Here is a 72089-nt window from a genome sequence, read left to right as displayed (position 1 = left end):
ACTACCCCTCTACCCCCCCCCTCTGTACACTACTCCTCTACCCCCCCCCCTCTGTACACTACTCCTCTACCCCCCCCCCCCCTCTGTACACTACTCCTCTACCCCCCCCCTCTGTACACTACCCCTCTACCCCCCCCCCCTCTGTACACTACTCCTCTACCCCCCCCCTCTGTACACTACTCCTCTACCCCCCCCCTCTGTACACTACTCCTCTACCCCCCCCCTCTGTACACTACTCCTCTACCCCCCCCCCCTCTGTACACTACTCCTCTACCCCCCCCCTCTGTACACTACTCCTCTACCCCCCCCTCTGTACACTACCCCTCTACCCCCCCCCTCTGTACACTACTCCTCTACCCCCCCCCCTCTGTACACTACTCCTCTACCCCCCCCCTCTGTACACTACTCCTCTACCCCCCCCCCCTCTGTACACTACTCCTCTACCCCCCCCCTCTGTACACTACTCCTCTACCCCCCCCCTCTGTACACTACTCCTCTACCCCCCCCCCCTCTGTACACTACTCCTCTACCCCCCCCCTCTGTACACTACTCCTCTACCCCCCCCCCCTCTGTACACTACTCCTCTACCCCCCCCCTCTGTACACTACTCTTCTACCCCCCCCCCCTCTGTACACTACTCCTCTACCCCCCCCCCCTCTGTACACTACTCCTCTACCCCCCCCCCTCTGTACACTACTCCTCTACCCCCCCCCCCTCTGTACACTACTCCTCTACCCCCCCCCTCTGTACACTACTCTTCTACCCCCCCCCCCTCTGTACACTACCCCTCTACCCCCCCCCCCCTCTGTACACTACTCCTCTACCCCCCCCCTCTGTACACTACTCCTCTACCCCCCCCCCTCTGTACACTACTCCTCTACCCCCCCCCCCCTCTGTACACTACCCCTCTACCCCCCCCCCTGTACACTACTCCTCTACCCCCCCCCCTCTGTACACTACTCCTCTACCCCCCCCCCTCTGTACACTACTCCTCTACCCCCCCCCTCTGTACACTACTCCTCTACCCCCCCCCCTCTGTACACTACTCCTCTACCCCCCCCCTCTGTACACTACTCCTCTACCCCCCCCCCCCTCTGTACACTACTCCTCTACCCCCCCCCCTCTGTACACTACTCCTCTACCCCCCCCCTCTGTACACTACTCCTCTACCCCCCCCCCCTCTGTACACTACTCCTCTACCCCCCCCCCCTCTGTACACTACTCCTCTACCCCCCCCCCCTCTGTACACTACTCCTCTACCCCCCCCCTCTGTACACTACCCCTCTACCCCCCCCCTCTGTACACTACTCCTCTACCCCCCCCCTCTGTACACTACTCCTCTACCCCCCCCCTCTGTACACTACTCCTCTACCCCCCCCCCCTCTGTACACTACTCCTCTACCCCCCCCCTCTGTACACTACTCCTCTACCCCCCCCCTCTGTACACTACTCCTCTACCCCCCCCTCTGTACACTACTCCTCTACCCCCCCCCTCTGTACACTACTCCTCTACCCCCCCCTCTGTACACTACTCCTCTACCCCCCCCCCCCTCTGTACACTACTCCTCTACCCCCCCCCCCCTCTGTACACTACTCCTCTACCCCCCCCCTCTGTACACTACTCCTCTACCCCCCCCCCTCTGTACACTACTCCTCTACCCCCCCCTCTGTACACTACTCCTCTACCCCCCCCCCCCCTCTGTACACTACTCCTCTACCCCCCCCCCCTCTGTACACTACTCCTCTACCCCCCCCTCTGTACACTACTCCTCTACCCCCCCCCCCTCTGTACACTACTCCTCTACCCCCCCCTCTGTACACTACTCCTCTACCCCCCCCCCCTCTGTACACTACTCCTCTACCCCCCCCCCCTCTGTACACTACTCCTCTACCCCCCCCCCCTCTGTACACTACTCCTCTACCCCCCCCCTCTGTACACTACTCCTCTACCCCCCCCCTCTGTACACTACCCCTCTACCCCCCCCCTCTGTACACTACTCCTCTACCCCCCCCCCCCTCTGTACACTACTCCTCTACCCCCCCCCTCTGTACACTACTCCTCTACCCCCCCCCCTCTGTACACTACTCCTCTACCCCCCCCCTCTGTACACTACCCCTCTACCCCCCCCCCCCTCTGTACACTACTCCTCTACCCCCCCCCTCTGTACACTACTCCTCTACCCCCCCCCTCTGTACACTACTCCTCTACCCCCCCCCTCTGTACACTACTCCTCTACCCCCCCCCCTCTGTACACTACTCCTCTACCCCCCCCCCCTCTGTACACTACTCCTCTACCCCCCCCCCTCTGTACACTACTCCTCTACCCCCCCCCCCCTCTGTACACTACTCCTCTACCCCCCCCCCTCTGTACACTACCCCTCTACCCCCCCCCCTCTGTACACTACTCCTCTACCCCCCCCCCCTCTGTACACTACTCCTCTACCCCCCCCTCTCTGTACACTACTCCTCTACCCCCCCCTCTGTACACTACTCCTCTACCCCCCCCCCCTCTGTACACTACTCCTCTACCCCCCCCCCTCTGTACACTACTCCTCTACCCCCCCCCCCTCTGTACACTACCCCTCTACCCCCCCCCTCTGTACACTACTCCTCTACCCCCCCCTCTGTACACTACCCCTCTACCCCCCCCCCCTCTGTACACTACTCCTCTACCCCCCCCTCTGTACACTACTCCTCTACCCCCCCCCCCCTCTGTACACTACTCCTCTACCCCCCCCCCCCCCCTCTGTACACTACTCCTCTACCCCCCCCCCCCTCTGTACACTACTCCTCTACCCCCCCCTCTGTACACTACTCCTCTACCCCCCCCCTCTGTACACTACTCCTCTACCCCCCCCTCTGTACACTACTCCTCTACCCCCCCCTCTGTACACTACTCCTCTACCCCCCCCCTCTGTACACTACTCCTCTACCCCCCCCCCTCTGTACACTACTCCTCTACCCCCCCCCCTCTGTACACTACTCCTCTACCCCCCCCCTCTGTACACTACTCCTCTACCCCCCCCCTCTGTACACTACTCCTCTACCCCCCCCCTCTGTACACTACCCCTCTACCCCCCCCCTCTGTACACTACTCCTCTACCCCCCCCCCTCTGTACACTACCCCTCTACCCCCCCCCTCTGTACACTACTCCTCTACCCCCCCCCCTCTGTACACTACTCCTCTACCCCCCCCCCCCCCCCTCTGTACACTACTCCTCTACCCCCCTCTGTACACTACTCCTCTACCCCCCCCCTCTGTACACTACCCCTCTACCCCCCCTCTGTACACTACTCCTCTACCCCCCCCCTCTGTACACTACCCCTCTACCCCCCCCCTCTGTACACTACTCCTCTACCCCCCCCTCTGTACACTACTCCTCTACCCCCCCCCCTCTGTACACTACTCCTCTACCCCCCCCCCCCCCCCTCTGTACACTACTCCTCTACCCCCCAGTAATAAACTCAATATTTTTTAACTCAACTTTTAAACTCATTATTCAAGTATACAAAAAAACATAAAAAAAATAATCATCACTTTTGGCTGTGGACCTTTTGTGTTTGCTTTTTAAAAATCCAGTTTGTTTTTTCTAGCGTTCATAGGAAAGAATACTGTGAATTTAATTTTGAACTGTACTATCAGTTATTTTTTATACATAAACAGTCCTGTATCAGGAATACCAATAGAGATTTTTTTTTCATGTTTCTGGTTTGTTTTAGACAATTCCCACAACTTAATTTAGACCATGTTCTATGGACATAAGTCAGTGAAATGGGTATGGTTTGCTGTTTTTTCTACGTAAAAAAAAATATGACAACAGTTATGTTATACCTTTTAGTTCAACAATAGCATGTAAAATGTATACATTGTACAAGGTATATAAAAAGCCTTAAATACATTTGTTAATGTCAGAAATTGTAACCCTCACTTTGTTTACAAGCATTGTTTGTTGGAGTGAATGCTTATGATGGGGCATGTACACCACAATGGGTAAAATGTCCGCCTTTCTACCAGATGGAGTTATTATATGGAAGCTACCCCTTTTGGTTAAATCATTTTCGTATGAGTGATTGATATACTGAACTGAGTGTCACAGACGTTTTTTGGGAGGTCAGAGAATGGTTGTTTGTTGTACCACTTCTTGGATTCAGGGCTTATCATACGTATACAGTGCAATGGCATGGTCGTTTTTGTAGGTTTTTCTAGTCATACACTGACAGGATGGGTTTAACATGGGAGCTAAATACTAATTTCTTATTCACGTGACACAGTATTGAAATTATAAAGCCAAAGACTAGTTTGGAGCCAGTTAGGCCTTTAGTTGTCTAGTCAGTCTTTATACGGTACACACAGGAAGGTTGAACATCACATTTTATTCAAAGTTCTCATTTATCTATTGCTGCTGGATTGAAAAAATCAGGTGTAGTGCTGAGGCACAAATGTGTACATTGTAAGCCTGCAAACTGCGACACTTTAAATGGATGTGCAATAACACTATGTGCAATATGACAACCCTAGTCGTTTTATCTGTACAGTATAGTATAGTGGATACTGTACATAGCCTTTATTTATGTAAACCAGCTCCTTTCCCTTCTTTTTTTCTTTTTTTTTTTTCTTTCCTAGCACCAGGGGAGCCACCCCTCCCAAATTTCGTTGTTTGGTACCTGTACTATAGCAATGACAATAAAGACCATTCATTCATTCATCTTTAGCTGTCTAGTTTTAGGTTTTTGTAGTTTTAGTTTAGTTTTAGATTATCTTAGACTGTTTTAGACTAGTTTTAGTTTTAGACTATGTAGTTTTAGTTTAGTTTTAGTCTATATTGACGGAAAGTTTAGATTATTTTAGACTATTTTAGACTAGTTTTAGTTTTAGACTATGTCGTTTTTAGTTTAGTTTTTAGACTATGTAGGCCAGGTTTTGTATTGTATTTGTTTGTGGTGGATGTTGTATGCCTGTGAACAGGTTACAATTGAAAATGAGCCCTTGGGGCTCAATGTGTTTTTTACCTGTATAAATAAAGGTAAAAATAAATAAAAAAACTTACGTTACCCTTAAAACTTTTAATAAATTTTTTCATTCTTAGGCTTCTCTCTGTCTAAAAATAACAAGTGCTTCTCTGTTCATAAGACCAAGGACTTCCTCGTAGTGAGATGAAGTCACTGACACTGATCTAGGGTCAGTTTTGGGTTTTCCCTGTGAACGCTAAAGGATATTACTTATTATATGTGGTTGGTAAATTGATCCTAGATCCATGGGAACTAGGGAGTGGCCTCTAGTGATGACCTGGTCACACTGACCACATGATCCTTCACTGGGGATTTTTTGTTTGTTTTATGTTCATGTTTTCTTGCCAAACCTTGTGAATGAAATTTACTACCTCCAACCAAATCTCATATAATTTGACCAACATGACATAGGGCCGGTTGCTCAGACAGGGCTTAAATAAAGACAGGACTAGGCCTAATCTTGACTAGTTAAACTAGGTAGTTTAAGCTGCTTGCATGAAAGTATCTCAACTGTGGCTTAGTAAGTCGGAGACTATGGAGTCCTGGAGTAAGCTAAGTAAGCCTTATTGCAAACACCTGGATTAAGCCTCATTTGAGGGAGGCGGAGCCAGGCTAGTTCATACAATGGTCCCCATGAAAACCCGGAATGGAACAGAAAACATTTTTTTTAGTGAGAACATTGATAGAAAACAATACCAGGAGCTTTTATTTTGAAAGCAAATGGTTTTATCTTAATTGTCAGAAAAATATGTAAGAAACTGATGTGACTGATGTGGATCTTGAGATGGAACAATGGCAGTGGCAAACAGAATTCGTTCAAAGAACTGCACTGAGTTGGAAAAGACGCTACTAAAACAAATTGCATCAAACCATCCAATCATTGAAAGTAAAAACCATACTGCTGCTACCGAGCAAAAGAAGAAGAGTAGTTCAAATCAAATCAAATTTTATTTGTATAGCGCATTTCTTACAAGATGCAACTCAATGCGCTTCACACAATGAACATGTTCAGTCAATCAGTCAATCAATCAATCAATGCTGACAGAGCCGCGAGCAGGCAAAAGTAAAAACCTGTACACTATGTAGCCAGGAAAAATTCCCTTGCAGCCCTCTACCAATAGAGCGACTACTAGCCAGTTTGCCTACCAGTACCCAGCGGTGGGCCCCCATACCCCCCCCCAGGGAGCCCCCGCCGCCCCACGCACCCAGCCCGCCCCACCACCAACACACCCGGCCCAGCCAAGCAAGCACAGACCCAAGGGGCCCCGCACAAGGACGGCCAAGCAGGTGCCCGGCGGCGGAACAGACCAGGCACACGGGGAAGCCGGGGGGCCCCAAGGGGAAGCCAAGGACCACCGGCACAAAGCAAGCAAGCAAGGGCAAAAACCTGTACACCATGTATCCAGGAAAAATTCCTTGCATATTATCGGCGTACACACTGTCCCTAAATTTAGTGTTATATCTGCATCGTTCTGCATCCAGCATGGTCACAGGTCCTGCCAAAAGAGAATCTTAAGCACAGTTATGATGCAACAACACAATAAAGACAATAAAGATGACAGCAATACAACCTGATGGTGGTCCTGGTACACCCTTGTACCGGTTCCAATACTGCTCTGGGTGCTATTGGGAGCTGACAGTGCCTCATCAGCACCCGGGTCCATTTTCCTGTCAACACAAATCTCAAAACACGAGTATGGTGTAATGGCCTAGTGATCCTAGTTCTATAATGTCCAATGTCTCCCTTAGTATCAAAAGGCGACATTGAATAAGTAGGTTTTGAGGTCACGCTTAAAAATGTCCTGAGTTTTAGACAACCTCAGGCCCTCAGGTAGGGTGTTCCACAATCTAGGAGCATATATGCTAAAAGCTGATCCTCCAAATCTCTTTGTCCTAGCCTCTGGCACTATTAAAAGTTCCGTGCCACTAGACCGTAGGGGTCTAGCTGGTGTGTATCTTATGAGCATGTCCACCATGTAATTGGGTGCATCACAGTGGAGTGATTTATAGACTAGTAAAAGGATCTTAAAGTCTATTCTATGACTGACAGGGAGCCAGTGTAGTGATCTCAAGACAGGTGTAATGTAAGGTGTAAGGTGTAAAGTAGGTGTAAGGTGTAAAGTAGTTGGATTGCAATTAGCAGTGAATTTAATGCAAATGAACAAGTAACAAAACGAACAGTACAGCAACTTCAGGTGAGATCTTCATTCATCTCTTCATGAGATTATCAGCATTTCACTTCTTATTTGCTGCTTTTTTTGGCCTCGGCTCACCTGTAAAAGAGATGCAAATCTCAGTGTGACTTCCCTGGATAAATAAAGGTTAAATAAATAAATAAATCATATTTGTGTAAGATAATTCATATTGAATGACATCTGCTTTTATAGACTCTCTGGAAGAACATCAAACTGACTTTAAAAAAACAGAGTGCAGAAGCCAGAAGAGAGCGATTCACTACTGGTGGCGGACCACCAAAAGATCACCAAACTGATGAATTCAGTGATGTGCTTTCTGGAATGATAGAGCACCAGAAACCCCTGGATGGTATTCCAGATGATGACCATTTGGACAGTGCAAATGAAGAACTGAGCCTGAGCCCAAATGGTAACCTCCATATTCAACTGTCAATCTTCATTCTAAGGTTCATATAAGTAAATGTGTGCTTCTAACACTGTTCATTTCCCCAGAGGAAACAATTGTGACCCAAGTGACAGAGCCAGTGCACAATGAGTGTTTACCGTCCACATCTGCTGCCGCCATAACTGAAGTTGTCAGCACCTGTCAGCGAAGAAGAATAAAGATGACAATGCATGAAAAGTTAGCCAGAGAATTTCATGAAGAGAAAATGAAATATCTAAAGGAAGAACATGAATTGAAAATGAGTATACTCCAGGTTGAATTGGAAATTAAGTTGGAGGAGAAAGCTATGAACACAATGAAGTACAGTGCTGAGACAATTGTGCTTAACTCTTGTGATTCACAATAAAAGTGTCTTGTAATTTCCCAAGAGTATTTACACGAGTACTGACCATTTTATTCCAGCCTTGTCACTCATTTAATTTTACTCTTAAATTATGTACAAAGCAAACAATAAATGCATCTCACCCTAGTTGAAGTGCTGCAATGTGAAGGCATTCCTGTGTGCAAGTCCTCGTTGGTCACCGACTGCCACAACCATGGGCACATCTGCATCATCTTCACCTTCCTGTGGAGGTTCAGGACAGTGCTGCCTCCTCAGGTAGTTGTGCAGCACAGCTGTAGCAATGATCACTATGCAGCATCTTCTTGGGTTGAAGCGGAGTGTGTTGCGTAAACACTGGAATCGATTTTTCCATACCCCAAACATACGCTCAACCATACCTCGAGTGCGGATATGAGCCCTGTTGTACCTCTTCTGTGGCGCTGTTATGGGATTAATGTATGGTGTGAATAAAAATGTACTCTGGCCGTATCCACTGTCACCAAGCATTAGTCCACTATGTTGTCCCCTCAGAAACTCAGCACACAATGAAGAATTGAAAAAGATCCGTGAGTCGTGAGTTGAACCTTTCCAACGGGCAACAATATTTGAGAACTCCAAATTAGGAGTGCATACACCCTGAACATTAATGGAGAACCAGTTCTTGCGGTTCCTGTACTCCTCAGCATCAGGAGTTGATGGAATTTGACATCCATCGATACAGCCAATCACTCCTGGAAAGTGTCCATACTCATAAAACTCTACTTTATAGTTGGCTTGGCTAGCAGCATCAGGAAAGTTGATATATGTACTCTTCAGTCCACAAATGGCCCTGCAAACTTTGTGCACTATTCTACATGCAGTAGATTCATGGACACCACACAGATCACCTGTTTCCCGGTGAAAGGTTTCAGATGCCAAGAACCTCAAGGTAATGAGGACTTGGAGTGGAATAGGTACAGGCCTTCCTCGTTGAGACAGCTGAATGGATAGTCCAGGCTCAAGCAAAGAAATTATTTCTGATGCATTTTCCTTGTGCATCCGAAAGTGGTCTCTAAAAGTTATTTCATCAAAGTAAGTCAGTGGATCACTCCTATCCACAAGTACCTGTCTGGCTAGCCTCTGTAAGGCATGCTGGTCTTCATTGAGATAATCCAAGTACTCCATGCTTCCTCACAGACAATGTTAAACTGAAGTTAAACCTGCCTCCTTGGAGGATTAATTTAAGCTCCAACTTGGTTCAATTTAGTCCTAGAATAGCTCTAAACTTCCTTCTTGCAATCATCTTAATTTAAACCAGAATAGACTAAATCTGTCTTGTTTTAAGCTATGTCTCTGCAAGACGTTTTTAGTTAAACCAGTTTAAATGGCTTTTTAGTCTGGAACTAGGCTTAAGCCATGTCTGAGCAACCGGCCCATATCTCATATCATAAGCTACACTTGGTAAAAAAAGGTTCTAGTCTGTACTATAAAAAGGGTTTTTCATATCTGAAGACCAACGAATGACATGCCACTGGTGGACCTATGATGGCCTGCATGCCGTTGATAGGCTGACTGCCAGCATGCTATTGAAGTTAAGTAAATTTTACTTTCAGTTAATTAAAGAAGAACAATGCTTCATTATCAGACCATGACAGAATAGTGGTGTTCTGTAGGGTAGCAACCCTTGCTCATACCCTGCCAGTCTCTACTGATATAGGACAACAGTGCAACAACTTCGGGGCTGAACTTCAGTTACATTTCGGGCATCATATGCCATCAAAGGGGTCAAATGCAGAGATTTCCACCCTCAGCCCTGTCTCCTGCCACTATGCAACTGTTCAATACGCAAGCCCTCACCACTGAAAAATCCCTCCTCATACACAGCCATATCCTGGACAAAGGGCTTGATTTCATGTGCCTAACTGAAACCTGGCAGAAACCAGGGTACCGGTACTACTCTGTGTTGAATGAGGCCTGCCCCCCTGGCTATAACTACAGAGAGAAAGCCAGCAGCTCTGGTCGTGGTGGTGGCTTAGCCATTATACTGAAACTGTCTCCCCTGCCGATGCCTGATCTTTCCTCCATGGAGTGTCTTGCCTTCAAATGTAAACCTCCATACTCCATGACAGTGCTTCTCATATACCGCCAACCCCCCCCAAACCAAATCCCTCCTTCCTCCCTGAGATACATGACCTATTTACTTCACTCTGCACCATGTCAACCAACATTGTCATTATTGGTGATCTAAATATCCATGTTGACAACCCCTCCTGTCGTTTTGCTGCAGAGTTGAGTCTGCTTGAGTGTCTTGGTCTGCAGCAGCATGTTGAGGTTCCTACTCACAACAAGGGCCACACCCTTGATCTTGTCATCACTGACTCAGCCTCCATCAAGAGTCTAGAGGTCTATGATCTGGGTGTGTCCGACCACAAGGTGGTCTCAATGGCCTTGACATTTCTGCTGCCCCCTACTAGACCTAAGCGTGAAATGTCTCTCCGGAACTGGAAAAGCATTGACCCAGCCACCATGACCACAGATCTCCAACGCATCACCTGCCCAGCCTCTAGATCAATGGATGAATTAGTGGAGCACTATAATACATCCCTGAGCAGTGTTTTTGATCTCCATGCCCCTGTCAAGACACGTGAGGTCAACTTTTCACGCTCCGCCCCCTGGTTCACACATGAACTGCGGAAAATGAAAACAGCAGGGCGTGTCCTGGAATGCCGATCCAGAGACTCTGGGCTCACTGTCCATAAACTGGCTTTGTTATCCAAAGTGCATTTGTCTAAGTAAGTGAATCATCTATCCATCAGTCATTGCATGAAAAATTATCTCTGCTTGGGCCAGGGGCATTGGCAGTCATAATGCTAATAGAATTATTTTTTGTTGGTGTTAATATACAGCAGAGAAACTGAACAGGGGGATGGGGAGGTTTCAGGAGGGACAGTTATGGTGTAGCCTAAAGAGATGGGTCTTCAGTCTACGGCAGAAGATAGGGAGTGACTCTGCAGTCCTGACAGTGGTGGGGAGATTGTTCCACCAGCAGGGTGCCAGAACAATGAAAAGCTGTGAACGGGTAGTGAGACTGCTGCAACCCTGTAGAGGTGGTGGTGCCAGTCGGCCAGCAGAGGTGGAGGAGTAGAGTCAATGGGCAGATGTCTGGGGGCTGACCATTGCTTGCATGTAGGAAGGGGCAGGCTTGGTAGGCAAGCACAAGGGTCTTGAATATAGAGGAGAGGGGTGACATGAGAACATTTGGGGGCTTTCTGGATGAGCTGCAGAGGTCTGATGGCCGAGACAGGGAGTCCGGCCAGGAGTCAAGGCGGGATTCGGTGAGCAATTCCCACTACTGTACACTAACTAGGTAGTAGTCTGGATTACTCACCGAATCCATTGCATTGCATTCATTTGGCTTGACTTGTGAGTGTGTCATCGATTTTCAACAACGTTGACATTTATTTACATTTTTCAGAATAAAAGTCTGAACATTTGGTCGTTTGCCGACTTGTTCCCACTTCCACCAGCTGCTGTCACCATTAGTCTACCATTCTCATAGCCACTGTTGGTTTAGTGTTGGCATGCTGGTAGTTGGTCTACCACTGGGGAAAGTGGGGAAAGAGCTGATAAGCCAAAGACAGTGTAGCGCAGTGGGTTAGGAGGGGTGGTAGCAGTGTTGGCACGAGGTGGAGAGAAGGAACTGCTAATGTCATCAACCTTCTTTTCGAAGTAGGTGACAAAGTCATCCGCAGACAGGGAGAAGGAGTGTTGGGGAGTGTTGGGGAGAGTGGAAAATGTGGAGAACAATTTCCTTGGGTTAGAGGCAGAGGATTGGATTTTGGTATGGTAGTAGGAAGCTTTATGAATGAATGAATGAATGAATGGATGAATGAATGGTCTTTATTGTCATTAATACAGTACAGGTACCATACAACGAAATTTAGGAGGGGGGGCTCCCCTGGTGCTAGGAAAAAAAATAAGAAGGGAAAAGAGCTGGTTTACATAAATAAAGGCTATATACACTATCCACTATACTATACTATACTACTATACTATACAAATAAAACACTGTGCTGTACTCTATGCTATGCTATAAATATCCTAACATTTCCTATCTCTGAACCTTATGTACACGAGGGTTGTCATATTGCACATAGTATTATTGCACATTCATTTAAAGTGTCGCAGTTTGCAGGTTTGAAATGTTCACAGTTGTATTTCAGTATTGCACTTCTAGATTACAATCTAGTAGCTACCATCAAATTGTCTAGATTGTCCAGGGCCTAGAACCTAGGTCTATGCTGTGTTCAGGGCCTGAATGGCCCTAGGGTAGAAGCTGAGCTTCAGTCTATTTGTCCTTGCGGACATGGTCCTGAACCGCCTGCCTGAGGGCAGCCGAACAAAGTGTTCGTTCCCAGGGTGGGTTGGGTCTCTGGAGATCTTGCACTAAGATACGGGGTCCATGGTCACAACTATCACTGAAACTTTTTTTAAAGAACAGTTTGGCCACCTCACAGATGCTCAGTTACGTGATTGTGCATGGTTAGATCTTAGGGCAGGAAATGGTCTAGAGCTGCCATATCTGGGCTATTTGGAGTTGGACATCACTATATTGGGAAAATGTGTGACACGCAAGGGGGTTCTGGTGGTCAGAGATGCAGATGACCCTCAAATGCAGTATTAAAAAATGAGAACCCCTGGTGTACTTGGAATGAATGTGATAAAGGGTTTTTACTACGAGTTGTTTGTGAAGTGTGGCCCCAGCCTGTTTGATGATCCTAGGGTAATGGAGGCCCCAGAATGGAGGTGAGCCCTCCGACATTGCCAAGTGGAAGAGACGATAGCCAACTCCCCTGAGCCCTTCAAAGTAAGAGTGAGAGGTAAGAGCCCATTGTGTGTAGCTGCAGGTACATTATGGTCCCTGTAACATGTCCTAAGGTCCCTTCACAGCAGAATTTGGAGTTTCTAGTGGAGCCATTACAGTCAGAAGAAGGTGTACTTCCAGAGGGGCTGCTAGTTTCACCTGCCTTAGTGACATCTGAATCAGGGATACTATATGTACCAGTTACTAACGTAGGACATTCTGATGTTTGGCTGGTCCCACGTAGGGTCATTGCTACAGTGAGCATGGCAAATATGGTGTCAGAACAAACTCCCCATGTTGAGTTTTGCAGGGATGTTAGTAGCAACGAGTGTACAGCATCGGTGTTCCTTTCGGGAGCTGAGACTAGAGGGGGGGGGGGAACTGGGAAATGCCTCCTTTTGAGGGACTAGAGGCATCCGAGCAACAACAAGCGGCAGCTTTGCTTGGTAAATATAACTCCCTGTTTGCAAAGGATGAATCTGATTTAGGTTGCACTAATTTGATTCAGCATGAGATCCCCCTGCTAGATGATACTCCTGTCCGTCTGCCATACCGTCGCATCATCCCTACTCAGTATGACATGGTGAGAGCCCATATAAAACAACTGTTGGACAGCCAAATAATCAGAGAGAGTAGCAGTCCGTATGCATCACCCATCGTAATGGTGCAGAAAAAAGATGGCGGAAACAGATTGTGTGTAGACTATCGTCGCCTGAATGCTAAAACCAGGAAAGATGCGTTCCCTTTGCCACGGATTGAAGAGTCACTAGATGGACTTGTAGGAGCTCAATGGTTCTCCACTTTGGATTTAGCCAGTGGCTACAACCAAGTTGAGGTTGTTGAAAAGGACAAGGCAAAGACAGCATTCTGTACTCCATTTGGATTATTCGAGTTTAATAGAATGCCATTTGGATTGTGCAATGCCCCTAGCACTTTTCAGCGCCTTATGGAGCGCATGTTTGGAGATTGCCGTTATCAATCTGTTTTACTGTACCTGGATGACGTGATTGTGTTTTCTTCCTCTATCCAGCAGCACCTGGAGAGGTTGGAGGAGGTTTTCGCTCGGCTGCAGAAGCAGGGGCTCAAGGCGAAATTTTCTAAGTGCCACTTCTTTCAGAGACAAGTGAAATATCTGGGCCATGTAGTATCGGCTGAGGGAGTTGCAACAGATCCCGACAAGGTCGCTATCGTTAAAGATTGGAGGACCCCCACTAATTTGGCTGAGCTCAAATCTTTTCTGGGGTTTGCCAGTTATTATAGGCGCTTCATAGCTGGGTTTGCAAAGTTGGCTGCTCCCTTGCACAATGCGGCAGCACAACTGTCCCCTGGTATAAAAAAGGGAAAGACCCCCAGGAAGCCACTGGCTCCAGTCTGGACAGTAGAGTGTGAGGAGATGTTTGGCCAGTTAAAGAAAGCACTGGTCTCTGCACCAGTGTTGGCCTATGCAGATTTTCATAAGCCATTTGTGTTGGAAATTGATGCTAGTCATGCAGGTTTGGGAGCAGTACTTTGTCAAGAACATGGAGGGAAGCTCAGGCCTGTTGCTTATGCTAGTAGGGCACTCAAGCCTACGGAAAAGAACATGCAAAATTATAGCTCTATGAAATTAGAATTCCTTGCTCTTAAGTGGGCAGTATCCGAGAAGTTCAGAGGGTATTTGTTAGGCGGGTCTTGCACTGTTTTTACAGACAACAACCCACTTAGCCACCTAGACACAGCAAAACTTGGAGCAGTAGAGCAACGATGGGCAGGCGAGCTGGCTCCTTTCAACCTTACCTTAAAATATCGCCCGGGGGCTCGTAATGGTAATGCAGATGCCTTGTCTCGCCAGTACAGGGAGGCCAGTGCAGCTGAGGCCTCAGAGGAGGAGAATGTCTGCGAGGGAGTGCCCTTTGTAATTCAATCTGACATTTCTGTCCTCCCAGGTTGTTCCAAAGAGAGCCTAGCCATGTTGCAAGCCCAAGACCCAGTTATTGGACCACTGTTGGCCTGTTGGAGAAAAGCCAGGCCACCTGATTCAAAGGAGAGGGAGAGATTTGGTCGTGCTACCAAGGAGCTTGCACGTCAATGGGGACGCTTAAGGGAGGAAGGGAAAGTGCTGTACCGTCAGTTCAACTCTCCTGATGGTGGTAAGGAGACTTACCAGCTTGTTCTGCCACAGTGTTTACAGAAAGATGTCCTTACTCAGCTACATGATAATCATGGGCATCAGGGGGTGGAACGTACTTTGCAATTAGTGCGTTCCCGGTGCTACTGGCCCAACATGTATAAAGAGGTCGAGAAATGGTGTCAACAGTGTGGGAGATGTGTTTTGGCTAAAGCTGTACAGCCGACAATCAAACCTTTTATGGGCAGTTTACATGCTTCTCGGCCACATGAAGTCCTGGCAATAGATTTTACTGTGTTGGAGCCAGCTACAAATGGAAGAGATGGTCTTAACAGACGTGTTTTCCAAGTACACCCAGGCCATTCCCACCAAGGATCAGCGGGCCAGTACCGTAGCTGATGTTTTGGTGAAACACTGGTTTCATTTATTTGGGCCCCCTGAGCGTATCCATTCAGACCAGGGAAGACATTTTGAGAGTAATTTGGTCCGACAGTTATGTAAGGTCTATAAGATTCGCAAGTCTCGTACTACCCCATACCATCCTCAGGGTAATGGTCAGTGTGAGCGGTTCAACCGTACACTGCATGATTTGCTGCGCACACTGCCCCCAGATCAGAAGAGATATTGGCCACGGCACCTCCCGCAGGTGACCTATGCATACAACACCACAGTGCATCAGTCCACTGGCATGACTCCCTACTTTTTAATGTTTGGCCGAGAGCCCCGGCTGCCTATAGATTTTTTTCTAGGGGGGGAGGTAGAGGAGTCTGAGCAGGGCCAGGAAGACTGGGTGCAAGAGCATCAGCTAGCTCTACGTTTCCTCCAAACCCACTTCCACCCTCCCTCCCTCCTCCCTCTGTGCCTGCCTACAGGAACTTAAATCCTGGTTCACTTCAAATCTCCTCAAACTAAACAGCAATAAAACAGAGGTAATTCTCATTGGCTCCAAATTCACACTCACCAAGCACCCCAGTTTCACCCTCAACATAGACAACTCCTTGGTTTCCCCCTCTCCCAGGTTAAGAGTCTGGGTGTCGTCCTCGACAGCACCCTTTCATTCCACTCCCACGTTAACAACACCATCCGGTCTGCTTACTTCCATCTACGTAATATCAACCGCCTCCGCCCTTCACTCACTCCCAACAGCGCCGCAATCCTGGTTCACTCCCTCGTCACTTCCCGCCTAGATTACTGTAACTCCCTTCTCTTTGGTCTCCCCCACAAACTCCTCCACAAGATCCAACTGGTCCAGAACGCTGCTGCCCGTATTGTCACCAGAACCCCTGTCATCAGTCACATCACCCCCATTCTACACCAACTCCACTGGCTCCCCATCAAACACCGCATCGACTACAAAATCCTTCTCCACACTTTCAAGGCCATCCATAACCTCGCCCCTCCATACCTGTCCGACCTCCTCCACATCAACATTCCCACCCGGTCCCTCAGGTCTGCCTCCTCCATCAACCTGACCGTCCCCCCAGCCCGTCTGTCCACCATGGGGTTTAGAGCCTTCAGCCGCTCCGCCCCTCGCCTCTGGAACTCCCTCCCCCCCGACATCAGGAACATTGACTCTATCATCTCATTTAAAACCCACCTCAAAACCCACCTGTTTACGCAGGCGTATCCCTGTTGATTTGCTTTTCCCGTGCTGCTCTGCTGCTGGCTATGTTTTATACTGTATGTTTCTATGTATTTTGTGTTTTGAATTTTGTGGCTGTTTTTAGATTTGTTGTTGTACGGCGACCTTGAGTGCCATGAAAGGTGCCATATAAATAAAATGTATTATTATTATTATTATTATCAGGAGTCACTTGAGGAAGCATACAGTCATGTACGACAGCGGTTGGCTGCAAGGAGACAGTGCAGAGACGAGAAACAGGAGGAGCAAGTGAGAGACCCATCCTTAAGTGAGGGAGACCTTGTGTATGTCCGGAACCATGGGGTGAGGGGCCGGAACAAGATCCAGGACGTCTGGCAATCGACCCCTTACCGGGTGGTACAGTGTCCCCCAGAACGCGGCGTTGTCTACTCTATCACTCCAGCAGTCCAGGATGGGCCAATACGGCAAGTCCATCGGACTGAGTTGAGAAGTATGCCTGTGGGTGGGCTGAGGTCGGATACAGGCCACGATACAGGAGAAGAGCAGGGGGAGGAGACCATGCTGAAACAGAGTTTAAACTCACAGAAGCGTTGACATTGGAATCTCATAGTGAGGAGTCACTGTCAGAATCTGAGTTTTGCCCAGAGGCTGAGGTGGGTGAAGGAGAAGAGGAGGAGATAGAAACACCAGGGTCCCCAGTGGTAGTTGAGGGCCCCCGAAAGTCTACTAGAATTACTGCAGGCAAACACAGTAATCTTTTTCGACTTCCAAAATCCGTAACACCGGATGTTGATGGATCAGATAATGTATAGTGTTCTTTTCCTCATTTGAGAGTTTTCCCCACTGTATTTTTTAATCAGTACATCGTCGGGGCGCCGATTCATTTGGAGGGGGAGATATGTGGCAGGTGGCGCCAATAGGAAAAGGGGAGGTGCCCAAAGGAAAGCACATAGGGCTCACTTTAGGGGGAACGCCAGAGCGCAGCCGTGTGATCAGGTCGGAGGTGAGGTAGTTGCACACCTTACTCCATGCTGACAGGCAGAGATCAAGAGGTAGGCCGCTGCCTATGGCTATTTTCTGTGCGTAGCGTTTTATATTATTTATTTGATTGTATGTAATATTGATGGTGTGATGTATTACAGGTCACCTACTTCCCTGCTGGGTTGAAGGCGGCTGGTAGTCGCTGGTAGGACGCTGCCATCGACGTACCAGGTATTTTAAAGTATTCGTCATGTAAATTGAATCATTATGTATTTTAATATGTCGGTAATAGTGTTTTAAGATTGTTCATTTGTGTTTCCTCCAGAGCATCAGTACGGCCAGCTGCTCTTGCCGTGAGACGTTTTGTTTGGTTATAGTTTAATATGTTCTTATCTAGTCCGCCTGGGCAAGTGTGCCGGTAGCGGGGCGGACTAGTTTTTCTTTTTTGTTTGTTTGTTTGTTTGTTTGTTTATTTGTTATTTAAACCCGCTTTTCCCCCACCATTGCCTCTTCACCGGGTTAATCCCAGTTCGACCATCAGGGCAGGTTTGAGTGTGCTATATTTATAGATGATTGCAGTGAATCCTATCACTTGTGTAAACGTATTCACCCAGAGTGTCAAAGTATTTCCCTACGGGCGTGTGCAGTGAACAACCCTTTTCTACAGTGAGACAACTGTGAGACAACTGTGTATTCAAACTGTGATGCAAAGTTCATGCAGCTGAAATTAGCTCTTTTTAATGTCAGAGCTTTGAAAAAGAAATCATTCTTGATTAATGACCTGATAACCAAGAACAAGCTAGATTGTATATTTTTAGTCGAGACATGGTTAACCAATACCGAAGGTTTAGGGACCATAATAGAAACCTGCCCCCCAAACTATAATTATCAGCAGTCAATTAGACAAAACAAGAAAGGAGGAGGCATTGCAGCTATTTATTCAGCTAAACTTGTTTTCAAGGACATTGACCTGGGTGAAGTCACATAATTCGAATATTATGCTCTTGAGCTCAAAGCAGAAATATCAGTCCTTATCATTACAGTATATCGACCACCAAGATGCTCATTATCACTATTCCTGCAAGAATTTTCAGAACTGATCTCAACTGTCGTCACTAGATTCGATAGATTAATCTTGAATGGAGATTTGAACATTCACATTAATAAGAAGGATGACCCCAAAAGTATAGAGCTCTTGAACCTACTGGACAGTTTTGGACTTACACAGCACATACATCAAGCTACGCATCAACATGGCAACACCCTGGACTTGGTAATAACAACAGGGCTGAACATTGATAACGTATCAGTACATGAAATGCCTGCTATCTCTGACCATTACTGTGTGTTTTTTGATACTAACCTAATCTTAACAAAGACTAGAATACAAACGGTAGTTCAAAAAAGACTCTTAGACACCAATGCTGAAACACAGTTTTCTAACATTATGAGATCAATTGAGCCATGCAGCGACGAATTCACTCTACATGAGATGGCCCTAAATTTACACAGTACACTATCAACTACGTTAGATATTGCTGCACCCCTAAAGGTTAGGAAGCGGGCAACTGATAGAATCTCCCCTTGGTTGAGCAATACCAGTGTTAATGACAGCAAGAGGAAATGTCGGGCAGCTGAAAGAAAATGGAGGAAGACTAGGCAAAGACTTACAAAGACACGATGACTGCCTACAACAAAACAATACGCCTTGCTAGAAAGGATTACTTCTCCATGATTATTACAGAAAACGCTAGTAACTCTAGAGCAGTGGTTCTCAACCTTTTTTGGGCCAGCGCCCCCCTGTCCATTATCCAGGCCTCTTACCGCCCCCCCCCCCCCCCCCCCTCAAAAAAAGTAGGCTTATTTTCTTCCCTAAATATTAATGTTGACTAATATTCTGTGTTATATAATTTAAAAAGCATGTCACTGAATGCCAAATAATAGATTGGATTTAACTGGGCAGTTGGAATATCATTATCATTAGTTTACCAGAGAGCAGAAAAGCGAGTGTGAATGTGAATAAAAATGCTGTTTCTGAGTGTTAAACAAACTCAGACAACATCAGAGAATACAAACAGACTGCTACGGAACAGCAGCAATTTCACACATGTCCGATGCAGAACAAACAGTAGGCTGCAGAACTGTACATTACAACTAACATTGTTAGTTTTTTTAAGTGTGCTGGTGTTGCATTTCTCCAAATTGCTGTTTTATGATGCTAATATTTATTCATTTTTGATTGGACTTTGGGGGGGGGGGGGTGTCACAATATGGCGGCAAACGCTAGGGGGCTATTATTTTAATATTTTATTTAGTATTCTATGGTATTATTTTCATAAACTGACCACTTCAAATTTGTCATATCAAAACATATCAAAATATAACAAAGTTCCAAAGTTCAGAGCTCTGCGCTCTGGGAGCGCTCTGCGCTCTGGGAGCGCTCAGAGATGGGCGCTCTGACTGAAAACACGGTTTTGTCCCGTAATAACACTGATGACAGCTGATCAATACAAAAGACGCTGCAGCTGATGCGTTCGTTTCCAGGACATCACAAGAGGAGCAACATATCACAAAAAAGCGATCGTATATTTTAGTTTGCAAACACATCGCAATGCTAACCTCAGAATGGCACTAGGGATAACCTCCACAACAACACTTAACAGTAATACATTTATGTAATATACTGTGATGAACCTGCGAGGGGAGGGGACATTCGTATTTCGTAGCTGATTTCTCTAGGTTCGATTATTGGTAAGCGACAGAGAACTTTCCGGACTGGTTTATTACAATACGATCGCTTTTTTGAGATAGGTTGTTCCTGCTGTGATGTTCTGGTATGGTGGTATGGTATTAGCACTCATTTTAACTAAATTAAATAAGCTGTATTGAAAGGAAGCGAACGAAGCGAACGCAACAATTACAATGAGCCCACAAACTGAAACATATGTCACTCAAGCATAGCCAACAAGGAAAACACTCATAGAAGTTGGGCATTGGTCAACATGATGTTACAGATGGGATGAACCGGGGTTCTTTCTATTGTAGCATAGTATTGCAATTTCTGCACTGTACATGAACTGTCAAGATTCTTCTACAATGCAGCTTACCCAGACACATTGGAAACTATCAAAAGCTCTGCCTTTAGCTTCTCCATCTTCTTGATGACACTCACTTTTATTTTTTTGGGCACTGCGCTACGTGTGTCTGCGTCACAGAGCCCGGCCAAGTTCAGAGCGCTCAGAGATGGGCGCTCTGACTGAAAACACGGTTTGTCCGAGCGAACTGACCGTTCGTGCATTTACGAATGTGCCCGTAATAACACAGCTGTTTTTCATGAGAAAAATACTTTATGCGTGAACGCCCCCCAAGAACACCTCAACGCCCCCCTTTTTTAAATATTTGTTCCAGCGCCCCCCGATGTTGTCTGAACGCCCCCTGCGGGGCGGTACCGCCCCCGTTGAGAACGATGCTCTAGAGTCTAGAGTGTTATTCTCTACTATTGACAAGCTAATCAACACTGCCCCCCCCCCTCCGCAGCCGTCAGCAACAAAATGTGAAGAGCTTGCACTGTTCTTTAATAATAAAATAACATCTATTAGAGCCAGCATCACCCCTGACGCAAACATAGTCGACCTCAGGAAAACAAAAGCAGCAACTATGAGTGAATTCACCTGTATCACACTACTGGACCTCTGTAACACAGTCTCTAAATCTAATTCCTCCACCTCCTGCCTTGACCCTATACCAACAGCATTCTTCAAGCGGGTGTTTGATAGTGTCTCAAACCATGTGCTGAAGATCATAAATACGTCGCTTCAAACAGGCATCTTCCCAGATGCCTACAAAACAGCTGTTGTAAGACCGCTATTAAAGAAACCCAACCTCGACGCCGATGCACTGAAAAACTACAGACCGATATCCAACCTCACATTCATTAGTAAGATACTTGAGAAGGAAGTTTCACTACAAATAAACTCCTTTCTGAAAGAAAATAATGTCATGGAGGAATTTCAATCAGGTTTTAGAACATATCACAGCACTGAAACTGCTCTTACTAAAATAGTGAGTGATCTCAGACTAAACTCTAATGCTAATAAGGTCTCAATTCTCGTCCTATTAGATCTAAGTGCAGCGTTCGATACGATCGACCATGATATCCTAATCAATCGTCTCGAAGAGTTAGTTGGTCTTTCTGGCAGCGTGTTAAATTGGTTCAGAACATACATTACAGGGAGAAAGTTCTATGTCAAGCTTGGAGATCATGTGTCTGAGAAATATGACAGCGATTTCGGAGTCGCACAAGGGAGCTGCCTTGGTCCACTACTATTCTCACTATACATGTTACCACTCGGGGACATCATTAGAGAGCACAACGTATGTTTCCACAGCTATGCCGATGACACGCAACTGTAAATTTCTGCTGAACCAAATGATACTTCAGCTATAGACTCCATTACGAACTGTCTTCTAGCAATAAATAAATGGATGAGCAATAACTTCTTGAAGCTAAACGAGGACAAAACTGAAGTCCTACTGATCGGCCCTAAAGCAAAGAGGGATATGCTGCTTAATAATCTAGGAAAACTGACATCATTGATTAAACCTGAGGTTACAAGTCTAGGTGTTATTTTCGACTCAGACCTAAGCTTCAAGTCCCATATTAACAAGGTGACGAAAACATCATTCTTTCACCTTAGAAACATTGCTAAAGTAAGACCACTTATAAACCAAAAAGATGCTGAAAACCTGATTCATGCCTTTGTCTCAAGCCGGCTCGATTACTGTAACACACTTTTTACTGGCCTTCCTAAAAAAACTACTGCAAGACTTCAGCTCATTCAAAACTCTGCAGCTCGACTTCTAACTAGAACCAAGAGGAGAGAACACATTACTCCGGTCCTAGCTACTCTGCACTGGCTGCCAGTAACATGTAGGGTTGATTTTAAGGTCCTCCTCCTTATATACAAAGCCCTTAGCAGTACGCCCATGACTGAGTTACCATGGAGACAGTGGAAGAGGCACACTAGCACAATCTCACACACACACGCGCACACGCACACACACACACACACACACACACACACACACACACAGACACAGACACACACACACACACACACACACAGAGACACAGACACACACACACACACACACACACACACACACACACACACAGAGACACAGACACACACACACACACACACACACAGACACACACATACAAGGCCTCGAGTCAGCCCCTGGCCCGAAGTCTGTCACCCTGACCACGCACATCTTGATTAAGTGACCCTCTTCATCAGTTACATAACATAGCAGACAGCATTCTCACACACACAGTCACACACACACACATATATATACACACACACACACACACACACACACACACACACACACACACACACACAATTGCCTGAAGAGAAACCTTCGACTGATCAAATTACACCACTGGTGTCTGAGTTAACATTCAGCCCGATGCTGAAAAATTGTTGTATAAGTTATCATAAGCTGCTAGAATTACAATGATTTTGTGAACAATGTTTTATTGAGTTTGCATAGAATTACCGAGTGTCACAACAGGGGCCTCATTCATAACGGGTGCTTAGATCAAATGTTGATCTTACCCGTGTCGTACGTAGAAAACCACGTCAACGTAGTGATTTATACAATTTCAACGTGAGTCAATTTGATCGTGGAAACGATCGTAGCTCGGCGTCGAGTATTCAACTTGCTTACGCACATTACCTACTGGTTATGCGGAGTTATTACAGGCATGTGAGCCGCACTGCCTAGTGTAATTCATGCAAGTGGCTCGTAATAAAATTAACGATGTTGTTATCAGCCGAGGAAATGAGTTTAATTCAAGATTTAAAAGGAACTGATGTTTCTGATTGTATTTCAGTCTTCCTTTATATCCCTCCGGAGCTGTCTATCTCCCCTTCAACATGCCTAGTGCGTTCCACAACGGACCTTGCCCGGCCAAGCTCTAAATTATACTGGATTTTCTCCGGTGTCAGGGAGTGAGCAGCCATATAAGAATAAGACCACCTGATAAGAATAAGACCATTATATTATTACAGTATAAGCAGCACTCGAGTTGAGGGGGGATGGCATCCTCCCTGAAATAAAAACAGTCAAAATCGCCCCCCTCTTTCCATACTTAATGTCATTTTATCAATGAACGTGGTATTACTGCTATTTCAAGGTGCGAGGGACGCACACATGCAATGACAGTTACTGACACTGAAGTCACTGGCGAGGGGATGCTAAAATTGTCCTCTTATGATAAAATCCACCACCTCCCCTGATTTTCTTTTACAACTTGAGTAGAGTATAAGCATGTGCCTGTGTGCCTGGTTAGTTGTCATGATCAAACGTTACAAATGCAACTTACCGAGAAGCCACCCTTCTCTGCCCTCTCCCACTTCCAGACGAACGCCTACCCTATATTATAGCACTTGTCTTAATTCAGCCGCTATAATTCAGCCTCTATCACAGGGCGTTAATACAAACCTCATTCACCTGCGTTCATTTCCAAGTATGTTTGGTATTTATAGAAGGAAGCACGTACGCAACTTTAAATCATCTCAGCTCGTTTTATAAATAATGCTTACGACGGTTTAGGAAAATGTGCTTACGTCAGTCAAAGATGACGTTCAAGTACTTGTTTATGAATGAGGCCCCAGGTTTTAGACTCCATTACATGCATCTAGTGAGCACACTCGTATAATAATAAGTCAGTGTCACAAATTACGGCAGGACATCACACACATCTCCCATTTAGTTCAACATCTCAAAAATTGTTGTGTTTAAGTGTTAAAGCACTTTGAGCTGCAACGTTTGCAGGAAAAGTGCTATACAAATAAAAGTTATTATTATTATTATTATTATTATTATTTGTTTAAAGACAGCTAAACCGGCCAATGGAGTCATATTTTGAGATAGAAAGGAAATCGATTACAGACGATATCATAACATATAATCAGGTGGTGATCTTATCTGTTAAGTGCCCAAAGTCTGTAACCTGTCCTCTTTTTGGCTGAGTCCTCGGCACACCCCCAACAAGGCACCTGACATAGATATCTCAGTTGACCCCTGACCTCTGCCCTCTGCCCTGGGGTGTAGTTGGTAGAGCCGCTGACCCCTCTGGATGTGTTCCTGGGCCTGGTGGCGGCTGCAGCCCACGATGTGGACCACCCAGGGGTCAACCAGCACTTCCTCATCAAGACCAGACACCACTTGGCCAGCCTATACCAGGTGTGTGTGCATGTGTGTGTGTGTGTGTGTGTGTGTGTGTGTGTCAGTGTGGGGGTGTGTAAGTGAATGTCTCTGTGTGTGCGTGCATGCATGCATGGGTGTGTGTGTGTGGTGTGTGTGTGTGTTTGTGTACCTTAAAAGTGCTGTTACAGTGTGTGTCTCCCTGGGTGTGTAGAACACGTCTGTGTTGGAGAGTCACCATTGGCAGTCAACAGTGGGGATGCTCCGAGAGTCTGGCCTACTGTCCCACCTGCCTGCCGAGATGACGTGAGTCAACCTCACACACACACACACACACACACACACACACACACACACTATACGCTACATTTCTGTCAGCAACACTCGATATGTTTCACCCCATCGACTCCCTGTGGGCCCTATCTCTGTTCTCTGCTGCCCTATCTGCCCCTACAAGCAGGCCATGGAACAGCAGCTTAGTTCACTCATCTTGGCTACAGACATCAGCCGCCAAAACGAGTTCCTCACAACCTTCAGAGAACACCTGGACAACCAAGACCTGAACCTGGACAACACAGAGCACAGGCACTTCACACTGCAGGTAACTAACACCACACACACACACACACACACACACACACACACACACACACACACACACACACACACACACACACACAGGATATGACCTGTTACGCTTGCCTGGCTCAGGACAAGGTGACAAAAAGGGAGACGACACATGGAGAACAATAATAGGAGATTTATTAAAGTATATAATATTGAATTGAAATAATGATAACGTAAATAGTAACAACAACCCAAAAATGGCTGCTGGTCGACAAGGAAGAGACCGAGTCCATCAATTTGACCCCCTCTTAAAGTTCCTGGGACAATCAGGATGATCACCTTCACCTGTGCCCATCAGGAACCAAGAGAGAGGGTCAACAAGACAACAGATAATTGGCGCCCACTGGTGGTACCAGTGTGGATCGTCACATCCCCCCCCTTAAAACAGAGGCCTACTAAAAAGGTCTCTGCTAATTTGTTTCCCAGATTACAAATAATACAAATAATAACAATAGTTTATGGCAACAAAAAACGGTGATCTCTGCCACACAGCCTAAACGTCAAATCCCAACCTCCCCTACAACCTGCCCACCCTCCAGCAATTCCTGGTACCTGGAAAAGCTCTATTTAAGGAGGGAGGAGCAAGAGAAAGAGAGATTAGAGACAAGAGTTTTAGACCGGCAGCATTGATTCACCTGGAAAGGCGCTGGCTCGGACTCTGCAAAGAATGCAAAAAGGTCAGGGGGTTATGATCTTAACAAACGACCACTGGATGGGACCCCCCTCCCACATAACATCAAAGTGCTGCAGAGCCCAAACCAGTGCCAAACAGAACCCAAACAGAACCCAAACAGTAACCAAACAGTAACCAAACCATAACCAAACTATAACCAAACCATAACCAAACTCCAGGCCCACTCACATCCTCCTCCCACCCTGCTGCCACCACAGGAGTGGATGGAGATGGAGACCCCCTCGTTCACTGTGGTCAACACAACCGGCTTCACCTCCAAGACCGTATCTACTCCGGACCTAGGTGAACGAGAATAATAACATTTTGATAAGCTCAGGTGACAAAGTTGTGTAGACTTTCTACGGTTAGGAGTATCGATCAAATAATTCCGTTCGGACACCTGTCGTACAACAGAGTAGGGACCAGTAAATTTTGCTTGGAAAACTGGGTCACTCACAGAACAATCATTATGAGGAAGCCATTGACGAACCAACACATCCTCCAAGAGAAAACAACCACTTTCAGAGCTCTCCAGCTCATCCTTAGGCTGAATCCCACTGAGCAGCAGCTTCAGCTCAGGATCCTCCTGTTGGGCTAAAATCAACTCACTCCGAGACAAAGACGGCGGCAGATCAGGAAACTGAAAAACAGAATTGTCAGGAGTGAACTTATCAGACTCTTTACCATCATCAATTTTAGGGTCCATGCAACTCATAGCACGAGTCATGGCGCAGGCAGTAAAAACCTCAGGAAACTGGTTTACACTAAGGTCGGGTCCTGTTGGTCGTGTAAACCCAGAACTAACTACCAGAGGTGGAGGCACATCACTCCACACTCTTCCTCCAGCCAGGTTATTTCCCAAGATGACGGCCACACCCACCACAGGCAGAGAGGGTCGAACACCAATAGTTACTACCCCCTGGACCAGATCAGAGCAAAGCTCAATTTCATGCAAGGGGACAGACAAAGTCTGCATCCCCATCCCTCTAATCAAAACGCTGGTCCCCACACTTGACTCCTGAGAGAATGTTAAAACCGATTCCAATATAAACGATTCTGAAGCCCCTGTATCACGAAGTATCTGGACAGGCACTTTCTGTGGGCTTCCCACCAGAGAAACGAAACCTGTAGTAATAAACGGGCCAAAATCAGGATCCTCCTCGCTAATCTGTATGGAGGCAGAACCCTGTAATGCCCCCGCCAACTCAGTAGCCGCAGGTGGGCTGGATACTGAGGATGCCATCACCCCTGGTTTAAAGGGAGACCCCTCGGCAACCCCAGACACTCTTACTCCTGCCCCACAAGCATGCACTGCAAGAGCCAACGGTCTAACAGAGCCCCCCTTCCCACTGTAGGTTTTCTTTCCTTTTAGGACAGGACACTCCTGTTTCCAGTGACCCTTCTCAAGGCAATAATTGCATGTCGAGTTAGGATCTACTCTACTCTGACTGCCATGCTCCGACCTTGAAAAGGGGACAGAATAACCAGGACCTTCGTTAGGGAATTGTGTACGATTTACCAATAGGTCAGTCACGTTCGGATTATGTCTACGGCTCCCCTCGCTACGAAAACGATGTTCACCAAACTGACTCTTATTAGTCAGTACAAATTCATCTGCCAACACCGCGGCTTGATCTGCTGTTTTCACCTTGTGTTCATTTACATAAGTGGCAATGCGATCAGGGACAATGGTTTTAAACTGTTCCAGAATAATCAAATTTGCCAGATCCTCCAGAGTATTCACCTCTACCGCCACGCACCAACGATTGAAATGGCTGGTTAGTTCTCTTACAACCTCAACATGAGTTTGTTTGTCATGTTTCTTCCATTGTCTAAACCGCTGTCTGTAAGCTTCAGGAACAAGTTCATAAGCCCTAAGGATAGCGGCCTTAACTGTATCATAATCTTTCCTCTCTCTACCATTAAGAGCAATATAAGCTTCCTGAGCTCGGCCAATAAGCACACTCTGTAGTAATGCGGTGCGGTCTGAAGTAGACCAGTCCCTATCGTCGGCAACACTCTCAAACAGTGAAAAGAATACATCAGGATCTTTTTCATTAAACTTTGGCAACAGTCTAACCATGACAGACATATTATCCCTCTTAGAATTACTCGAATCGCCACCTCCACCGTCAGATAACTTTCCCTCAGCAATCAACCTAAGGCGCTCCCGTTCAAGAGCTAATTTATCCAACTCCAATTCCCTGTCCCTCGCACGCTCTTGTGCCTGAAACTCACGCTCTCGCGTCTGAAATTCCATCTGTAATGCTAACAATTCTTTCTGTTGATCAAATGTTAACTCAGTGGACCCAGATGCAACCCCAACGGATATTTTAGGGACAGACATTTTACCCTTTAGTATGCCCCTTTGAATTAATGTATTCTGTAAAGCCTCCACTACGTCCTGTTTCTTTGCTCGGCCTTTCACCACCTCAAGCTTAACCTCATAATGTTCAGCAACCTTCCACAGTTGTTCTTTCGTTAACTGTAACAATCCATCGACCGACGGAGCTGCCACAAACTCCTCAAAAACATCCATAACTCAATATAATCAAATAACCAATATTAACCAACCCTAACAAACGGGAATCTCCCCTCCTATTACAAACTCCTCCTATAAACTACTCCCATATCAGCCATAATCTTCAGCCCATTTAAAGCGAGTAACTGTGCACACATACAAAACAGAAAAGTAACTAACATACTTCGTAAGAGCTGCCCCGCATCTAACTCAGTAATGACTGACTAACCACTCAGCTAGTCTTCAGTGCGTTCACATGCAACTCTTCCACCAAGCAAATGCCTGGTGGCGCCCCCGCGTTCAACACACCAAAAATAACAAACGAAAACAATAAACAAGCGTTAAGCGCTTCTACTCCTAGCACGGGGGTTCACGTATAGCTCTGATGGTATCTAAACCACCCGCCCTACCTATCCTTCTCTGCTTTGCATAGAACACAGCACTCACCAAACTCCAGCCGAAGATCACAGCCAATACCAAGAGTTACGTCCTTGTCAGCACAGTCGGACGGCCAGCTCCCCCTCGTCACCAGCACCCAAACCAACGTACCAAATATACTAAACAATACATTACATCCAATCCAACCAAAACCCAATAACTATAAACAATAACCATGCGGGTCTCCCAATATAGAGTTGGACAAATCCAACAATCCAATCCCGAATATCAACTATGAAAAGGGAGAGAATATTGCTCTCACCAAATTCAATCCCGGACGAGCCCCCAATTTGTTACGCTTGCCTGGCTCAGGACAAGGTGACAAAAAGGGAGACGACACATGGAGAACAATAATAGGAGATTTATTAAAGTATATAATATTGAATTGAAATAATGATAACGTAAATAGTAACAACAACCCAAAAATGGCTGCTGGTCGACAAGGAAGAGACCGAGTCCATCAATTTGACCCCCTCTTAAAGTTCCTGGGACAATCAGGATGATCACCTTCACCTGTGCCCATCAGGAACCAAGAGAGAGGGTCAACAAGACAACAGATAATTGGCGCCCACTGGTGGTACCAGTGTGGATCGTCACAGACCCATAAAAACACACAAAGTGTAATGTAAGGATTGAGTTTCAGCCATTGAGTTTCAGCCAGAATGAAAGTAAGGGTAAGAAGATAAATGCCTGTATTTGTTTTAGTGGAATTGATTCAGTTCTGTGTTGTTTAAGCTGGCATCCTTGTGTGTCTGAATCGTCCACATTATCTCACCTCTGAATTCGCCTGACTGTTCATCCACTAGTGTTTTTAGCACAATGTTTTCACAGCTGCAAAGATGGGGACATCTGAGAGAGAGAGAGAGAGAGAGAGAGAGAGAGAGAGAGAGAGAGAGAGAGAGGGTCAAATATCTGATTCAATCTAGCATCTAATGAACAACCTATCAAATAGTTATCCATCACACTAGTCTTCTCTTACCTTTTCAACTGACTGTTTCATCTGTCCATTCTTCATCTTTTTGGTTTGTCACCCTCTGTCTTATTTGGTCATCCTTTGGTTTTATATCCTCATTCACACCATCAACACTATGTGTCCATTCTTCCACTCTTGTCTCTCTCTTCAGATGACTTATTTTTCTTCCTTTACTTTTTCTGTTGTTTTGACACCACTTGCAGAGTCGTCATTATTGTAAGGTAATTCACCTTCACTGCATCTAGTCTCTGACCACTCTTCATCACTTCTCAGGTCTTCCTCCTCTTCTTCTGTCTGTTTTTCTTTTTTTTCTCTTTTTAATTCTTTTTTTTCAGACAACAAACATCTAGAATATCACCTGACCACCCCATTATAACTTCATGACTCTATGACCATCTATGATCATGTCTATGACAACCATAACTACTCCCGACACCAGAGCCACTGAGATAATGGTGGCCAATAATAATTTGGGATTCTGTAGAAATGTACAACTACCAATTACACTACCCTCCGAGGTACCCTCAGAATCAGACTTGTGTACCGAGGCAGTACTGTAGTTTATAAACAATTACACTACATCAGTTCAATGAAATCGGGCCCTCACACCAACAGTACTTCCTCAGAGAGATGTATGAATTTACACGTGTCTCAAGTTTTTAGAACAATATTTTCAGAAACAGAAGCACACTGTTGACAGAATGTTTCTGGTTTATCCAACACTGTATTTGTGCATTTATGGGATTTGTCCCTTTTGAAGAAAATCCTCTGCTGGGAAGTTGGCCTGGTGGTACCAATGATATAAACTTCGCTCTAACATCATAATAAACACACACTATAAAACCCATAATAAACATCACTCTCTCCCCCAGATCGCTCTGAAGTGTGCAGACATCTGTAACCCGTGTCGCGTGTGGGAGCTGAGCCGACAGTGGAGTGAGAGAGTGTGTGAGGAGTTCTACAGACAGGGTGATGATTTTACCCCCCCCCCCCCCCACACACACACACACACACACACACACACACAACCACCGGTTGTTACCCATGGTTTTGTTTAGTGGTTTAACCTCTTCCTGTTCTCTTTGACCTTTGACCTGACAGGTGACCTGGAGAGGAATTTTGACTTGGAGATCAGCCCTCTGTGTAACCAGAAATCTGACTCTATCCCTGCCATCCAGATAAGTGAGACACACACACACACACACACACACACACACACACAAACACACACAAAGTACTTCCCCTAACACCCTCTCCTCCCCCTCCATCTCTCCCAGGTTTCATCTCCTACATCGCGGAGCCTCTGTTTGAGGAGTGGCAGCGCTTCACTGCCCCTAGCTCCCTCACCCACAGCATGATGGGCCACCTGGGCAAGAACAAGGACTACTGGGGCCGACTAAACCACACGCCGCATGATTTCCCTCTCACCGGGGGGTGTCGCAGTCCCAGCCCCCCCATCACAGAGGAGCCCGAGGGAAGAGGGAGAGAGGCAGAAGATATCGCTTAAAGAACTTGTTACTTCACTTCTTCTGATGTCTACGGGAGGAGAGGAGTGTTTATGAATTCCTGCCTGGTCCGCATACATCCCTTATAGAGGCACTGTAATGGGAAGAGGAAGAGGTGCCCTGGTCTGACCGGAGTTATAGCGCTCTCACCTGATGTGGAGGAATGTGGCACTGCAGCCAAATGGCAAAAGGAGAAGGGAGGAGGAGAGAGATGGACAGGCTAAAACAAATATGGCCGACATTATGAATGTCCATCTTATGTCTCCCTAGGTTGATGCCAAGCAGGTTGGATATTGTCATGGAGGTTATTGCCCTGACAAAGGTCATTGAAGAATGATCATCTTGCCAAAACGCCAGATTCTAAAAGACTGAGGGGATATGTCTTCTGATCGGAAGCCTGAACAAAAGCCCAAATGTATATAAGGCAGCTGGACTGCACAAGGGAGAAGATACAGACACTTTTAATGAATGACTTCCAAACGTTTTGAGGCTCTTTTAAACTGACACTTTGAACTCTTCCTTTTTTACGCTTGCGCTTACATTGGATTGATTGAGTTTCTCAACTTTTCACTTAAGTGTGTTTTTAATCTGGCACTTCATTTGACTGTAAACCATAATATGTCATCTGTTGCAAACTCTAAGACTAGACTGAATGAACGGATTTCTGACCCAAAATGGCAATACGGTTGACCACGCTAGGAGCCATAATGGGGCTTGATGGTGAAAAGGCCCAGATGGAAAATCCTATTTCTCTGTGTATTTTATAAATATGAATCCACCCGTTCACTTGCCGAAACCTGTCCTGACCAGAATTGTTCTTGTACTCATTACGGACCACGGGAGACCTATTCCCTCTATCAAGACACTCTTGTTCATTTTATACAACCTTGTATTTGTGAACAGATCACACAACAAAGCCTTACTTTCTCTGTCAGTTGAGCACATGTTCAGTGTGTGGTTATTCATATTGTTTTTCAAACATCAAACTCAGATTTTAGAGTGAGCCCCTTTTGTAAGTATATGCACTATAGTGTTCATACACAGCTAGCTGGTGGAAATGGCAAGCGTAAACTCATGCACACACCACTTAATTTACTATGAGCACTATAGCATCCTCTGTTTTAATCTGAACACATTAAAGGTTCCAGTGAAATGTCTACTTTTTAGTGATTGAGCATTATTCCCAAATTAGGAAGTTTGCCTTTAAAGACCCCCTCCAGTCAAAATCAAACATTTTAAACTGTAAATAGACATTTAAAGTACCGTATAAGTATATAATTATACAACCATTTTGGTCGATTCTCAAAAGCATTTTCGCCAAATTAGGAAGTTTGACTCTAAGGTCAGGGTCACTCAACACAGTAACCACTGCAGAGTAAGATCACACTGTTTTAACAAAAGCCATTTACTCTTTGATATTGTCCAATGCTCACTGTTACTGTAACCTCATTATTATTAAAACAATTTTTGTTATGTTTTATATCCTGTATTACAACTGATTATCTATGTGCTCACGTCCTTTACATGACTGTATCTACTGTATGTTCGTGTTTCAAGTATTCTGCAAGTTGCTTTTTCAACAATTTTAAGCCATCACTATATTCCTAATAGTAATCTGTATAGAAATACGATTCATTCATATGTGATAATCTGTGATGAGGACAAAGCTACAACTGGTTATGGGACGGATTCGACCTGCGGGCCACCAGTTGAAGACCCCCGGCCTAAATGTTCTAATGTTACAGTAGTTTTTACATCGTAGTAATAAGTTCATGCAGGCAGTGTGTGGTTGATGCTGGCCGACATGGATGATAGTAGACAAACCAGATATCTGAAAGTTTGTCTTTGTTATAGTGTGACCATCTCCATTTAAACAGACTGCAATGGCGTTCTCATTTCTCTTTTGTTTGTAACTCCCACTCCTTACATTAGCCTGTGGAGGGAGAATTTAACCACAGTTATATTATTACTGTACTGTATTTAGCCTACTGTTTTTTGTATTTAGTTTTATACATACACTACCGTTCAAAAGTTTGGGGTCACTTAGAAATTTCCTTATTTTTTAAAGAAAAGCACAGTTTTTTTCAATTAAGATAACATTAAATTAATCAGAAATACACTCTATACATTGTTAATGTGGAAAATGACGATTCTAGCTGCAAACATCTGTTTTTTAATGGAATATCTACATAGGTGTATAGAGGCCCATTTCCAGCAACCGTCACTCCAGTGTTCTAATGGTACATTGTGTTTGCTAATCGCGTTAAAAAGCTAATGGATGATTAGACAAACGTTGAAAACCCTTGTGCAATTACGTTAGCACAGCTGAAAACGTTTTTGCTGGTTAGAGAAGCCATGGCCTTCCTTTGAGCTAGTTGAGTATCTGGAGTATCACATTTGTGGGTTCGATTATACTCTCAAAATGGCCAGAAAAAGAGAACTTTCATATGAAACTCGACATTCTATTCTTGTTCTTCGAAATTAAGGCTATTCGATGTGAGAAACAGGCATGAAAATGGGTCGGGGTGAAAAAGGTGAGAAGGATACGAGACCCGGAACCTGCTAGGCGGTCCCGGCGGAAAGTTTTTTTTGTGGAAAAATTAGCTTCCATGTGCTCATATCTGATTTCTTTTAGATTTACTCTAGTGGTGGTCACATGCAGAATAACAAGATTTATATATATATATATATATATATATATATATATATATATATATATATATATATGAATGTAGGTCACCTATTTTGGATTCAAAACGGGAATTTCGCCGAAAGGTGAGCGATTATTGTTGTGTCTTGTTGTTCTCTCCGACTTACAAGATACACTTTATAATGATAATGACTCTGGTCTCTGGAGCAACGTTCAGCGTGCGTCTTTATTCACCATTCCAACAACAACTAGACCACACTAGTCGATCGATGATAACATTGTCAAGATGTAATGCTACGGAGGCAATAGCAATCAATCCCAGATCTATGCTAAACATAGCAATATACTACATCCCCCCTTTTAAGCATTAAAAGTCTCTCTTGGGTCAACTGAAAATTAGTCTCTGAAAAGATGAAACAGACAATAAGTGTCACTGGGCCTTATGGCTTCAGTCGATGGATTGATCTTCTTCTTTAAGAACTGTACTCACTGTACTCACTACTAACTAATGTGTATGATCTAAACAATAACAGTGCAGACCTGACTATAACTTGTCAAGTAACTTGTGAACTTTCACTTGGAGTAAAATCAAACTTGTAAACATACCACACTTTCTAAATGTGTCCAACTATCATCTAGTAACTAACTAAACTAAGGGTCAGAGGTCACCAGTACTTAACCCTGGTGGAGCACAACCTTCAGCGTTGGCCCATCTCAAAGTCTTGATACCTTGCCGGAAGCGCCACAGCTCTGCCACTTCTGGTGCGGCAGGTAGGAGTGGAGCTCTCGCCCTCACAGGAGGACGGGTGCTGAGCTGGATGATCCGGTGACTCTGGGGGTCCTCCCAGCGGGCTCACAGGTGCAGGCTGCTCCAGTGGCTCAGGATCTCTCTCTTGATGCAGACTTGGATGAATACGCCTGAGATGACGTCTGTTCCTTCTGAAGACAACACCAGACGGGCTTCTCACGTTGTATGACCGTGGCTCTTCTCGTTGGTTTAGGACTCTGGCTGGCATCCATCCACGTCTCGTTTCCATGTGAACCTTTGCACCAGGAGCAAACTCAGGTAAGGGCTGTGAGTTGCGGTTGTAGTAGTGCTCCTGTCTGGTTTGGAGATCTTTCAGCCTGGCATGAACTCCTCTCGGGGTAGCTGGCTGTAGAACAGCTGTAGAGCAGGGCAGCGTGCTTCGTAGTACTCTTCCCATAAGCACCTGAGCTGGGGAAACATCTGTGCCTGTTATTGGAGTGTTTCTCAATGCTAGCAGGGCTAGATGGGGGTCTATGTTGGTCTGCAAAGCTTTCTTGAGTGCATGTTTGACCGTCTTCACCATCCTCTCTGCCAGACCGTTGGATTGAGGATATGCAGGGCTGGAGTGAATGAGCTGTATTCCCCAGGATGCTGCAAACTCCCTCATCTCTGCACTTGCAAAAGGAACATGGTCGCTTACCAGCTCTTTTGGGATCCCGTGCCTCGCGTAGACTGCTTTCATCTTGCAGATGACTGTGTGAGCGGTCTTGTCAGGTAGATGGAGCACCTCTGGGTACTTGGACAGATAGTCCACCACGACAAGGTATGACTGGCCCTGGAGCTCAAAGATGTCAGCTCCGACCTTTAGCCATGGTATCTCAGGGATATCATGTGACATGAGGGGCTCTCTCTGGTTCTGTGGTTGGAGTTGTTGACACGGAGAGCATCTCTCCACTGCGTTGTCGATGTCACGAGTCATTCCCGGCCAGTACACGACTTGTCGGGCCTGTGCCTTTGTCCTCTGGATACCTTGATGTGCGAGGTGTAGTCTCTCTAGTATCACCTGTCTGGCGGCTTGAGGAATCACAATTCTGTCGCCGGTCATCAGTAGTCCGTCCCTGATGTGGATAATGTGCCGCTGAGGCCAGTATTGGTAGAGACTGGCGGGCACACTACGTCGTCTTTGGGGCCAGCCGCTGCGGTGTCTCTCAGCCACTGCCTGTAGTGTCTCGTCAGCTGCTGTGGCTTCTTTGAGCATCTTGAGCATGTCTGAGCTCATGGCAGCAGTAGCCTCCATCGTGTGGATCACTCTCTCCTCGAAGAGGTCCTCTTTTCCACTGTCGGCCTGTTCGGTGACAAACGCGCGGGAAAGGGTGTCGGCGACGTGCATGTCTTTTCCTGGCGTGTATGTTATTTTCAAATCATACCGTTGAAGCTGGAGCAACATGCGCTGTAGTCTTGCTGGGGCTTTGCTCAGGTGTTTCTTAAAAATCACTTCAAGTGGCTTGTGATCAGATTGGACTGTAACAGTGTTGCCGTAAACATACTGGTGGAAGCGTTTGGCTGCGAACACTATCGCCAGCAACTCCTTCTCTATTTGGGCGTAGTTTCTCTCAGCTTCTGTGAGAGCTCGTGAGGCATAGCACAGCGGTCTCCCCTCCTGGAGAAGACAAGCTCCCAGTCCATCTTTCGACGCGTCAGCCTGTATGGTGAGAGGCATGGCTTGGTCATAGAACTTCAGCACAGGGGCGTTGGTGAGGGCTGACTTCAGCTTGATTAAAGCATCATCATGTTCATGGTTCCACTGCCAAGCTGCATCTCTCCTCAGCAGCTGTCTGAGCGGGGCAGTCACTGAAGCTTTATCAGGGATATACTGAGCCAAATACCTCGTCATCCCCAACAGCCTCTGCAGCCCTGTCTTGTCCTCTGGTGGCGGCATGTTGTTGATGGCCGTCACCTTTGTGTCATCCGGTTTCACTCCCTCTGGTGTAATGACGTGGCCCATGTATCTGACGGTGTTGATTTTGTACTGGATTTTTTCCTTGTTGAACTTGACGTTGGCTCTCTGTGCCCTCTCCATGACCTTGTGAAGGATGCCATCATGTTCCTCTTCTGTGGCGGCGGCGATTATCATATCGTCTGCGATGATATGGACTCCTTCGATGTCTCCAAAAGCCTCACAGTTTTTCTGCTGAAAAACTTCGCTGGCGGACTTGATGCCAAAAGGAAGTCTCTTAAAGCGGAATCTTCCCCACAGCGTACTGAATGTGCACAGCATAGATGATGGCTCGTCAAGTCTCACCTGCCAATATCCGTCCTTCTCGTCCAGGATCGTGAATATTGACTTCCCAGAGAGCTTGCTCTGGACTTCCTCCGGGGTTGGTATCGAGTAGTGCTGCCTCTTGATTGCCTCATTCAGATCACGAGGATCCAAACACACCCTCAGTGATCCGTTCTTTTTCTCAGTGATGACGAGGCTATTCACCCACTCGGTCGGGTCTGTCACAGGTGCTATGACGTCCTTTTTTACAAGCTCTTTCAGGGTTGTTTTCAGTCTGTCCACGACACTGACTGGGATCTTTCTGCATCCGTGGACGACTGGGGCCACACTTGGGTCTGTGTGTATGTGGTGCACACCGGGGAACTCACCCAGGCCACTGAAGACAGATGCGTACCGCTCCACCAGCTCCTCTTTTGTAGCTGGTGCCTTGACTGCAAGCGTCTCTATTCTCCTCACGAGCTGCAGTGTCTCGCACGCTTCTCTGCCCAGGATGGGCGTGGTGGACTGTGCAGTCACAAAAAAAATTAGATTTGCTCTTGCTCTATTGGGTGTCTCACACGTGAATGTCACTGTTCCTTTCGGTTTCAGGCGTGCTCCTCCATAGGCAATGAGAAGTGTCTGTGTAGGCTTTAGTCGTGGGGGCCCCGGTATCTCCTCGAAAATGCACATTGGAAGCACGTTCGCCTCCGCCCCCGTGTCCAGCTTGAATCTGACCGGGGTGTCTCTGAGGTTGACTGTGGTGTACCACGCGTTGTCTGACACCTCTTCCTGCTTCCGGTGGCGCTGCTCAGTAGCGACCCGGGCTGCCTCGCTGCTGCCGCGTTCTGATGTTTGTTTGTTTTATCGTGTTTTTAGCAGCTTAACGCTGTGTGAGCCTGTATTCATACCTGTGTGGTAACAAGATGATGGTTTTAGCAAGACTACTGTTCATTATTTTTATCGTCTGGGAGCTTATTAAACAATGTCGCTCCATGCCGTCGTGTCGGGAATCCACGCCGGCGTTCCTCCGCTATCCCCGTGATCTACTACTGCTGCTGCGCTCCACCGACACACCTGCTCCCCAGCTACCGAGGGAGCTGTGGGCTCGGCCTCCGGACCACCACGGCCGCAGACTGAGGAGGAGGGGGAGACGCGGAGGGGTGAGACAGCGAATGCGGAGAAGAGCGGACAGGCCACCTCTGCCTTCTATGGTTCTCTGCAACGCCCGTTCATTGAAGAACAAAGTTGACGAACTCCGATGCAACACCAGAGCCCAACACGAGTACCGCGACTCGTGTCTGCTCGTTTTCACCGAGACCTGGCTACAGAAAGACGTACCGGACTCGCTTGTGGACCTTGAGGGCTTCTCTCTCGTGCGCTCCGATCGGAACTCAAACTCCGGGAAGCGGATAGGAGGTGGCACCTGCGTCTTCATCAACCAGAAGTGGTGCTCTCAATTCACCACAAGAGAGTCTGTCTGCAACCCTGACATTGAGCTGGTATGTTTAAGCCTCAGGCCCTTTTATCTTCCTCGAGAATTCGGGAATATTGTACTATGTACAGTTTACATTCCACCGAGTGGTAATGCTGCTAGAGCAGCCAGCGCGATAGCAGACTGTGTGCACAGACAATTGAAACGCACTCCTGAAGCACCTTGTTTTATTGCCGGCGACTTTAATCACTGTAAGCTTGAGTCTGCGCTGCCTGGATTCACGCAGTATGTTAAGTGTAACACGCGAGGTGAACGAATCCTTGATAAATGCTATGGCAATGTTAAGGACGCCTACACTGCCAGGGCTAAACCCCCGTTAGGTAACTCCGACCACAATGTTGTCCAGCTAATTCCCACGTATAAATCTCTGCTTAAAAGCAGCAAACCCCAAGTTAAAACAGTTCATGTCTGGAATGATGATGGCATTGAAACCCTAAAAGGCTGCTTTTCCTGTACCGACTGGGACCTCTTTCACGGTCTGGACCTTGAAGAGGCTACTGACACTATTACAGATTATATAAAGTTTTGCAGAGATAACGTGCTACCCCTGAAATCTATAACTGTGTACCCTAACAACAAATCCCATATCACGAAGGAAATCAAAAAGTGCATAGTTCAGAAAAGAATTGCATTCAGGAATAAGGATCTTTTGGCCATGAGGAACATCCAAAAAGAACTGAATCACAAACTAAGGGGGGCCAAGAGGAAACAGAAAGAGACATTTGAATCCCACTGCTCTTCTATGAACACTAAAAAACTATGGGACTCCATGAAACATATGACTAACATGGCCCCAGCTAAAAGGTGCCTTAGTGTCCTAAACGAGGGTGAAAAAGCCAATGAACTTAACCATTTTTATGCCAGGTTTGAGACTGCCGACTTCTCGATGGAGCAAACAGTGGCTCTTCAGGCGCTGCCTGAGTTGGAAGCAAGTATCACCATTGAGCAGCGCGAGGTACAGAGACTGTTCGCTAACACCCGCCCTAGAAAGTCCTCTGGACCGGATGGCATCTCTGGGCTCATGCTAAAGTCCTGCAGTGAGGAGCTGGCTGAGGCCTGGTGTCCTATCTTCCAGAAGTCTCTGGACTCTCACACTGTTCCGTCCATCTGGAAAGACGCTATCATTATTCCTGTTCCTAAGAAGGCTAGCTGCAAGGAAAATAATGACCTGCGACCAGTCGCTTTGACATCTGTTGTAATGAAATGTTTTGAAAAATTCATTATATGTAAAGTGAAAAATGCAGTCAGCTGCTCTCTGGATCCTTTTCAGTTTGCGTATAGATGTAACACAGGCACAGATGATGCAACCTCAGCCATGGTGCACTTCATATCTAAGCACTTAGAGGACCCTACCTACTATGTCCGACTCCTATTTGTTGATTTCAGTTCTGCTTTTAACACGATACAGCCGCACCTTTTAATTGAGAAGTTAAGTGGGCTTAATGTCCCCCCCCTCATTATAAAATGGTATCACTCCTTTTTAACTAACCGCACACAGCGGGTCAGTGTTAATGGCACTCTTTCGGAACCCAGAACCATAAGCACTGGTGCTCCACAGGGTATAGTCAGTTCCCCCGTGCTCTTTACTTTATACACAAACGAGTGCAGAAGCACCTACCCTAGCAACCGCATCATAAAATTTTCGGATGACACTGCCATCCTTGCTTTAATCAAAAAGGACAGTGACCTAAATGACTATTATTCTGAAATCCAGAGGTTTGTTAAATGGTGTGATGTTAACTGCCTGGTTTTAAATGTTAAGAAAACTGAGGAGATGGTGTTCGACCCCAGAGGTGTTGGGGACCACAGGCCTGTGGTCATCCACAAACAATCCATCTCTCAGGTCGCCTCTTACAAATATCTTGGGGTTTTCATTGATAACTCACTCACCTGGAGCACCCATGTAGACAGCCTTTGTAGCAGATTACAACAACGACTACACTTCCTACGCCGCCTTAGAGTTCATGGTGTTGACCCAAAATTTATGCTACTTTTCTACCAGTCTGTCTTAGAGAGTCTCATCAGATACGGCATTACATCTTGGTTTGGTAACCTATCTGTAAAACTAAGGTCCAAACTGGTCCGACTGATACAGACTGCATGGAAGATCATAGGGGTGAAAGACCACTCATCCCTGCAGTCTATTTTTGAACAGGCTACTCTCAGACAGGCTAGTAGAATTCTCATGAATCCCTCCCATGTCCTACATGCAGAGTATGAACTGCTGCCCTCTGGGAGGAGGTTCAGAGTCCCCCGCGCTAGATTAAATAGATTTAAAAATTCTTTTATTCCCGTTTCTGTTAAACTTTTAAACTGCACCAGATGAATGTAACTTATCTTGCTTATCATTTTATTTCCACTCTTGTTTTAATCAGGTCTGCCTTCTGTTTGTGTGCTAATATCCTGTATTGTCTGTTGCTCTTTGTTGGCTGCTGTGGGGTGTAAGCCCAATACAAATTTCCCAGTGATGGGACAATAAAGTGACTCTTGACTCTTGACTCTTGACTTGTCTGTCTGCTGCGTGATCTTATCTACCCTAACACAGAACACTGAGCCTACAAATAAAGAATCTACCTCGCTCTCAAGTTGACTGACGTCCCTTGCTGTGACTGTCCCATGCTGTGGTGCGCCACACACTTTGGACCAATGGTTTCTCTTGTTGCATTTGTGACATGTGGTCCCGAAGGCAGGACATTGGCGGGGCGGGAGTGTCCCTCCACACTTCCCGCATGTGTTTGTGCTGTCCGTCTGCTCATTTGCTCTTCCTGACGATCTTTGTTTTCTGTATCCTCTTCTCATCTCAGAGTAGCTAGTAGTTCCTCTGGACAGTGCTTGAACTGGGGCGTCTGCGTGCCCTGTCCCCATAGCTTGCAGCTGTGACTTGGCAGCTTCTGCAGCTCTGCATATGGTTAGTGCTCTGTCCAGGGTTAGGTCTGTCTCTCTCAATAGTCTCTCTTTCATGCGAGGATCAGTTAGGCTAAACACCATTTTGTCTCTCAATGTGTCATTCTCACCTGCACCAAACTCACAGTCTCTGCATTTCTGACGGAGTTCAGTCACAAACTTGTCGACACTAACTCCCTCTGACATAGAATGGGACCAGAATTGGTGACGTTCAAAAACAATGTTCTTTTTGGGGATACAGTATGCTTCAAATGCATCCATGATCTCTTTCCTTGTCTCGTATGCTGGGTCTTCAAAATCAATGGTGAATGTATTATATACCTCTAATGCCTCTTCTCCTATGGTGTGCAGCATGATGGCTATTTTCACATGCTCATCTTTATCATCTGCACCAGTGGCAATCATATACAGTTCAAAACGTTGTTTCCATCGACGCCAATTCTCACTCACGTTTCCAGAGAGCATGAGCGGCGCGGGAGGCTTGAACTGTTCCATGCTTTGCTTTCACTCGCTAGCTACTACGAACGAACGTCGCACAGGGTCGATAGCTAACTATAGTTCTCCACAAAGTTTCTGCGTAGATCGACGGCGCCTCGCAATTCCTTATATTTGTGAAGAAGTCACATCTTCTGACACCATGTTGTGTCTTGTTGTTCTCTCCGACTTACAAGATACACTTTATAATGATAATGACTCTGGTCTCTGGAGCAACGTTCAGCGTGCGTCTTTATTCACCATTCCAACAACAACTAGACCACACTAGTCGATCGATGATAACATTGTCAAGATGTAATGCTACGGAGGCAATAGCAATCAATCCCAGATCTATGCTAAACATAGCAATATACTACAATTATCATGCCTGGAAATTGCCAAGAAACTGAACATTTCCTACAACGGTGTGTACTACTCCCTTCAGAGAACAGCACCAACAGGCTCTAACCAGAGTAGAAAGAGAAGTGGGAGGCCCCCGGTGCACAACTGAGCCAGAAGACAAGTACATTAGAGTCTCTAGTTTGAGAAACAGACGCCTCAGTCCTGAACTGGCTGCTTCATTAAACGGTACCCGCAAAACGCCAGTGTCAACGTCTACAGTGAAGAGGCGACTCCGGGATGCTGGCCTTCTAGGCAGAGTGGCAAAGAGAAAGCTCATCTGAGACTGTCCAATAAAAGGAAAAGATCCATATGGGCAAAAGAACACAGACATTGGACAGAGGAAGATTGGAAAAAAGTGTTATCGAAGTTTGAGGTGTGAAGCCTCATTATGTAATAACTGCACATTATGTAATAAATCCCAAAATGTAATAAAAAGTCACTTTCAATATGTAAAAACACTGCATTATGTAATAACCTGCACATTATGTAATACATTGTCTGAACGCAAAATGTAATGATGTTTGCCTTTGTTAAGCCTCATTATGTAATAACTGCACATTATGTAATAAATTGCCTGAACGCAAAATGTAATAACATTTGCCTTATTATGTAATAAATGTATTACATATTGTGCAGGTTATTACAAAATGCGGCTGTTGCACTTTTTTGTAACACAATTGAAAAAATGGAAATGTAATAAATATATTTGACCATGAAAAGCATTTTAATTCTCCAACATAAAAAAAATTATCCAGAATTGCATGTTGTGTGCGCCTTTTATAACAATAATATGATCCCCTGAAGGAATGAGTTATCAGGTCTTCAGAATGTCTCCTAAACAAGCAAATTGCCATTGGGGGCTTCATAACTTGAGAAGAAAGCAACAAAATCAGCATATAAGTGGTCGATAGAAATACTATTTAGTTTCAACACAACATGCAATTCTGGATTTTTTTAATGTTGGAGAATTAAAATGCTTTTCATGGTCAAATATATTTATTACATTTCCATTTTTTCAATTGTGTTACAAAAAAGTGCAACCGCCGCATTTTGTAATAACCTGCACAATATGTAATACATTTATTACATAATAAGGCAAATGTTATTACATTTTGCGTTCAGGCGATTTATTACATAATGTGCAGTTAACATAATGAGGCTTAACAAAGGCAAACGTTATTACATTTTGCGTTCAGGCGATTTATTACATAATGTGCAGGTTATTACATAATGCGGTGTTATTACATATTGAAAGTGCCTTTTTATTACATTTTGGAATTGTATTACATAATGTGCAGTTATTACATAATGAGGCTTAACAAGGTGTTTGGTTCACACAGAAGAACATTTGTGAGACGCAGAAAAAGTGAAAAGATGCTGGAAGAGTGCCTGACGCCATCTGTCAAGCATGGTGGAGGTAATGTGCTGGTCTGGGGCTGCTTTGGTGCTGGTAACGTGGGAGATTTGTACAAGGTAAAAGGGATTTTGAATAAGGAAGGCTATCACTCAATTTTGCAACGCCATGCCATACCCTGTGGACAGCGCTTGATTGGAGCCAATTTCCTCCTACAACAGCACACCTCCAAATTATGCAAGAACTATTTAGGGAAGAAGCAGGCAGCTGGTATTCTGTCTGTAATGGAGTGGCCAGCGGAGTCACCAGATCTCAACCCCATTGAGCTGTGGTGGGAGTATGGAGTTAATTATGTGCCACAATTATTTCGAGAAAAAAATTATTTTGCGCAAAAGAAAATACATTTTGCGCAAAGGAAAATTGATTTTGAACAAAGGAAAATCGATTTTGTACTCAATAAAAGTTGTTTATTTGCATGTCTGCTAAAGTTATATAGATAATGCACGCAGCACAGCTGATCGTCAACATTTGCTTGACCTGCAAACATTTGATTCTTCTCTCTCTCAAAACATTTTACCCTGCTAGAAATGTGCCAGAATTCTGATTGGCTGGCCGGCCAGTTCTTAAATGTGTTAAAATGTCTGATTGGCTGGCCTGGTTGTCAATCACAACATTTACGGACCAAAGGCGATTGGAGATGAGAAAATTGTGTGAAGAGTGAAGATATACATTACAAAACGTACTAGGCGTTGTATGAGCCATCTTTCGGATGTTCAATATTCAATATCTCTTCACTCTAAATCTTATATCTTCACTCTTCAACCATCAATTTTCTCATCTCCTCCAATCGCCTTTGGTCCGTAAATGTTGTGATTGACAATTATATAAGTGTAGTCCATTTACCATTTAATAACTAGCGCATATAAACATTATTACAGATTTCCCAAAAATTCTTCCTTTAAATAAAGAGGCTTTTTGCATGGGACAGGACATCATAAACCAACAGCCATTATAAACATGGTATCATTAATGTACAAAACAACAAATAAAATGTACAGTAGAAAACAAATCTTATTTACAGCAAAATAAACTTTGACATGAGTGCATGAAACAATTACATTCAACCCTAAAAAATAACAGTACCTTGTGAAATCATGAGAACAATGTAGAAAAAACAGAAAGCAAACTCACAAAATAAAGGCCAACAACGAAGAATAACATTACAAAATGACGGACAGTTGCAGTAGTAGGTGGTCTGAGGCACGGCAGCTGGCGTTGTGATTGGCTGCTGGTTTGGTTGACCTTGAGTCAGAGGTAACTGAGGTCACAGATCAAGTCATCACAGATTAAGACGTCCCAGGCTACGTCTGGTGTGCTGGGGGATCTGAAACAGCCATAGAAATACAACATCACCACCATTATTACAACCTCACCTGGGATGAGCACACCAAACAGGTGGTGAAAAAGGCACAGCAGTGCCACTTTCACCTCAGACGGCTGAAGAGGTTTGGCATGGGGTCCGAGATCCTACGGGCCTTCAACAGAGGCACAACCAAGAGCATCCTTACTGGGTGCATCACTGCACCATGGCACGGCAACTGTACTGCCCTCAACCACAAAGCACTGCAGACGGTGGTGTGGACAACCGAGCACATCAGTGGATGTGAGCTTCCCTGCATCCAGGACATACATTTTTTATTTTTATTTTTTTATTACTACCACTAATGTATTGCTCAATTTGTCTCTTGTCTTATTTGTCTTTTACAACTATTGCCACTTGTCTTACTTGGCTCATAACTGCAGTGTTCTCCCCAAATAATTTCAGAGGGGCACTGTACCACCTTGTCGACTTGGTTCCACAACTTGGTCAACATTCCAGAGCAAATTAAACGGATATTTAGTAATGATAGAGTAACTATCTTTGATCGCCAAAGACGTGGTTGTTAAAAGCGAAAGTGTTATTTGGTATCTTTAGCGCATTTTGACATGAATAAATGCGAGGTGGTTTTGGTAATGTACTCAAGCTCCACCTTGTTCAAAGATCCTGAGGAGAACCCTACACTGAGGTTAGTCAGGAGAACACTACAGGGCCTCTGACAACCACCTTCCTTACTGGATTAGCTTTCAACAGCACTGGAGTCATTTAAGGTTTGTATGTTAAGGAGTTTTTGTGTGTGTGTGTGTGACTCACGCAGGGCATCTCTGGGCTGCCGAAGGGTGAGAGCTCGGCCGAGCAGTTCTCTTTGTCAGACGAGTCGTCGAGGCGACGGTGGGCGGCAAACTTCCTCTTCAGTGCCTCGGCTATCAGGGCGGCCGGGTCGCTTAGCAATGCTGGGCCTTTGCTCCGCCTCTTCTGCACTGGCCTTCCCCCTGGTGATCTGGGGGGGGGGGACAATAGTACGGAGACGTCGTCAGGGGCAACATTGGGAGAAACGTGAGGGAGTATGTTCCCTCAAAACTTCATAACACCATCATCATCATATTTACATCCATTGCCTACCGTGTGATCCCCCTGCTACAAAGTTTCAGAACCTCAGGCCAGATTAAGACATATTGTCTAGAAAATGCCTACTTATGACATGTAATCGTAATGACAATTACGCATAGAAATTACGCATGCAAAAAAACGCATAGAAATTAACAGTAGCTCTGAAGCCATCCTTTGAAACACAACAGAAGTGGAGATATTGAGATGAAATGAGAAGTTTACCTATACCTCCCGTGTAGAGGTAAACCAGACATGATTTTTGCAACATCTAGAATAGAGAGGACTAGATGGGTGAAATCACAGGTCACTTTACTGTCTCCGTGCCTACCTCAGGACTGCGCGCAGTTTGACGTCGTTCAGATTCTTCAGCACGTCCAGCATGGAGGGCATCGCCTTGGACTCACCCTGGGGCTTCCCCTGGGACCTACTGGTATCCCTGCGCTGCCGAACCAGCTCCATAACAGACATGGTCCCCACAGAGGAGTTGGGACAGGCTGGGGGTGGAGGAGGAGGAGGAGGAGGAGGAGGGCAGCGAGGGGTGGAGGTGAGGACAGGTCTGGGGGGACGAGACAGCGTGTGGGTGCCCGGGGCCTTCTGGGAATGGGCTGGACCTGGATGATGCGGCAGGGAGGAGGGAGAAGAGAAAGATAAACAATGAGATAAACAGTGCGTGTGTTTTTTAATAATGGGTGAATCTTTGATATGTGAGCTTGATCATAACTGTGTGGGGGTAACATGGGGATAGTGTTCTAGTGTTAAATCTGTGTGTTTGTGTGTCGATGTTGGTGTTTTGTTTGTTTTTCCGTGTGGGGCAGTCCCACTCGTATTTGTCTTTTTACTGATAGAGACAGTAAAGATTATGACAGGAAGGATGAGAGAAGGGATGACAAGCAGGACATGTCCGCGGCAGGAATCAAACCGCGAACCCTGCGGTTACATGGTCAACGCTTAATCCATTACGCCACCTAAGCGCCCCAATGTTGGTGTTTGTGTGTGTGTGTGTACCTGAGGGTGGCACCGCGGTGACGATCATAGCGATCTGAGCTTGTAGTCTGAGCAGCTCTGCTTCCAGGGCGGTAATTTTCCTGAGGGCCTCAGGGTCTGACCTCTGCCCCAGCTGCATGTCTCCTCTTTGGGCTTGCGCCACCGCCAGCCCTCGGGCTCTGACCATCTCCTCTGGAGGTGCCGTCACTGACCCAACACTCAGACCTACTGTGTCTCGCCTCACCGGACGCACGCAGTTCCTGAGATCAGATTCAGAGAAGACACACGTATTGGAAAAAGGACTTTCAGATATATCAGGACTCTGGCTCAAAGTTTTTTCCTTGACCATGTGAACTAGCCAGGAAAAAAGATGGGCCCAAAAAAATGATCACCTTAATATAATCTGTTCATCTAGATCTATATCACTAATCATGTATTGTAAAGGCCCTATTCTGGAGCCTGTACTGCTTTTACCTGATCTTTGCGAAGCTGTCTCCCTCATCCTCTGCTACCCACAGCACATCAGCAAAGGTGGGGATGGCTGGGGTATCCATGGTGACGTCAACATATCCATGTGGCCTGTACGTATGAAGCGGGATCTGTGGAAAAATGGGATGGCCTGGTTAACGCATCGACCATAGCAGACAGTGCAAGACAGGACAATGTGAAAGGAAAATATCTGTGGCAGCACAGTATGGTTCTGGACAGCCCTGTATCGTGTAAAGCTCCCTAAAGTCTGTTTTGGGGTAATGACAGTATTGGTGTATAGTAGATGCACTCAAATAGTGATATATATCTATATATACCTGGAAGTGGACCCTTGGTGAGGGGTTGAGTGGGAGGTTGGTCCCGATCATACGCACAAGACTTCTGTACTGTCCACACAACTGATTCTCCCACACTGGAACCAGCTAGAGAGACATTTAATGAATGAATTGAAGTCATAAATCAATCATACAGAAGAAAGATAAACGGTTGAAAACCCGCACCCGCGCGCACGCGCACGCGCACACACACACACACACACACACACACACAACAGTGAAGACAAGTCCATATTTGACATAGAATTTACCATGTCCGGAGGTACTCCGAAATATTCCAGGACGGATCGCAGCAGATCCAGGACGTCTTCTAATAGAGACATTGGAACACTTCTGTTCGCCTGACGGAATCTAACTAAACGGGCTTTGCGCTGCTGAATTCCCGTTCAACGACGCACCAACCGTCCACATGGGATGCGACGAATCAAAAAAAAGAAAGAATAGAGACATCACTGAAACCTGAAACCTGAAATAATATGAAAGGTTGCTAAATCCCCACAAATATTAGAAAAGATGCAGCCAGGAATATACTACCATACATTTGTTGTGACTGGTTTGGTAATGATGTAACAAATCTAAATGGTGCACCACTGCAGTACTCGAGTCAGCAGGCGAAGATCACAACACGGATGTGCTGACGGTAGAATAACGTGCTAAACACGAGTGAACTCATGGAATATAATAACGTACTGTGTATGGATTATAAATACCACGTCAATTATCTCGTTTTACACACATATAATCCAGAAATACACATAATAATACACATCATAAACCAAACATTTCTAATTCGTGACATAGCCTAACCTTCGTCCGGGCAGGTGAACTCAAATAAAGCCGCGCTAGTAAACCGGACAGTTATTGGCTGTTTCAGAGGGAGGAGAATTGTAAACCAATCGCAATGGCTCACCGTGCGAGGTGACGGTAGCTAATCGACCAATGACGCTCTTGGAAAAAGTTACACGGAATTTGTTTTTGTGTGTGTGCACGAGCTGGTTCCCTCCGTGGTAAGACATTATGTCATTTTAACCGTGTCATAAAAAATAAAATAAAAAATGTCTCGACTATATGTATTCATATAAGCAGGTATTAAACAATCAACCGAGTTTGCAGATAATATGGACTAGTTTACGTGAGGTATTCGCAAACTAGATTAATTGTAGCTATTTAGCTTTCGGTTGCGTTGCTACCTAAATAACGTCAGCTAGCTAGCCTAGTAGCTAACATTTTCTTTCTGTTGTTTTTTGTTAAATAGTTACAGAAAAGACGAACCTTAGACAAACAACCAAACAAGAAAGACAAACAACCGACATATACTATTACGTGTGAAAATGTCATCATGGGATACATAATCACTGTTTACATTTCTGTGAGTGTCTTTGTCTTTGCTTGGATGGTATGAACCATTCTCATCTTTAATATAGCTCTTATTATTCTCATCTTTAATATAGCTCTTATTACTGCCAGTAGGAATGGTCCATACCGTCGAAGAGTTGGCAAAGACACCCTAACAGAAATGTAAACAATGAACATATCCCATGATGACATTTTCACACGTAAATGTCACATCAGTGTAATGTCAAGAAGCTAACATGCATAACAAGTCTATCATCTCAACTCTGTATGTGTTTCCCTAGAGACTGTAAAGATGATGGATGCCCTGTCTGTGGTGACCCAGCTGCGGGACCTGGCCTCGGAGCCACAGAACCGGGAGGTCATAGTCCAGGATCAGGGCTGTCTCCCCGGGCTGGTTCTGTTCCTGGACCACCAGGACTCTCAAGTGTTGTTCTCCACCCTGCAGGTTGGTTTACTAGTCTAGTGGTGCGGAGCGTGTGTTTGACAAGAAACACAGCTATAGGACTGGCACTTTATTAGGCTGGCTGGTCTAGCACACTAATAATAATAACAACTTTTATTTGTATAGCACTTTTCCTGCAAATGTTGCAGCTCAAAGTGCTCCAATAATTATATAACCATAATTTAATCATTTAGTCATTTAAAGGCAATATCAAAAAGATGGGTTTTTAGTCTTGACTTGAACATATTTGCTGAGGTTGCATCCCTAATGTAAACTGGCAGTGCATCCCACAATTTGGGTGCATAAAATTAGAACGCAGCCTCACCAAATCTCACCAAATGTGGTACACAGAAAAAACCAGCTTCAGAAGACCTGAGAGCTCTATTGGGCTGATATGCTAGCAAAAGGTCTTTCAGATATTCTGGTGCTGTATAGGGCTGCACGATTTGGGGAAAAAATCGAATTGCGATTATTTGGACAGATATCGCGATTGCGATTAATTTGCGATTATTATTTTTTTAAAGCTAAAAAAAATAAAAAAAAGTAGTTTTTGTAAAGTGTGGCCATATCTCCGGCTAGGTCGTATCAACGTGCAGTTTGTTTGTACGTCTTCAGGGGACTTAGAGGCTCCCTCCTCTAGCACCCCCACAGCCCGATCTACGAGTGAAAGAACTAAACTTACATTGGGTTGCTTTAAAGTTGGGTTGCTTTAAAATCAAGCTTCAGATTAAAACATGTGATGGAGCATTACTAACCTGACTCAGGTGGTTTGTTTCACACAACCATCTAGGAAAGCTTAATTGGAAGCTGTTTGGAAAAGGGCAGGTACTTTCAAAAAATACTTGGCAGGTGATTGGATGAATCTGTCTATCACCTATTTTCAGAGAGCATTACCACATGATACCATCAAACTATTAACTGCTCTAATTATAATGCAAGGATGAGAACTTAAAAGATATGAATTGTATATATGATAACCTCATCTCATCTAGACAGGTGGCTACTTTCTAAGATGATCCAGCTATTAAAATGATAATTTGGGGATACACTGTGACTATAACTGAAAGGACCACATCTAGATGACTCGGTCAACAGTCGAACTGATGAATGATAGAATGGTGGTCTCTGACTATGGAGCACAGACACACGTCACCTTGACTTAGGAATCTGTGACATACTTCAGCCCAAGGCTAGGCTAGGCTAACCTCTGCGTCTTTAAAGCCGGCTGGTATGAACGAATGGTATGAGGTTATGCATACAGGACACATTCATGTTTGACAACAGAACAGTTAACTTCCATGTATCCATAAGCCTGCTATACTATATAAACACCAACCCGCAGGTTGCTGAGACTGTCAACTCTGTGTCTGTACTTTAACGCCGGGTTAGCACAAGTAGCTAAGCTAAGCTACCGTCTCGAAGACTACAAGTTAGCTAAGCTAAGTTTAAGGCTGGACTAACAGCACCGACATGCACTTGGCTGGTACAGTTAGTATAGTGAAATTGTACACTTACCTGTCGCAATTATAACATACTAACGTTTATCATACGTCCAGTAAGCCATGTGGTGTCTAATTGTCTCCGTTACGTTAGCCCAAAGTCTCATAATAATTGGACTGACTGTCGTGACACAACCTATGCCTGCGTTCGTAAATTCGCTCTGAGAGCGCCGGGTTCAAAGTCATAAAGAGACCAAGTAATTTGATTGGACAAGAGGCATTCCATGAGTGCTGATCAAATTTCCAAAAGAGGTTTTAATCTCAATGTGACTTCCTGGTCAAATAAAGGTAAAAAAAATAAATAAAATCGCAGGCAAATCGCAGGCTTTGCGATTAGCTAATCGCATCATTTCAAATCGCGATTTCGATTTAAAATCGATTAATCGTGCAGCCCTAGTGCTGTGCCAGTAATAGGTAAATAGTTATGTTTACAATTAATAGCACAATGACATATTCCTTGACGTGAACCTGTGGTAGCCTGTTAACCATCCGGCAGGCTTTAGCGCCATATGCAAATTGTCTTGCCCTTTACATGCTTCCTATGTTTAGTACTACTAATAGTAGGTAGTTATGCATTACATCCTCTCAAAGCTATGGTTCTTGCGCTTTGAGTCAAATAATCCATCTTAAGATACAATCACAACAGCAAGCACAATCGACATCGCTGTCAGACCACCAAGAAACACACTACATTGACAAATTTGCTGACAACAACGGCTAGCTGACATTGCAAAAAATATATATATTTATGCAAAAATGACAAAAAGTGTGTTCAAACTTGTATTTCTCAATGCCCGTGCCACTTAGTCATTCTTACTGTTGGGGAACAAACTTCAGAGTGTTTCCTTCAAAAGGAGACCAACCCCATGTATTTACTTCAAATGGTATGGGGTTATGGCATAACCCCCAGCCTGTGGACAGTAAAATTATACTGCCCTCTTGTCACTGTATATAATGTTTCAGATGTTTATTTTATTCTCTTTTCTATTGTCACTTTATGTTGTTGTTTGCGATGTGAGCTGCTGTAACACCTTAATTTCCCCTTGGGGATCAATAAAGTACCCATCTATCTGTTAGCTGTCACGAATTCTAACGCTCTCTCTGTGCTGTCAGACCCTGCGCTACCTAGCTGAGTCGCCCCTTAACATCAACATCATGCAGAACGAGCTGGGCATGATGGTGAGCCTGGAGAACCTGATGGAGAGGTGAGTTCACTCTTGTCTATATCCCTGTATCTTTTGTTGTTGTTGTGACTTTATAACTGTAACCATATTCATGTTTACTTTTGTGTGTCGTGTTCAGGGGTGGGTTGACTATTGACATCACAGCCCTGGCTAAGGAGGTGTATGGCATCTTGAGCACTCCTGTCGGCACCACCCCTCGCACTCCAGAGAGAAGAAAGAGAGAGTTCTTCCTCTATTCTACCAACAAGAAGGCCAAGTCTGTCACTCTGCACATCCAGGGACTGGACAGCACCGTGAGTACAGCCAAGTCTGTGTGTGTGTGTACACCCACACACACACACACACACACACACACACACACAGTTTAGATAGCACTGTGCCAACATCACACTCCAGATAATAATAACAACAACGTGTGTGTGTGTGTACGTGTGTGTGTGTGTGTGTGTGTGTGTGTGTGTGTGTGTGTGTGTGTGTGTGTGTGTGTCACTGACCATACGTTTGTTTTCTTTCTCAGGACCAGCGAGGTATGTGTGAGGAGGCCCTTCTGAAAGTCAAAGGTGTGATCAGCTTCACCTTCCAGATGGCCTCAAAGAGATGCACAGTCCGCATCCGCTCAGACCTGCCCACAGAGGTAACACACACACACACACTCTCATTCTCACCTCCTGGATTCAGGGATTATTATTGCTCTAGAGGACAAGTTATTTCTCTACATAGTATGGATGTCACCTGACTAGCTAATTGAAGAGTTACCTTTCTGCAGAGTCTGGCGTCAGCCATCGCTGCCACCAAGGTGCTGTCAGCCCAGCAGGTGGTGAGGAATGAGGCCGGGGAAGAGGTGAGTACTAGAGTCAAGAGGGACCATTCATGACCTTTTACATGACACACAAAGAGACACTCTTACTCTTCATAACAGTTTGTTTAGGGAAGATGGGACACAATGCTTGTAAGTCATTTTTACATACAAATACATCATTTTTTAATATACAGTTAGGTCCGTAAGTATTTGGACAGTGACACAATTTCCATAATTTTGGCTCTGTACACCACAATGGATTTGAAACGAAACAATCGAGTTGTAATTGAAGTGCAGACTTTCAGCTTTAATTCAAGGGGTTGAACAAAAATATTGTATGAAACGTTTAGGAATTGCAACCATTTTTATACACAGTCCCATTTTTATCACAGTCCAATTTTCAGGAGCTCAAAAGTAATTGAACAAATTAACATAATCATAATAACATTTTCATTTTTAATACTTTGTCGAGAATCCTTTGCAGGCAATGACTGCCTGAAGTCTGGAACCCCTGGACATCACCAAATGCTGGGTTTCCTCCTTTGTGATGCTTTGCCAGGCCTTTACTGCAGCTGTCTTCAGTTGTTGTTTGTTCGTGGGTCTTTCTGCCTTTAGTTTTGTCTTCAGCAAGTGAAATGCATGCTCAATCGGGTTGATTGACTCGGCCATTGCAGAATATTCCACTTCTTTGCCTTAAAAAACTCCTGGGTTGCTTACGCAGTATGTTTTGGGTCATTGTCCATCTGTATTGTGAAGCGCCATCCAATCAACTTTGCTGAATTTGTCTGAATCTGAGCAGACAGAATATCCCATAACATTTCAGAATTCACCCGTCTGCTTCTGTCACGTCATCAATAAACACTAGTAACCCAGTGTCGCTGGAAGCCAGGCATGCCCATGTCATCACACTGCCTCCACCGTTTTTTACAGATGATGTGGTATGCGTCGGATCATGATCCGTTCCAAGCCTTATCCATCTTTATTTCTTCCCATCATTCTGGTACAGGTTAATCTTAGTTTCATCTGTCCAAAGAATGCTCTTCCACAACAGGGCTGGCTTTTCTAGATGTTTTTCGGCAAAGTCTAATCTGGCCTTTCTATTCTTGAGGCTTATGAATGGCTTGCACCTTGTGGTGAACCCTCTGTATTTGTTCATGTGAAGTCTTCCCTTTATGGTACACTTGGATAATGATATGCCTACCTCCTGGAGACTTCTCTTCACTTGGCTGGATGTTGTGAAGGGGTTTTTCTTTACCATGTAAAGGATCCTGTGATCATCCACCGCTCTTGTCTTCCATGCACGTTCAGACCTTTTTGTGGTGCCGAGCTCACCAGTGCATTTTTTCTTTCTCAGAATGTTCCAAACAGTTAATTTTGCCACTCCTAATGTTTCCGCTATCTCTCTGATGGATTTTTTGGTTGTTTTTGCAGCCTACGGATGGCCTGTTTCACTTGCATTGAGAGCTCCGTTGCCTGCATGTTGTGTGTATACAGCCACATCTTCCAAATGCAAATGCCACACTTGGAATCAACTCAGACCTTTTACCTGCTTAATTGATAAAGAAATAATGAAGGAATAGCCCACACTGGCCCATGAAACAGCTTTTGAGTCAATTGTCCAATTACTTTTGGTCCCTTGAAAAAGAGGGAGCTACATATTAAAGAGCTGTAATTCCTAAACCCTTCCTTCAATTTGGATGTGAATACCCTTACCCTAAAGCTGAGAGTCTGCACTTTAAGCCCATATTCATTATATAACTGTAACTTGAAGATGTTTTGGTAAACAGTTAAAAAGTTTTGGTAAAAAAGTTAAAACAAATCTGTCTGTCCAAATATATATATGGACCTAACTATTAGGGATGTCCCGATCCCACTTTTTCACTACCGATACCGATACCGATACCTGGGCTTCGGGTATCGGCGATACCGATACCGATCCGATATTTGTATAATTTTTTTGACCCCTGAATATTTTTTTTTTTTTTTTTTTTTTTTTTCCTAACACCAGGGGAGCCACCCCTCCTAAATTTCGTTGTTTGGTACCTGTACTGTAGCAATGACAATAAAGACCATTCATTCATTCATTCATTCATTCAAATACCTCCCCAGTATATAGTCCACACCAACAACAGTTAAATTAAAGACTGCCAGCCTTTATTAAAGCAACAAATGCGACGTGTTGTGGATTGGAACTACGGATCATAAGCTTTCAAATGATGTGTCATACATTGAAATCCGAAAAAATATGAAGTTAGAGTCATTTGAATGTTGTTAGACGTCAGGCACATATAGGGTTAACCTCTTTGTAATGAAACCGGAAGCACACAGCGCAGCGCTATGCGCATTTTAAGCGCATATAGGACTCGCGTGAAGCGCTATGCGCATTTTAAGCGCATATAGGACTCGCGTGAAGCATTTCTGCGACACGCGTTTTTGTTCACTGTTTTTATTTCCTCATCGCTTATACACATAAGTTTGACTGCGGATGACAGTAGGATCGGATCGGAGCCTTTTTTTTCTTCTGGTCCGATCTCCGATCCAGCATTCAGGACCAATATCGGGTCGATATCCGATCTCAGTATCGGATCGGGACATCCCTACTAACTATATATATTTTAGTACATTGTTATTCTTGTGTGACCCTAACCATGTTCTCTCCTCTCTCTCTCTCTCTCTCTCTCTGGTTCCTAGGTTCTGCTCCCTCTGAGTCAGTGTGGTGCCGAGGTGCAGCAGAACGCCCCCCTGCCTGACTACCTCCCAGAGGAGGAGAGCCCAGAGCAGGAGAAGGACCGCGCTGTGTCCCGAACTGCTGCCAAGGACGACGCCAGCGGCAGTTGGCTCAACTCAGCCGCCACATTCCTCACCAGGACCTTCTACTGGTGAAACTGGGAGAAAAGGCCTCCTCTCACACTTGAACTACTAATAACTCAGAGCTGCGCCAATAGATTCATATCAGAGTTGTACAGTATATGGATGGGGAGATTACAGTGATGAATATGGATTTAGGCTGTGGAGGAATGTATGCTGATGCTATGCAGGTGCTGTATAGTTCTTATCTGAGGTCATACTTTTTCTGATTGTACATATTATTCAGTAGGAATCAATCTCAATTTGTATTCCATTTTTTTGTTTGTTCACTTTGTGTTTATGCTGTCTCTATTCTTGTGTTAATGTTTGTTTGTTTTGTACTTATCTGCTTACCTGTGTATTTTTCAAACCTCTAACAGTAGCCCTTTTTACCAAAACAGATACGGTAAATACATAAAAAAAAAACTCTTGTAAAAAAAATTCTGTCAATGTGTTGTAATGTTAATCTTTTAAATAAATAAACTCCAGTGTGTCACAATTTGCAGTCTGAATAGTAGTGTCTTACAGTGGCGGCTGGTGCTAAACATTTTGGGTGGGGCACAGGTTATGGGGGCATGCTCCACGGGGAAGAATATCAACTTTAAAATCTGGATTTACAGTCGATTTTAGCATGAGAATAGCTCTACCCCCCTGTACAGACCTCGCCATCCCCTCTACCCCCCTGTACAGACCTCTTCATCCCCTGTACAGACCTCTCCATCCCCTCTACCCCCCTGTACAGACCTCTTCATCCCCTCTACCCCCCTGTACAGACCTCTTCATCCCCTCTACCCCCCTGTACAGACCTCTTCATCCCCTCTACCCCCCTGTACAGACCTCTCCATCCCCTCTACCCCCCTGTACAGACCTCTTCATCCCCTCTACCCCCCTGTACAGACCTCTTCATCCCCTCTACCCACCTCTACAGACCTCTCCATCCCCTCTACCCCCCTGTACAGACCTCTTCATCCCCTCTACCCCCCTGTACAGACCTCTTCATCCCCTCTACCCACCTCTACAGACCTCTTCATCCCCTCTACCCACCTCTACAGACCTCTTCATCCCCTCTACCCACCTCTACAGACCTCTCCATCCCCTCTACCCCCTGTACAGACCTCTTCATCCCCTCTACCCCCCTGTACAGACCTCTCCATCCCCTCTACCCTCCTCTACAGACCTCTTCATCCCCTCTACCCCCCTGTACAGACCTCTTCATCCCCTCTACCCCCCTGTACAGACCTCTTCATCCCCTCTACCCCCCTGTACAGACCTCTTCATCCCCTCTACCCCCCTGTACAGACCTCTTCATCCCCTCTAGTGAGTGTGTGAGTGTAAATGTGTGTGTGTGTGTGTGTGTAAAACGTAGCATGCTGACGATATTACAAAATGTTTGAAGTAGCTTTTATCTTAGCTGACTCTCTTACCTTCAGGTCGAGTTTGTGTATTCTGGCTTCGCAAAACACCAACAGTAGCAGCCGGTGCGGAGATTGCGACCACAAACGAAGTTTGACTTCGGTAATAGGTCCAGTTGCAATATCCTCAAGTTGGGAACAAAAGATACCTCCTTCTAATCCATTTGTTAAATTTGTTTACAGAAATAAATCCTCCTTACATTGTAAACAACTTAATTTGTTAGGAGAGCAGTCCGGAAGCCCGGAAGTCGGAAGTCCTCAGCATAATGCATTGTCTGCTATTACAACCGGATATTCAGGACGCAACTTTTTGCGCCCCGGCCGAGAAATAGAGACAGCCAATTGGAGCGCTGCTACAGCTCACGTGTAAGCGAAAAGTATTTGGCCTGCGATAGACTTGCATTCGATCGGCGACCCGACTCCTCCCCCTATGCATTTTAACAGTGAATTTTACACACACACAGATAAAATGTTTATTGTATTGGAGGATTTTTAATGAATGCTGATAGGCGCCGACAGAATATCAGCCGCATTTTGTGAATAAACAATGTTTATTTAAAAAAAAAACGTTTACAAATCGCAACTAGGAAGTGAAGGTGGGGGCGGCGCCTCAGCGCCCTCTATCGGCCAGCCGCCACTGGTGCCTACACACACACACACGCACACACACACGCACACACACACACACACACACACACACACACAAAAAAGCGCGGCGTCCTTTCTCAGAGAATACTCAAGCCAGTCCCTGTTCCAGCTTGAGGCCAATGATCGTTTTTTGCACCAAACATTCTGACTGGATATTTGCTCAAAATAACCTGTTTAGGCTGGTCCATTCCAAGGTCATCCGGCTCCACCACTAATCCAACAGGAACAGTAGTCGTCGGGGGGCTAGCAAGGCTAGTAGTAGCACTAACATTCATCGGTGGGCTAGTAGCTAAACTCACGTTAGTGCTAGTAATAGTCGGGGGGCTAACATTAGCAGCAAGGGTCACGTTGCTAGTAGTAGCAGTCGGGGTGCTACTAGTGTCAGGCCCACAGTCGCTACTGCTGGTGCTATCTCTCTGTCCATTGGGGTTGGGTGCAGCTGCACCTTTCGAGGATTTAATCCACTTTCGTATATCCATCTAGGCAGGCCTAACGTATATCCATCTAGGCAGGCCTAATGTTACTACAAAAAGCACTGACTTTGCTCGACTGAGTCGGCTCACACAGCTGAAATGGCGGTAGCAGCAGCATGCAGTAACGTGCAATATTTCAACTTCTTTTCAAATGATTGGTAGAATCCCTTCCAACAAAATGAAAAACTCACTATTGTTTCTCAATTTTAATGTCTTAATTTAACATAAAATATAGAAGATTAATAATAATAAAATTACAAATAATAATAATAATGTAATATCTGGCCGCCAGTTGGGGGGGCACCAGCACGTCTGTGGGCGGGCCTGGCCCCCTGAGGCCCGCCCATAGTGACGGGCCTGTAACTATAGCATATTACCCTGTTTAATACATAATAATGTATAATAACTATAGCATATTACCTTGTTTAATACATAATAATGTATAATAACTATAGCATATTACCCTGTTTAATACATAATAATGCATTATTAACATTTTCTCCTTCCACGGTGCGACCGTTGTTCTCAGCCCTGCTCTCAAATGAGTCGCGCGTCTTTCTGAGGTAAACGTTCTCAACCGTCCTGGTTCTCGAGCAGTGTTGCCAGATTGGTCTGATGTTTCAGTGCTCGAAATCCGCCCAAATTGATAAAAAAACAGCCCAATATAGGATAGATGACATTGTCATCTATGCGGATGCCTGGCCGCAGCATATGCAGAGGGTGGCTGCGGTACTACAGTCGCTGAGGCAGGCGGGGCTGACGGCTAACCCGGCGAAGTGCGTGATCGGGCGGGGGGAGATCCGGTATCTGGGGTACATCCTGGGCGGTGGGGAGGTGCGACCGCAGGTGGACAAAACCACTGCGATCGCTGCCGCCCCGCGACCCAGGACCCGGAAGGACGTGAGGCGGTTCCTGGGACTGGCCAGCTACTACCGGCAGTTTGTGCCGGGGTTTTCGGAGCCCCCTGACCGACCTCACCCGGAAGGGGGCCCCGGATCCGGTCCAATGGAGTGAGCTGTGCCAAGTAGCCCTCTGTGGGGAGACGGTCTTGTATGCTCCTAACTTTAACATTCCTTTTTCTCTGCAGACAGACGCGTCGGATAGGGGGCTGGGAGCGGTGCTGACCCAGCAGGTGGAGGGAGCGGGGTCATCCCTATGTTCCCCGGGTCCTATGTTCCCCGGGTCCTATGTTCCCCTGTTTCTTAGCAAAAAAAAAAAAAAGGGTTCTATGTTCCCCTCTTCCGAAAACTTCCGAAAAAGGGTTCTATGTTCCCCGCTTCCGAAAAAGGGTTCTATGTTCCCCGCTTCCGTATATTCCCCGCCTGCCGTTGTGTCAAGCGACCCCAGGTGTCGTTATGTAGTACTGCATGTTTTTTTTTTTGTTTTTTTTTTTTACAACATACACAAATACATAATTATACTGTTAGGTTTTTTTTTTTTTTTTTTTTTTTTAAACAACATACACAAATACATAATCATACTGTGGATTACTATGTGTACAACATTATTATATGAACAAAATGATTATATGTACAAAACCTTTTGTAGGTAGGACACTATTGGACCTCGGCCCAATTCTAGTACTGAACCTGACCCCCCATGCTAAACCATTTGGAAGTACAGTATACTAGGACTCCAATTCAGACACACTGGGGGGCTGTCACAAATCTACTAACTCTAATCAGCCTGGGGCCTCATTCATAACGGGTGCTTAGATCAAATGTTGATCTTACCCGTGTCGTACGTAGAAAACCACGTCAACGTAGTGATTTATAAAATGTCAACGTGAGTCAATTTGATCGTGGAAACGATCGTAGCTCGACGTCGAGTATTCAACTTGCTTACGTACATTACCTACTGGTTATGCGGAGTTATTACAGGCATGTGAGCTGCACTGGAAAAACGTTGCCTATTGTAATTCATGCAAGTGGCTCGTAATAAAATTAACGATGTTGTTATTGTGACGATTGGATACTCCTACCACTAGGTGTCAGTAGAGGTCCTGGTTATAGGACAGGACCTGAGATGATGTAGTGGTAGTGACAGGACAGGAACTAATAGGTACTAGGTAGATGGAGTTGATGTAACCAGAGCACGTGAATAAAAGATTCTCATTGAACTGTTTCTCATTGAACGACACGAACAACACATGGTACCAGGAGTAAAACAGTGCAAGATACAACTGTGAAATGCGACATGGATTCAGTGAAGCCACCGACGAGTCTGCAACTGACGGGGAATGTCGACAGCAATTGGCGCACTTTTAAACAACAGTTTCTACTCTACATTACAGCGTTGGGATTGGAAACGAAGCCGGACACCAGGAAAGTAGCACTCTTACTAACAATAGCTGGCCCACAAGCCATAGAACTGTATAACACGTTCGTGTTTGAGGAAAGAGATGATAACGAGAAGCTGGATAAAGTGCTCGAGAAATTTGATGCCCATTGCTCTCCCAAAAAGAACGAGACGTACGAGAGATATGTGTTCCGTTCTAGAATCCAGCAGCAGGGCGAGCCTTTCGATAGTTTTCTGACTGACCTAAAGCTAAAAGCACGGTCATGTAACTTTGCTACACTAAAGGACTCCATGATCAGGGACCAGATCGTAGTTGGTGTGGAGGATAACAAGGTCAGGGAAAGGCTGCTGAGGGAAGCTGAGTTGACATTAGAGGGGGCAATCAAGATCTGTCATGCGAGTGAGCTGTCCCGGATTCACGTGAGGACGTTCGGCGAGATGGCAGCGGGCTCCATGAAAGTGAGTGATGATGTGACAGTTGCCGCGGTCTTCTACAAAGGAAAACAACGCGCACAAACGCAACGGACAGACAGTGAGACGTTCAACTGCAAACGCTGTGGCTCGCAGCACAAGCCAAGGGAGTGTCCAGCTTTTGGTAAGCAATGCTCTCATTGTAAAGGAAATAACCACTTTGCCAAACAGTGCTTCTCTAAAGGGAAAGAGAAAAGGATGGGAAAACCTGTAAATATAGTGGGGGAAGACACTGAAACTGACAGTGACAGTGACCCATATGTTGTTGGCATGGTGGGCTGTGAAGTAGAGCCACAGAAGCAGATAAATGCTGTCAAGCAAGATAAATGGATAGCACCACTGCAAATAAATGGGACTATAGTCACTCTGAAACTAGACACTGGTGCAAAAGCAAATCTAATCAGCATGTCTGACATCAAAGCAATGAAAGAAAAGCCAAAAAATTCAAAGAAAAATGCTTGAGCTTAAGGACTATAATGGACAGAGAATTGACTGTTTAGGCACATGCAAGCTGAAAGTAACAGTGAAAAGGAAAGTGCACCACTTACTCTTCTCTGTGGTAGCTGAAGGACTAGACTCACTGATAGGTGATAAAGCATGCGAAGATTTAGAGCTGGTGAAAAGAGTGTACTGCATCAACACAACTGTGAGCACATCTAGTGACTCTGTTGAATCCATAGTGCAGAGCTATTCAGATGTGTTCAAGGGCTTTGGTGAACTGCCATTCACCTATAAAATCCAGCTCAAAGAAAATGCACAGCCAGTTGTGCATGCTGCACGAAGGGTCCCAGCACCATTGAGAGACCGTCTAAAGGAGGAACTAAACAGGATGACAACACTGGGTGTAATAAAGAAGATTGAAGAACCAACAGACTGGGTCAATTCAATGGTGTGTGTGAAAAAGAAAAACGGTGACCTAAGAATATGCATGGACCCAAAAGATCTAAACGAGAACATCAGGCGTGAACACTACCAGATACCCAAGCGTGAGGAAATCACCTGTGAAATGGCGGGTGCAAGATACTTCACAAAGCTTGATGCATCACAAGGGTTCTGGCAACTCAAATTAGAAGAGAGCAGCACCAAATATTGCACCTTCAACACTCCTTTTGGTCGATACCGCTTCCTCAGACTTCCATTTGGAATAATCTCTGCGTCTGAAATATTTCATAGAGCAGTGGAACACATCATCGAGGGGCTGGATGGAGTTCGAGCCTATGTGGACGACATCATTGTCTGGGGCTCCACAATCCAAGAACACAATGAGAGGCTGACAAAAGTGCTGGAGAGCATACGGAAGAATGGACTGAAGCTCAACAGGAGAAAATGCCAGTTTGGAGCTCAGGAAATAGTCTTCCTTGGAGACAAGCTCTCAGCACAAGGTGTCCAACCCGACCAGGAGAAAATCAACGCCATACTCGACATGCCGAGGCCCACAGACAAAACAGGGGTGCTACGCATCATGGGGATGGTCAACTTTATAGGTAAATTTATCCCCAACCTATCAGCGAAAACATCCTGCATCCGTGGGCTCCTGCACAATGAGAGTGTGTTCAAGTGGACCTCCAAGCATGAGCATGAATGGCAAGTGCTCCAGAGAGCACTAACCACTGCACCTGTGCTAACATTCTTCGACCACACAAAGAGGATTAAAGTGTCCACAGATGCATCAAAAGATGGGATTGGTGCAGTACTCCTTCAGGCTGAGGGTGAACACTGGAAACCGGTAGCCTATGCATCTAGGTCTATGACAGAAACTGAGTGTCGTTACGCTCAAATAGAAAAGGAGTGTTTAGGGCTAGTGTTTGGGCTAGAGAGGTTCCACAGCTACGTATATGGCCTCCCCTGCTTCACTGTAGAGACAGACCATCGTCCATTAGTCGCTATAATCAAAAAGAATCTGAATGAGATGTCACCAAGAATACAGCGAATGATGATGAGATTGCAAAGATACGACTTTGGACTGATCTACACACCAGGAAAGCATCTAGTACTCGCTGACGCACTCTCGCGAGCACCAACAGGGGACAGTGTCAGTACAACTGAAGAGGATGTTCAGAGGCATGTGAACATGGTGTCTGCTGTGCTTCCTGTATCAGACTCCAAGTCCAGACAGATAGCTGAGGAAACAGCGAAAGACACAGAGCTGCAACAAGTCATCGACAACATGCAAAATGGATGGCCTCCAGGTTCCTGTCCACAGTTCTTCCATGTCAGAGGTGAGCTGAGTGTAGTCTATGGGCTGCTGTTGCTAAAACACGACAGAATCATCATCCCAAGAGCTCTGAGGCAGGACATGCTACGGAGGATCCATGAAGGTCATCTCGGTGTCGCAAAGTGTAAAAGAAGGGCGAGAGATACTGTCTACTGGCCTGGAATCAACAAAGACATAGAGAGACTGATAAGCAGGTGTCAAACATGTCAGGAGCATAGGAACAAGCAAACCAAAGAGCCCATGATAGTAGCTGATGTGCCAGCAGCACCGTGGCACAAGGTAGGAATGGACTTGTTTCATCTCAAAGGAAGAGACTATGTAGTAGTCATTGACTATTATTCCAACTTCCCTGAAATGGCACTGCTAGCAAACATGTCATCAGCCTGTGTCATAACACACACAAAATCGATCTTTGCCAGACATGGCATACCACATACCGTTGTGTCTGATAACGGACCATGCTTCAGTAGCGGAGAGTGGAGAGAGTTTGCAGAACAGTACGACTTCAATCATGTGACCTCCAGTCCTCTCTATGCACAGTCTAATGGAAAGGCTGAGAAAGGAGTCCACATTCTCAAGCAACTCCTGAAGAAAGCTGCTGACAGTGACTCAGATCCATACCTTGCTCTACTCAGCTACAGAGCATCACCTCTTGAGTGTGGACTGTCACCTGCTGAGTTGCTCATGAAGAGAAAGCTTCGTACCACACTGCCGAGTTACTCACAGCAAAGAAGACGTCCAAAGCTGAAACAAAAGCTACAGCTACAGAAGATGAAGCAGAAGTCATTCTATGACAGAACAGCCAAGCAGCTTCCACCACTCTCAAGCGACGACACAGTCAGGATTCAAGGTCCTGATGGATGGAAGACAAAAGCCACTGTTCTTGACGAAGTCGCTCCACGGTCATTCACAGTGAGAACAGAAGAAGGACAAATCTTCAGACGCAATCGCCGCAGTCTCCTAAAAACTCCAGAAGCTGTTCCAGAGCTCAGTGAAGCCTGCAGTGAGTCTGAGCCCATCCGTCCACTTCCAAGTGACTGTAACACAGACAGATATACTGAACCACACACTGACACACACATGTCAAGTGAACCTGTGATAAGAAGATCCACAAGACACATCACAAAGCCTGATAGACTGAACTTGTAAAAAAAAAAAAAAAAAAAAAAAAGAAGACAATAAGCATGAATGTGTAAGAATGTGTTTAATGTTTTGAGTTGATATGTTATACATATAAAAGAAAGTTTAAGGGTTAGTTCATAGTAAACATGTTTGGTTGTGTGTTTCAGTAAAATGCTTTAAGGACATAGCTGCAGTTAAGATTGTAGCTGATACCTGTAATTTGTGTAACTTGAACTGTTAGCTGTTTGTTATTTTTCTTACCTCAAAGAAAGGAGGATGTGACGATTGGATACTCCTACCACTAGGTGTCAGTAGAGGTCCTGGTTATAGGACAGGACCTGAGATGATGTAGTGGTAGTGACAGGACAGGAACTAATAGGTACTAGGTAGATGGAGTTGATGTAACCAGAGCACGTGAATAAAAGATTCTCATTGAACTGTTTCTCATTGAACGACACGAACAACACAGTTATCAGCCGAGAAAATGAGTTTAATTCAAGATTGAAAGGGAACTAATGTTTATGATTGTATTTCAGTCTTTCTTTATATCCCTACGGAGCTGTCTATCTCTCTTCAACATGCCTATGCCTTGCCCGGCCACGCGCTAAATGATACTGGATTTCGAGTTGAGTCGGGATGAGGGGGAATGGCATCCCCCCTGAAATAAAAACAGTCCAAATCATCCCCCTTCTAAAACTGCCATCCCCCCTTTCCATCCCTTATGTCATTTTATCAATGAACGTGGTATTACTGCCCTCTCCCCTTCCAGACGCACGCCTATATAATATAGTATTAACGCCCTGTGATAGCGGCTCAAATAGCGGCTGAATGAAGCCAAGTGCTATAATATAATATAATACAGACAGTATATAATATTGTCAGTATTGTCTGTCTGTATTATATTATATTATAGCACTTGGCTTCATTCAGCCGCTATAATTGAGCCTCTATCACAGGGCGTTAATACAAACCTCATTCACCTGCGTTCAATTCCAAGTATGTTTGGTATTTATAGAAGGAAGCACGTACGCAACTTTAAACCATCTCAGCCCGTTTTATAAATAATGCTCACGTCCGTTTAGAAAAATGTGCTTACGTGAAAGTCAAAGATGACGTTCAAGTATTTCTTTATGAATGAGGCCCCTGGTCTCACACGGCAGACGTCAGAATTCGACGTTGATGGACAAACATTAATCTGCTCTATTCATACATTAATCTGCTCTATTCAGACATTAATCTGCTCTATTCAGACATTAATCTGCTCTATTTGTGGTGTTATGTTAGTTAGAACATAAGGATAATAAATATATGGTGTGACGCTTATGCTGTAGACCAATGGGAATGAGTTGGGGATAGAGGGGAGAGCATGCACAGTGGGAAAGCGGGCATAGTGGAATGAATGGTGGAACTGGATGGTTAATAAAGTACGTGATATATAGTTAACAGTTGTCTCACGCGTTTACATTACGAAACACGACACTATTCAGACATTAATCTGCTCTATTCAGACATTAATCTGCTCTATTCAGACATTAATCTGCTCTATTCATACATTAATCTGCTCTATTCAGACATTAATCTGCTCTATTCACACATTAATCTGCTCTATTCACACATTAATCTGCTCTATTCATACATTAATCTGCTCTATTCAGACATTAATCTGCTCTATTCAGACATTAATCTGCTCTATTCATACATTAATCTGCTCTATTCAGACATTAATCTGCTCTATTCACACATTAATGTCTTCACAAATGACCCAACTCTGATAGTCTTTATATCAAATCTGAGAATGAAATTCAGTATGCTAATTATAAAAGGGGTATGCTATTGATAATATGAATGAATGAATCAATGAATGGTCTTTATTGTCATTGATATAGTACTGGTTTACATAAATAAAGGCTATGTACACTATCCACTATACTATACTGTACAAATAAAACACTGTGCTGTACTCTATGCTATGCTATACCTATTCTAACATTTCCTATTCTCGGCAACCTTATGTACCCTAGGGTTGTCATATTGCACATAGTGTTATTGCACATTCATTTAAAGTGTCGCAGTTTGCAGGCTTGAAATGTACATATCATTGTAGCATGATATGCTAAATGTAGCATATCATTTAGATTGTTTTTAATGTATTGTTTTAGATAATTCATTATTTTAAAATATTATTTTCTTTAGATAAACAACTAAAATAAAAAATCTAAATTAGATGCTATTGATACTGCATAGACACACATTGATATAATATACTTGTATGTGTCAGGGGACAATGTTGCACTCTGATATTTAGTGTGTCTCTGTTGCGCCCTTCTTCTCCGAGTCACCAGAGGGCGTAACACCCCCTATCAATTGTTTTAAGGTCAATTGTAATTGAGCTTGAGTTACAAGACTTCCTCACATACCGGTATGTTCGGAACACATGCGTAGTGACAATGGCTCAAATAATTACTGGAGACCGAGGGGGGAAAATATTAGTTCTGGATAACTTTAGGTACCAGAAACACCGCACAAATTTACAGAATATTCGGTGGCGGTGTTGGAGAGAAGACTGCCGGACAGTTCTGGTTACAAACATCTTTGATGTAGAGGGGGTCAATCCCAACATAGAAGTTCGGGAGGTCCGCGAACATGTGCATGCCCCCGATACACAAATGGTGAACAATGCGCAATTTCGCCAAGTGATTACTGGAGAGGTGGTGAGAGAACCCACAGTACCAATCAAGCGCATTTACGATGCTGAGTGCGTAGGTCTACAGCGGGGCCGTCCCATCCAGCGTGGAGGTCGCGGGCGACCTCCTCAAAGATTCTCCTCAGTTAGGTCTGTTATGGCCAGAGCCAGAGCTGCAGTAATCCCTCCCGTCCCAGCTACCGTTGATGATGTAAGGATCGACGGTCAATGGGCTGAGACATGGGGCAGAGACCATTTCCTCCTGCACCAAGACAGTGAGTGGGGCATAGCAGTGTTTTCCACAGAGGACAACCTGAGACAGCTGCGACACTGCAGGACATTATACATGGATGCTACATTCAAGTCGTGCCCACGCCCATACAACCAAGTATTTACTATACTCGGGGACATTCATGGCTTCGTTGTCCCCCTTGTACATGTCCTCATGGAGCAACGTACAATTGGACACTACCGACAAGTGTTCCAGTGTGTCAAAACGTCACTCAGGAGAATCACCCACCACCTTTGGCGTCCGCGTAAAGTCATCTGTGACTTTGAGCAAGCGCTGAAAACTGCTCTTGAAACGGAGTTGCCACAAGCCAGAATCGGAGGATGCTACTTCCATTTCAACCAAGCCTTGTGGAAGAGGGTACAGGCACTTGGATTGGCTGGTCCATTCCGTCATGACCATCCACTGGCAGCAGTCATCCGCAAGGTTTGTTGTGTTCTGTCTGCACTGCTGTCTGTCCTGTGTTGTTTTGTTTGCATTGCATTTAGAAATGCTCTTACTGTAACGCCAAATCAAATTCCTATATGTGTATGCTTAATGTGTATGCATAAATGGCAATAAACGTTATCTCATCTCTCATCTCATCTCATCTCATCTCATCTCAAGGTGATGGCCTTAGGACACCTGCCTCTGCCTCTGGTCCAGATCAATTTTGATCTTCTCCTCAACCACAGAAACACCAGGCGTGCCCTGATGAACCACCCTGAGTTACAAGACTTCCTTGCGTATGTTCGTAACACATATGTCCATCCTGGAGCGGCCTTCCCACCAGCGATGTGGAATGTGTTCGAAAGAAACATGGAGCAAAGGACCAATAATCATGTTGAATGTAAGTGTAACAATGACAGATCTGAACAAAAAATATATAATTTCATCTAATAACTAAATCTGAAGTATTAAGTTAATTATTTTATATTGTTAATATAATATTGTCTGCTAATTATGGGTTAATTCATTCTTATCCTATCACCTCTGGGCCTGTGCGTATATCGAGGTTTAACTATGAGCCGAAACAAAAATTAACGAAACATCAAACACAGCAGAGGACAGGAGGGCTCTTTAAACAGGTGGACGAGTTGCCACGTACAGGCGCGCTAATGATGATGGACATAACATCAGTCCAATCATGGGCGGGCACCGTGATTGAGAAAGGATTAAGAAAGGATTTAAAATTGTGAAAGGAGGAGACACAGAGGGGAAAATGTTCAATGTCAAAATGTTCATGCCAAACTAATAACATTTAGGGCCTGATTTACTAAGATCCCAAATAACGAATACTAATTGAAGTTCACACACAGGGGAAGTTGAGATATACTTCAAATAAGGCCCGCTATCTTCTACATTGGAAAGATCAACAATCCTCACTGCACACCGTTAGTAGATCAGCCTGCAGATGTAGAACCAGTTTGCACATTAATAGGCCATTAATAGGCTAATAAGTTATAATTCTGTATTTTTGTTCTAGCTTATCATCGTACTCTGAACGATGCTGTCCAAGTGCGCCATCCTTCACTTTGGAAATTCCTTCGGCACCTGAAGGATCAGCAAACGCTTGCAGAGGGTAAACTGGGGATGGCAGACAGAGGCCACGCTCCCCCAACAAGGAGACGGAAGTGGAGGGAGTTGGAGGCCCGTCTACTGAGGCTGAAAGGACAGTACATGCAGGGCCACAGAGATCTGGCTTCGTACTGGAGGGCTGTCAGCCGTAGCGTCCGTATGGGCTAGATTTCCACATTTATTTTGATAGCACTTTGGCCTATGTTGTTGTTATTATTATTGTTATTGGCCTAATTGTGTTATTGTTATTATTATTATTATTGTTATTATTAGTTAGAATAAGCTGTACGCCATTGTTTACGCCATCATGTATGCCATTGTTTACATGTTATTTAGCTCTTTCATTTGTTTTTGCCAAGTTATTGCTGTACCATAGTTTTGTTATTGAAAGATGTCTGTACCTTTCCAGTTTATATGGACCTGTTTACTTAGTAAGCCATATAGTTATTATTACAATATATGTGATGCCAGAGTTAGGACTGATAATTGCACTAGAGCTCATGTGTCAGGATTACCAGGTTTCAGCAGTGAAACAGTAGGCCTCTCCTTATTAGTGCCTGACTACTAAAACACTAGAGTGAAAGAGACTACATCTCTGTATGCCAGGATCCCCCGAGGATTTGATGTGTGCAAGAGGATGTGTCACACTCTATGTGCTACGGATACTGGCTAGTTACTTAGGGATTATATTATGGGATATGTGACACTGTAACCTAGAGACACACTGCGCTGTTACGTGACGTCCTGCCAATGGGATGTACAGTATTGTCTCAGGTTGGCATTTTGATGCTTGGTCTTGGAAACAAACACCATGTTTGCACAAACATTGTTTTTTTTTTGTTGTTGTTGGTTGCAATAAAAGCCTATATTTTGGATTGATATCTCTACTGTATTTATTTGATTCCGTTTGACCAAAATATAGAAAAAATATTTCTTTAATCCATGCATACAATTGCAAATGTTGGGCCGCTACCCACACGTTTAGCTGTGTTGCTCATTCCACAAATGCATGATCCTTACAAGTCATACCTCGTTGTAAAAGTGACTAATCAGCGGGTCATTCCACTAAAGGTGGATCAGTATAGCGGCGCTCAGGGAACTCGAGATTGGAAATCAAGCCTCAGGTGATTCCTCGAACGAGGATCAGCCTTGTGTCATCAGTGTTCACAGAAGACAGGCTTACAAATCTTCGATATGGGCGCGTGCACGCAGACATAAAAAGCCCTGAAGTGTCGATCTGTCGAAATGAAGATACTCCACTCTGCAGGGGTACTACATTTGCGCAGCATTCCGAATTATTGATTTTTATGAAGACGGAAAAATAAGATGTAAAATAGTGCAATACTGCCGCAATTAACAAGGCGAGGGAAATGGTTTGGCAAGAAATTGCTGACCGATTAAATGCGTAGGTCATACTAGCCCCAGTTATTGTTATATGTTCATATTTTAATAAATGAATATTACTACTGTGGTGATATCCGCAGCAGGCTACAAACCGTCATATCGCCACAATGGCCTAGTGGTATTGACTGCTGCCATAGGATTTAATCGTCATTTTATATCAGTGGTTCGAATCCCTCTTCAGGCGCACTTTTTACTGCATTTCGTTGTCTGAATCTAATCTAAAATCTCATCTAAAAAAGTATTGTAGGCTATAAAATTATGGTGCAGGCTAATTTACAAGAACTGACACGATTACAATGGTGTTTGAAACCTTTGCATGAAATCTTCGGTTAAATGTAAAAAAAAAAAAAAATGAATGACTTAGTCAAGTCTCGAACTCACAACCTTTGGAACTCCAGTCCGCAGCCTTAACCACTACGCTAGCATGACAGCAATGCAAGTTGTTTCTTTTTACACTCTTTTCTTTATTGATATATCGATTTATCTATCACACTTTCAAAATATCAAGTTATCTATCACACAATCAAACTATCTATCGATCGATCACACTTTCAAAATATCAAATTATCTATCTATCACACAGTCAAACTATCTAATCTATCTATCTCGTGTGAAGTGGGAAATAATATTTCCTAGGGAGGAACTATCGTTCGGGATGTAGTTTCCGCCTGTGAGCCTTTTTTGACGCGCGTCTCACTATAGCCTGTGTTTTCGATTTCGAAGACGTCACTCACTGTGCTACGAAAACTGGCTAGTTACTTAGGGATTATATTATGGGATATGTGACACTGTAACCTAGAGACACACTGCGCTGTTACGTGACGTCCTGCCAATGGGATGTACAGTATTGTCCCATAGGTTGGCATTTTGATGCTTGGTCTTGGAAACAAACACCATGTTTGCACAAACATAGTTTTTTTGTTGTTGTTGTTGGTTGCAATAAAAGCCTATATTTTGGATTGATATCTCTACTGTATTTATTTGATTTCGTTTGACAAAAATATAGAAAAAATATTTAATAATGTGTATATATATATATATATATCACTGGTGTTCTTTTAGGAATATAAGATTTTCAATTCCATCTCGAAAATGATCTATCTAGGGAGTTATATAAAATGCTGAGACAATACTATGACATTCATTGTGTTCTTCATTATTTCCAAGTCATCTTAAGACCCCCCCCAAAAAAAAAAAAAAAAAAAAAAAAATCAAACTCTCATGCAGTACCACATAACGACACATGAGGTCGCTTGACACAACGGCAGGCGGGGAACATAGGACCCTTTTTCGGAAGCGGGGAACATAGAACCCTTTTTCGGAAGCGGGGAACATAGAACCCTTTTTC

General features: G+C 44.9%; 3 protein-coding genes across 3 annotated transcripts; 2 read left to right on the top strand and 1 right to left on the bottom strand.

The window, feature by feature from the left end:
* Positions 1-17666: 17666 nt before the first annotated feature.
* On the top strand, positions 17667-32880 carry LOC308160132 (3',5'-cyclic-AMP phosphodiesterase 7B-like). Its single transcript, XM_080534011.1, has 7 exons — positions 17667-17738; positions 24633-24764; positions 24940-25035; positions 25186-25326; positions 30830-30926; positions 31059-31139; positions 31235-32880. Exons 4-7 carry the CDS (start codon positions 25189-25191, stop codon positions 31462-31464), a joined length of 546 nt encoding a protein of 181 aa, XP_080390137.1. The 5' UTR covers positions 17667-17738; positions 24633-24764; positions 24940-25035; positions 25186-25188; the 3' UTR covers positions 31465-32880.
* A 12187-nt stretch (positions 32881-45067) lies between these two features.
* mtfr2 (mitochondrial fission regulator 2) lies at positions 45068-48427 on the bottom strand. Its single transcript, XM_080524886.1, has 7 exons — positions 48294-48427; positions 48025-48129; positions 47693-47817; positions 47240-47478; positions 46563-46845; positions 45938-46124; positions 45068-45130 (listed from the first exon to the last, which is right to left on the bottom strand). Exons 1-7 carry the CDS (start codon positions 48363-48365, stop codon positions 45086-45088), a joined length of 1056 nt encoding a protein of 351 aa, XP_080381012.1. The 5' UTR covers positions 48366-48427; the 3' UTR covers positions 45068-45085.
* A 1263-nt stretch (positions 48428-49690) lies between these two features.
* armc1l (armadillo repeat containing 1, like) lies at positions 49691-56272 on the top strand (the record flags this gene model as incomplete). The annotated part of the gene is made up of 6 exons (XM_080533987.1): positions 49691-49843; positions 52453-52544; positions 52642-52816; positions 53041-53157; positions 53290-53364; positions 56014-56272. 6 exons carry the CDS (start codon positions 49691-49693, stop codon positions 56203-56205), a joined length of 804 nt encoding a protein of 267 aa, XP_080390113.1. The 3' UTR covers positions 56206-56272.
* Positions 56273-72089: the final 15817 nt, after the last annotated feature.

Source organism: Nansenia antarctica (genome assembly GCF_963989245.1).
Source record: "Nansenia antarctica genome assembly, chromosome: 1".
NCBI lineage: Eukaryota > Metazoa > Chordata > Actinopteri > Argentiniformes > Microstomatidae > Nansenia > Nansenia antarctica.
This window is presented reverse-complemented; position numbering and strand designations above follow the sequence as displayed.

Coding starts and splice junctions, on each gene's coding strand:
- mtfr2 (XM_080524886.1), bottom strand. CDS start 48,365: ATGTCTCTATTAGAAGACGTCCTGGATCTGCTGCGATCCGTCCTGGAA. Junction 48,130..48,293: donor TCGGAGTACCTCCGGACATG/GTAAATTCTATG, acceptor ATGTCTCTCTAG/CTGGTTCCAGTGTGGGAGAA. Junction 46,125..46,562: donor AAACTGCGCGCAGTCCTGAG/GTAGGCACGGAG, acceptor CCCCCCCCCCAG/ATCACCAGGGGGAAGGCCAG.
- LOC308160132 (XM_080534011.1), top strand. CDS start 25,189: ATGGAACAGCAGCTTAGTTCACTCATCTTGGCTACAGACATCAGCCGC. Junction 25,327..30,829: donor ACAGGCACTTCACACTGCAG/GTAACTAACACC, acceptor TCTCTCCCCCAG/ATCGCTCTGAAGTGTGCAGA. Junction 30,927..31,058: donor TGAGGAGTTCTACAGACAGG/GTGATGATTTTA, acceptor TTGACCTGACAG/GTGACCTGGAGAGGAATTTT.